This window comes from Nicotiana attenuata, unplaced genomic scaffold, assembly GCF_001879085.1.
Source record: "Nicotiana attenuata strain UT unplaced genomic scaffold, NIATTr2, whole genome shotgun sequence".
Taxonomy (NCBI): domain Eukaryota; kingdom Viridiplantae; phylum Streptophyta; class Magnoliopsida; order Solanales; family Solanaceae; genus Nicotiana; species Nicotiana attenuata.
In genome coordinates, this window is record NW_017670976.1 from 239,830 (window position 1) to 310,739 (window position 70,910).

The 70,910-nt window shown below is 36.4% G+C and overlaps 6 protein-coding genes across 6 annotated transcripts; 5 read left to right on the forward strand and 1 right to left on the reverse strand.

The window, feature by feature from the left end:
* Positions 1-1,681: 1,681 nt before the first annotated feature.
* On the forward strand, positions 1,682-4,031 carry LOC109244971 (chaperone protein dnaJ 8, chloroplastic-like). Its single transcript, XM_019412147.1, has 3 exons — positions 1,682-2,195; positions 2,420-2,488; positions 3,482-4,031. The coding sequence occupies exons 1-3, from the start codon at positions 1,965-1,967 to the stop codon at positions 3,662-3,664; spliced, it is 483 nt and encodes a 160-aa protein (XP_019267692.1). The 5' UTR covers positions 1,682-1,964; the 3' UTR covers positions 3,665-4,031.
* A 6,894-nt stretch (positions 4,032-10,925) lies between these two features.
* On the forward strand, positions 10,926-13,875 carry LOC109244965 (uncharacterized mitochondrial protein AtMg00810-like). The gene is made up of 5 exons (XM_019412138.1): positions 10,926-10,936; positions 11,956-12,150; positions 12,255-12,415; positions 12,533-13,188; positions 13,693-13,875. The coding sequence occupies exons 1-5, from the start codon at positions 10,926-10,928 to the stop codon at positions 13,873-13,875; spliced, it is 1,206 nt and encodes a 401-aa protein (XP_019267683.1).
* Positions 13,876-24,064: 10,189 nt separating this feature from the next.
* Positions 24,065-31,461, forward strand: LOC109244972 (magnesium transporter MRS2-1-like). Its single transcript, XM_019412148.1, has 6 exons — positions 24,065-24,452; positions 25,031-25,637; positions 29,792-29,920; positions 30,008-30,349; positions 30,438-30,485; positions 30,710-31,461. The coding sequence occupies exons 2-6, from the start codon at positions 25,050-25,052 to the stop codon at positions 30,938-30,940; spliced, it is 1,338 nt and encodes a 445-aa protein (XP_019267693.1). The 5' UTR covers positions 24,065-24,452; positions 25,031-25,049; the 3' UTR covers positions 30,941-31,461.
* A 685-nt stretch (positions 31,462-32,146) lies between these two features.
* On the forward strand, positions 32,147-38,543 carry LOC109244973 (protein LOW PSII ACCUMULATION 3, chloroplastic). Its single transcript, XM_019412150.1, has 13 exons — positions 32,147-32,516; positions 33,638-33,668; positions 33,833-33,925; positions 34,017-34,079; positions 34,381-34,492; positions 35,854-35,939; positions 36,504-36,562; positions 36,685-36,787; positions 36,888-36,948; positions 37,522-37,560; positions 37,757-37,839; positions 37,916-37,996; positions 38,157-38,543. The coding sequence occupies exons 1-13, from the start codon at positions 32,206-32,208 to the stop codon at positions 38,214-38,216; spliced, it is 1,182 nt and encodes a 393-aa protein (XP_019267695.1). The 5' UTR covers positions 32,147-32,205; the 3' UTR covers positions 38,217-38,543.
* A 3,864-nt stretch (positions 38,544-42,407) lies between these two features.
* LOC109244975 (phosphatidyl-N-methylethanolamine N-methyltransferase) lies at positions 42,408-45,842 on the forward strand. The gene is made up of 2 exons (XM_019412152.1): positions 42,408-42,781; positions 45,310-45,842. Exons 1-2 carry the CDS (start codon positions 42,537-42,539, stop codon positions 45,557-45,559), a joined length of 495 nt encoding a protein of 164 aa, XP_019267697.1. The 5' UTR covers positions 42,408-42,536; the 3' UTR covers positions 45,560-45,842.
* Positions 45,843-46,236: 394 nt separating this feature from the next.
* On the reverse strand, positions 46,237-49,227 carry LOC109244974 (probable WRKY transcription factor 40). Its single transcript, XM_019412151.1, has 5 exons — positions 48,970-49,227; positions 48,809-48,871; positions 47,977-48,333; positions 47,674-47,790; positions 46,237-47,155 (listed from the first exon to the last, which is right to left on the reverse strand). The coding sequence occupies exons 1-5, from the start codon at positions 49,042-49,044 to the stop codon at positions 46,691-46,693; spliced, it is 1,077 nt and encodes a 358-aa protein (XP_019267696.1). The 5' UTR covers positions 49,045-49,227; the 3' UTR covers positions 46,237-46,690.
* Positions 49,228-70,910: the final 21,683 nt, after the last annotated feature.

Consider the following 70,910-nt stretch of genomic DNA (forward strand, 5'->3'; position numbering starts at 1 on the left):
CTTAACAGTATATGAATTTGTTAATAAATAGCATACTAATGCATATATATATATATATATATATATATATAAACCAAATGAATATATAATGATATACCTGAAGGAGAATCGAACAAAACTAGGATATGATTGTGAAAATGAAGGTGGCAACCGTGCTGATAACGTATTATGAAATAAAAGCAATTTAGTAAATAATAGAGATAGAAAAAAGGAGGAGTTTGTCCTCTTTAATTATTGTGTATTTATCTATCTATTACAAAACATTTATATAGACATAAAAAGTGAAAAATCACTCTTGCAAAAATAGTGGGAGGAATGACCACTAAAATAGTTGGAGGAATGGCCATTAAAATAGTGGAAGGCATAATCACAACATATTAAATGATGGAGCTCAACATGGACATCCAAAAGTATTATTTTCTAACACGGAAGTAAATAGTTAGTTTTAGAGGCTGGATAAGCGAGGAAGGACAGATGAGAAAATCCAATTTAGCAAAACACATACACACATATATAGAACACAATAACTTTTGTTTTAGAATTACTTTCTCTGTTCACTTTCCTTTCATTTCTAGTCTCTATATACTTTAGCCTTAAGAGAATATTTTAAATTTACATGTCCGAGTTCGACCTCCCTATTTTTAGGAAGTCTCAAATCGAAGTTTCCTTATCCCTAAGTCATATCTCGAGAAACATCGGGAAAGATCAAGCGCTGATTAGAGCTTCACAAATGTAACCAGTCAGAGAATCTCATATATTAAGTCTATCTACAACAACAACAACATACTTTAGTATATTTTTATAGGTAAAATTTGGGAAGAGGAATGTGTACGTAGACTTTACCCATATTTGTACCAATCGAGAAGTTATTTCCTAGACCATCTGCCCAGGCTTAAAGCCCATTTAATCAACACTTTTGAATTGACCAAATCAACATTTAGCTTTTTGTTAGGGTACTCCTGGAGTAAGGAAAGGCTCAATCAACTATGCTATTAGTAGTCAAAAGAGGAGAATAAGTGAATAACTGATAGATAAACTTTTATCCTGAGCTAGAAAATTGAGGGGAGAAAGTAGATATTTTCCCATAATATCTAAAGGAAAATAGAAGCAAAATCTTCTTAACCATTAAATAAAAAGAAAATAAACAGAAAAGGGAAATCAAATAGAGGTCAAAAACGGAATATAATAAAACAGAGGCCGCATATAAAAGGATTCCTACATGAGACCAAACCAGAGGCCAAAAGTCGGATAAGATCGTGAATGAAGAGCCGGTCTCGGTTTTACTCTTTTTCCTGTCCACATCACTCATTAAATCCTAAAAAACACATTATACAACGTTAAAAATTAAATTGAAAGTTTTAATAAAAATATAAAACTATTTAGGATTTGATATTTATTAGTTTATTTAATTTAAATTTAATAATTTATTGTCAAATTAATATAGAATTTTTTTTATTTTTATTTAAAAAAATTGGTGTCGTACTACTCCTATTATAAATAGAAATATTGCGAAAAATAGAGAATTATGGAGATCGAAATTTAAACAACATTATTTTACCTTCACACAAAGACTGACACGTCATCTCCCCATCAACCACTACCACCGCACCAGGTACCCCCACTCCCACCCCCTAAAGACACCGTACCATTCTTTCTCTTATCCCATTTTCTTCTCCTTTACATGTATATATAAAACAGACTCTCCTTAACAACTCAAACATCTTTATATCCACATTGTTATTCAATTTTCCTTTTCCTTTTTTCCATCTTGTTGACCTTTACATGAACAATTATTCGGATTAATATATTAGGAAAATCCCATTCACATTCGGTTTGTTTGCCGTGTTATTTGATCCGTTTTCATTGAATATTCAACTTAATTCATAATCTATTTAAAGATCGGCTTGGCTAATTTTCTTAGATTGAAAACACATACCTTCCTTATTTGAAAAGTTAATTCATTAATGGCGACTGCTATTGGAATGCTGGGAAACGTTGGGGTTTGCGGCTCTGCATCTGCGTCTTGGATTCGTTTGAAAAACTGCTCAAAGAAGAAAACGAACGGTGAGAATGTTAGATTTAGGGTATCTTGTGTTTATTCCCCTTCTGTGAGTGATCCTTACAAGACGTTGAGGATTCAGCCTGGTGCTTCTGAATCTGAAGTCAGGAAAGCTTTTAGACAGCTTGCTCTTCAGGTATATCTTCTTTCTCCTTCAATATTTTATTTGCCGAACCTGTGCTTATTGGAACTCGAAATTAATTCGATGAAATGGTCGAGGTAGATACAAGCTGATTCGAAAAAATATTATTTTAACGGAAAAAAGGTGTCTCTGTATTTTAAATATTTTGGTGAATTAGTAATTGCCATGGATTATTTGTTTTCTGGAAATTATTGCTTATGTGTTTGATTGAATTTCAGTATCACCCGGATGTGTGCAGAGGAAATAATTGCGGCATCCAGTTCCACCAAATCAATGAAGCATACGATGTAAGTTTTCATCCACCTCTCCAACTATTTCTGTTTGTCTTTTTCTTTTCTGTTTTATTTTTTAATGCATTTTTTCTTGTGTTTATATTTAATCAAAGTGGTTTTTTCCTTGTTTTTTTTTCCTATTCCACTTTTCTCAAAATAATGTGGTTAATATGTTGTTTTTAGACTCTAAAGCAAATATAACTAAGGTTCTTTTAGTGAATGGGTCTGTGCATGACCTATATGTTACGGGTTCGAACTATGGAAGCGGATATTATTGCTTATATTAGGATAGGCTGTCTACGTCATAATCCTTGGGGTGCGGCTCTTTACCAGACACTGCGTGAATACGGAATGCTTTGTGTGTCGGACTATCCTTTTAGTAAAGCAAAGAAATTAGGAACCAGATGAAAGAAGGCCTGGATTCTTGATAGTGTGGTTGTAAATTTTTATAGTCCTTCTAATCTATCCCTAATACTAATAATAAGAAAAAAGGGCTATTCGGTGCACTAAGCTCCTGCTATGCGCGGGATCCGGGAAAGGATCGGACCACAAGGGTCTATTGTTGTATGAACCCTTACCCTGTATTTCTGCAAGAGGCTGTTTTTATGGCTCGAACCCGTAACTTCCTGGTCACATGGCAAAGGTTGACCATTATTAAAAGCAGATATTCAATGGATATAAAATTTTTATTCCGTAAACAAATCTTTAAGTAGGTATCAGTCACTTCATCCTTGGATAATCTGATCTTGGAGGGAACCAGTGAGCATTGTTTAGGCAAAAATTAAAGTCCGATCCTTGTCACCTTTTGTCGAAAGTTGAGAAATGCCAATTACAGAGTAATATAATAATGTCACTATCCGTTTCAATTATTTATCATAGGTACTAGAACTTGTCTGTGTAGGTCCCTTTTTAAATAATTTACGAATTATTTTAACTTCTCCATTATTCAGAGTCTCTTTAATATAGTAGTATTCTGTTTTCTAATATTGGGTAGGGTTTTTGGTGCAGGTTGTGATGAGTAACTTGAGAGGTGAAACGAAGAGGGCAGAAATGGAGATATACGAGGAATATGATGATGATGATTCCATGAGAGGAGTAAACGATCCAGATTGGGACATGTGGGAAGAGTGGATGGGATGGGAAGGAGCTGGCATTCGCGACTATTCTTCTCACATCAACCCTTATATTTAATCTTCAATCTCGACTATACTTAACCTGGACGGGGTCAATGGGTGATCAAAAAGCTCCATGGCCTAGGCTGGAACCTAAGATCAGCCTAAGTGGTCGAGCCTACCTATAATTTATGGTTTTAAAAAAAATTTGGACTATAGTATTTCTGATAAAAAAGCCCATCCATCTGTATCAACTGAAGATGGTTCGTGGTTTTCTGTACATTTTCAATGTAAAAGGTGTAATTATTTTGTACATAAATGGGAGTTTCTCCTCTGTGATTATTAATTATTTAGATGTGATGGACCGATGGTGATATCAATGAGAACTTATATTACTGGCTAATTTTGTACCAATCGGGAAATAATTATGAAGATTATGGCTTTGAGATTTTTCTTTTATTGGCAAAATAGGTTTCAATTGAAGATAATCTACACTTAATATCACTCACTCACGTAATTAAGATACTCATTTGTGTGTTAAACTTTTATGTGGTTATGACCATTCAATCGAACCAGGAATAACAAATTAGCCGAACCGAAACACCACAAAAAGTCTTTTTCGGCTTCGAAACGACAATAATAGTAGTAGTTCATCAGACTTTATAACATAGATGTCGTTTTCGACCAATAAACAAAATGCATTGCAACGACCAATTATTGATTCACTTTGTAACACATTGACGACAGCATTTATGACTTTTGGGGTTTATGATGTATAGTCTGTTTGGTCAAAAAATGGTGTTTTTTTTTCAAAAGTATTTTTGGTGAAAAAAAGTTTGTGGTTGGCTAATTAATTTGAAAAACACTTCTAAGCAGCAATTTGTGTTTGGCCAAGCTTTTAAAAAGTGCTTCAAAGTATATTTTATATTTTCTCAAAAGTGCTTCTCAAAAAATTATTTTTTGGAAGAATCTACTTTTTTCTACTTCTCCAAAACTGCTTCTACTCAAAAACACTTTTTTTTTTCTTCTAAAAACTTGGCCAAACACTTTAACTTTGAAAAAAAGCACTCTTTTAAGAAAAGAAAAAGTTCTTCTCAACTAGGAGAAGCTTGGCCAAACAGGCTAGTTAGGGGCTAGAGGTGGCAAAATGGAAATTTGTAAGTGCACGTTCATCCCTTCATATTATTTGCTAAAAAATAGATTGGATATTCAATCCACTAAAAGCGAGTTAAATATGGGTCAAGTCATATTATCCGATTAAAAAATAGATAAACTAGGGTCGAAACCAATGGGGCATTTGCATCTATACCCGTTTTTTGTGCCACATTTTAACTTGTGCCCGCTTTGCAAAAAAAATTGCAAGCGTACCCGCTTTTTCACATAACTTCAGCCCACGGGGCTGAAGTTTTTCTTTTGTACTGGAAAACTTCAGCTGAAGTTTTTGTCTTTGTAACCGAAAAACTTAAGCAGTTTTCCAGCTTAAGTTTTCCAGTTATAAAATAAAAACTTAAGCAGTTTCCAGCTTAAGTTTTCTAGTTATACAATAAAAACTTAAGCTCTAGAGCTTAAGTTTTCTAGTTATAAAATAGAAACTTAAGCAGTTTCCAGCTTAAGTTTCCAGTTATAAAATAAAAACTTAAGCAGTTTCCAGCTTAAGTTTTCCAATTATAAATAAAAACTTAAGCAGTTTCCAGCTTAAGTTTTCCAGTTATAAAATAAAAACTTAAGCAGTTTCCAACTTAAGTTTTCCAGTTATAAAATAAAAACTTAAGCAGTTTCCAGCTGAAGTTCTTATTTTATAACTGGAAAACTTAAGCTCTAGANATCTACAACAACAACAACATACTTTAGTATATTTTTATAGGTAAAATTTGGGAAGAGGAATGTGTACGTAGACTTTACCCATATTTGTACCAATCGAGAAGTTATTTCCTAGACCATCTGCCCAGGCTTAAAGCCCATTTAATCAACACTTTTGAATTGACCAAATCAACATTTAGCTTTTTGTTAGGGTACTCCTGGAGTAAGGAAAGGCTCAATCAACTATGCTATTAGTAGTCAAAAGAGGAGAATAAAGTGAATAACTGATAGATAAACTTTTATCCTGAGCTAGAAAATTGAGGGGAGAAAGTAGATATTTTCCCATAATATCTAAAGGAAAATAGAAGCAAAATCTTCTTAACCATTAAATAAAAAGAAAATAAACAGAAAAGGGAAATCAAATAGAGGTCAAAAACGGAATATAATAAAACAGAGGCCGCATATAAAAGGATTCCTACATGAGACCAAACCAGAGGCCAAAAGTCGGATAAGATCGTGAATGAAGAGCCGGTCTCGGTTTTACTCTTTTTCCTGTCCACATCACTCATTAAATCCTAAAAAACACATTATACAACGTTAAAAATTAAATTGAAAGTTTTAATAAAAATATAAAACTATTTAGGATTTGATATTTATTAGTTTATTTATTTAAATTTAATAATTTATTGTCAATTAATATAGAATTTTTTTAAAAAATTTAAAAAATTGTATCGTACTACTCTATATAATAGAATAATTGCGTAAAAATAGAGTAATTATGGAGATCGTAATTTAAACACATTATTTTAACCTTCTACACAAACGTACTAGACACGTCATCTCCCCATCCAACACCTACACCGCACCGACGGTCCCCAACCCTCCACCCCCCTAAGACCACCGTACCCATCTTTCTCTTACTCCCTCTTTTCTTCTCCTTTTCCTAAATCTATATAACTTAAAAACAAAGTAACTCTACCTTTAACCAAAACTTCAAAAAACCCTATAACCTTTTTTATAAAACTTTCCAAACTCTTTAAAAGTTTCTTTTTACCAAAATTTTTTTTCCAAAAACCCCTTTTTTTTTTTTCCCCAAAAAATCCCTTTTTTTTGCGGTTTTAAAACCTTTCCCTTAAATCGTTAAAAATAAACTTAAACTTTTAGGGTCTTAAAATTTAAAATCTTTTAAAAAGGTAAACTTAAAACCCGNNTTAACGGTTTTCGTTTTGTCCGGTTCTTGTTTAAGTTNNTTCCAGCTTAAGTTTTCCAGTTATAAAATAAAAACTTAAGCAGTTTCCAGCTTAAGTTTTCTAGTTATACAATAAAAACTTAAGCTCTAGAGCTGAAGTTTTCCAGTTATAAAACAAAAACTTCAGCTCTTTCCAGTTATAAAATAAAAACTTCAGCTCTAGTTTTCCAGTTATAAAATAAAAACTTCAAGTTTTTGTGTTGTAACTGAAAAAATTCAGCTCTAGAGCTGAAGTTTTTGTGTTGTAACTGGAAAACTTCAGCTCTAAAGCTGAAGTTTGCCAGTTATAAAATAAAAACTTCAGCTAGATTCCTAGTAATAAAATAAAAACTTCAGCTCTAGAGCTGAAGTTTTTGTTTAGTAACCCGGAAACTTCAGCTATCTCAGTTATAAAGGGAAGCTGAAGTTTTTTAAAAAGTGGGTACAGATGCAGACAAAAAGATAAAGCGGCTACAGGTTAAAGAGGGGCGCCCAAATAGGGCGCCCCGTGCAATTTTTACGAAACCAATTGGTACAGATTTGGTGGACTTTCTGGAATTGTTTCTTTGCAGATTTTCCATCTTCGGCACCTCTGCTATTGAGATTGCAATTATCTCTTTCTTGTTTCCTTTCTCTTGTATTATTTCTTTTCATTTTTTCGTTTTTGTCATAAGCTAAAGTCTAGTTTTTAGATGGGAATAGTTTTTTATGATGGATCCTTTTTTCTATTTTTTCCCTTAAGCTAGTCTTTTTTTATGTTTTTCATAATTGTTTAATTTATTTAAATAAAAAAATTAAAATAAGAAAATGTTCCGTGCATTTCATCTGAATTTCAAAGGGAGCAATGTTGATTTGGCTGGTTGTTTATCAAGGGAAAAGAGGATACAAGAAAAAGAATGTGATAGAAGCACTGTGGGTGATCAAACCAGAAGCATTGATTGAAGATAATCTACACTTAGTGGCGTTTGGACATAAGAATCGTAAAATTCCGAAAAAAAGTGATTTTTTTTTCAAGTGAAAATGGTATTTGAAAATTAGAGTAGTGTTTGTGCATGAATATAATTTTGGGTTGTTTTTGAACTTTTGTGAGTGATCTAAGTGAAAATTTTGAAAAATAACTTTTTGGAGTTTTTCAAATTTTCGAAAAATTCCAATATTCATCTTCAAGTGAAAACTGAAAATTTTATGGCCAAACACTGATTTCGAAAAAAGCAAAAAAAATCAAAATAAAATAAAATAAAAATTCATGGCCAAACGAGCTCACTGTTGAAGATAATCTACACTTATATCACTCACCCTGCTATTAGAGAGACTCACTTTTGTGTTAACTTTTATGTGGTTATGGCTATTCAGTCGAATTGCCTCTCTGCCTTTAAAGAGTAGGGGTAAGGTTGCGTACACGCTACCCTCCCCATATCGCACATATGGGATTAAGCTGGGTTTGTTGTTGTTGTTAGCCATTCAGTCGAACGATCATGGAACATGGAATTACAAATTAGTTGAACTGAAACACCACAGAAAGTCTATTTCGGACTTAAAACGACAATAATAGAAGTGTCTCTTTCTGGGTGTAACAGAGCCGGTGGGGAGGGAATATGTTAAGATTAATTATATCTATTTTTTCATTAGCCTATGTCATTAGCTAGTTAGTTAGCTTAGTGGTTAGTTAGGAATAGTTACAGTCGTCAGTTAGTTAGTTGCTAGTTGCTTTGTTATTACATCCGTGTATATAGTGGGAGCTCCACTCAATTTCTCAGTTGAATGAATTGAACAAATCATTTTTCTAGAATGTTCATATCTCTCTCTCTCTCTCTCTCTCTCTATCTATCTATCTATCTATCTATCTATCTATCTTCTTCTTCTTCTTCGAGCTTCTCTATGTTTCATGGCGTGAGAGCTAAGCTCTTCCACCATTGAAGTTCGATCTGTCCATAGCTCAGTTGAGGTCCAAATCACTGTTCCATTGCTGGATTTTGATATGGTATCAGAGCGAGGCCACAGGTTCTGATTCATTCCTCTAAATTTGTTAGATCTAAATCCATTAGTCTCGATTTCAATTTGATCGCATGAAAAAAAAATTTGATCGCACACATGCAAACTCTCTTCTCATCGATTTCTAAGTCATAGCCTTTGGAATTCTCTGTCAGAGTCATAAATCTGTAGTTACAACCCTCTATTGTTTAATTATCTGAAATTTGCACGTTATAATGGTTACCGTCAGAGACGATGAGCAGTCTATACCGACAATGACTGAATCTCCTAATCAGCCAACTATTGACACTAGTAGTCCTTTTTACATGCATCTGTCTGCTAATCCGGGAGCAGCATTAGTTCCTGTTCCATTTGATGGTTTTGGTTATGGTTCATGGAGAAGAGGTGTGATGAGAGCCCTATCAGTGAAGAATAAACTAGGCTTCATCAATGGGGATTGCAAAAGATCAGAACCAGACTCCTCAAACTATCGGGTTGTGGAAAGAGCTTGAAGATCGATATGATCAAACTAATGGAACAAAATTGTACCTGATCCAAAAGGAGATCAATGATTTGTCCCAAGGAGCCCTTGATATTACTAGTTATTACACTAAAATGAAGAAGTTGTGGGAGGAACTCACCACTTTGATCGCTAGATCTCAATGTACCTGCAATTGCACATGTGGAGTTAAGGAAAGTATGCACAAAGCAGAACATGACAGGAGGTTAATACAATTCCTTATGGGACTGAATGAAACGTGTACTGCGGTTCGAGGTAGTATCCTCATGATGAATCCTCTTCGTACAATTGCACAAGCTTTTTCATTACTGATTCAAGAGGAAAGACAGAGAGAAATCAAACCTCATAACCACTTGGTTGTTGAGTCATCAGCCCTAAATGTTAACACAAGCAAGACAGGATTGTTCAAAACAAATTATTCTCCCAACAACACTCACAACAACAGGAACAGACCTTTCTGTGACTATTGCAAAAGACCAGAGCACACAAAAGAAAAGTGTTACAAACTCCATGACTATCCTCAAGGTTTCAATCAAAATTAGAATCCAAATACAAGTCACAATCAAGCTTCCAATTTCAGTCAGAGTCCAAGACAAAACTTTAACTATGGGAATAATCCCAATGTGAACCAGAATACCAGGTTCAATAGAGGAAATAGAGGAATCGCTAATGCATATGTAGCAGCCACAGATGCTCAACATGCTGATAATGAGAACTGCACTGCTCAAAATGTAAGCCTCACCAAGGAAGAATATAGTCGGCTAGTGAACCTGCTGCAATTTCAATCAGGAGGAGGAAGAGACTGCACAAACAATGCCAACATTCCATCTGGAGCAGCAAACTTTGCAGGTATCATAGCTTGCACTTCCTCTATTGACTTTGGTAAACTCTCATGTGAATGTTTCAAAAACAAAACTGACTCATGGATTGTAGATTCAGGGGCATCAAACAACATGACCTTTAACAGATCCTTGTTAACCAACATAGTAACTTTACATTATCCTTTACTTGTCATACTTCCAAATGGTTATAAAGTGAAGGTGACCGAGATTGGTAATGTTGTACTTACTCCCAAGATCACTTTAAATAGGGTGATGCTTGTTCCTTCCTTTATATACAATTTGATCTCCGTTCACTCCTTGACCTCTCATCTCAGTTGTCTTGTTGCCTTCATTAAGCACTGTTGCATACTGCAGACCCCTTCAATGAAGAGGCCTCTGGTGATTGGTAGAGTCAAGGATGGGCTGTACATCTTGTGCCCAAACTGCTTGAAGAACAACAGTGCAAACCTTGGATTAAAGACCACTGATTACTTGTCCACCCTCATCACTTGCTGCACTTGTAACACACAATGTCCGTCTCATTCTGTTGTAGATATGACATTACATGTCAATAAGTGTGTTCCTTCTTATCCAATTGTAAATAGTTCAAGTGCAAGTACTGAAGAACAATTTTCTCTTGTGAATTCATCCTCTAAAACTTCTAGTACATTTTCTCATTTGTGTGTTGGAGACAGTGTAGATGTTCTATGGCATAATAGACTTGGACATGTTCTCTTTGTAAAGATGAAAAACATTTCCTCCATTCCTGTGACCTTTTCTTCCAAACAACCCTTCAATTGCACCATTTGTCCAATGGCCAGATAGGAAAGGCTCCCATTCCCCCAGAAAACCAACGCAACCAGTAAAACTTTTGAACTCTTACATGTTGATTTGTGGGGACCATACCATGTGCCCACACATGACAAATACACGTACTTCATGACTATTGTGGATGATTTCAGTAGGTCCACTAGGACTCACCTTCTATCTAGTAAAAGCAATGTCCTCCAGGTACTTAAGGGATTCATTAGTTTGGTGGAAAATCAGTTTGGAGTAACAGTAAAAGCTATGAGAACAGATAATGGACTAGAGTTCACCAATACAGAAGCAAACATGCCAATCCAATCTAAGGGTATCATCCACCAAAGAACTTGTCCTTACACCCCACATAGAATGGTGTGGTGGAAAGAAAACACAAGTCTCTCCTTGAAACTGCCAGAGCACTCCTTTTTCAATCCAAACTGCCCCTAAGCTACTGGGGTGAATGTGTACTTTGTGACACCTATATCATAAACAGACTCCCTTCCACCTCTATTAATAACCAGACTCCATATGAACTGTTCCATAAAAGGAAGCCAAAGTATTCTCACCTAAAGAGATTTGGTTGCCTGTGCTACCCTACTGTACCCAAACCACATAGGGACAAGTTTGAGCCCAGAATAACACCACACGTATTTGTTGGCTACCCTTTCAGCACAAAGGGATATAAGGTTTTTAAGTCTAGCCACTAGAAAAATCACTGTCTCCATAGATGTAGTCTTTAATGAGTCCATTTTTTCATTTGCAGCCAATATGAATGCATCTTCCTAACCATGTGTTCCTCATTCAATTCCTTTTATTGAGCCTCTACGTGAGCAATCTTCTGACAACACAAATATCACACAACAAACATCTGAAGCTCTGAGTGATCAAAAGAGTAATGCTGACAGCACAACCAATCTTATATCACCCGCACATGATAACTCCTCATCATGTTCTATGATGCCTAATTCTCCAATACCCTTTCACCATAGGATCACATTGAACAACCCATTGTAGAACCCATACAGCTGAGATAGTCCTTAAGGACACATAAAGCACCTAGTTATTTACAAGACTATGTGCATTCTCTACCTAAGGACACATAAAGCACCTAAACTTAAACCAAATCCTAATTCTCTTAATGCCTTGTTTTCTATGAACCACCATGTTGCCTCTGATCTATTAACTCCTGATAGTCAGGTTCTTGTGAGAAATATTTGTCATGACAGGGAACCATCATCATATGAGGAGGCAGCTATTGATCCTGCATGGCAAGCTGCAATGACACAAGAATTTGAAGATCTATACTCTAATCACACTTGGGACTTAGTACCTCTACCACCTAGGAAGCAAGCAATAAGGTGCAAATGGGTTTACAAGGTAAAGCATAAAGCTGATGGTAGTATAGAAAGATTCAAAGCTAGGTTGGTTGTCAAAGGCTACACTTAGCAGGCAGGAATTGACTACACAGAAACATTCTCACCAGTAGTGAAAATGACAACAGTAAGAGCACTGGTAACTACTGCAGTGAAGAAACGGTGGTGTTATCTCAGCTAGATGTGAACAATGCCTTCCTTCATGGGGATCTTAATGAGGAAGTGTATATGCAAGTTCCACCTGGACTTGTTGTGGATAAGCCAGGACTGGTTTTCAAGCTAAACAAGTCCCTCTATGGCCTAAAACAGGCCAGTCTACAGTGGTATGCAAAATTGGCTGAGGCTTTATATTCAAAAGGATATACACATTCCATGAATGACAACTCACTTTTCTATAAGAGAAATGGAAAATTCTGAGTATATGTTGCAGTATATGTAGATGATGTGTTGCTTACTGGGACTAATCAGGAAGAGATCATACAATTGAAGGCCTTCCTGCATGAGCAGTTTAGGATCAAAGATCTGGGCCAACTGCATTACTTCCTAGGCCTGGAGGTGATGTACAAAGATGATGGTGTCATAATCTCTCAAAGGAAATTTGTATTGGACATGCTGAAAGAGTACAATTGCCTAGATTACAAGCCTTGTTCCTCACCCTTAGAACCTACCATAAAGCTAAAGGCCAAAGAAGGTACCATCCTACAAGATCCTACTTACTATAGAAAGTTGGTGGGGAAACTAAATTTTCTAACCAATACTAGGCTGGACATTGCATATAGTGTCCAACATTTAAGTCAGTTCATGCAAGAGCCCAGAGAACCTCATTTGAAGGCAACATTCCATCTACTCAGGTACTTGAGAAATGATCCTACTTTGGGAATCTTCATGTCTAAAGATGCAGACTGCACAGTCAAAGCCTACTGTGACTCTGACTGGGCCTGCCCAGGCTCCAGGAGATCTATTACGGGTTATTTGGTACTTCTGGGCAACAGCCCTATCAGCTGGAAGTCTAAGAAACTTGAAACTATATCACTGTCTTCTGCAGAAGTAGAGTATAGGGCCTTAAGGAAAGTAGTGAGGGAATTGGTATGGTTGAGCAGACTATTTGAAGAACTAATTGTCCCCTTTTCAATACCTATTTCAGTATTCTGTCACAGCCAATATGCACTTCACATTGCCAAAAACCCAGTCTTACATGAAAGAACCAAACACATAGAAGTGGACTGTCACTTTGTGCATAATCAATTACAAGCAAGACTAGTTTCACTTCACCATATTAGGACAAACAGTCGGCTGGCCGACACTCTGACTAAAGCTTTAACTGGAATCAAATATAGTGCCACAGTGGGCAAGTTGGATGTGTTTACCACACCTCCAACTTGGAGGGGGGGGGGGGGGGTTTTAAGATTAATTATATATATTCTTTCATTAGCCTATGTCATTAGCTAGTTAGTTAGCTTAGTGGTTAGTTAGGAATAGTGACAATTGTCGGCTAGTTAGTTGCTAGTTGCTTTGTTATTACATCTGTGTATATAGTGGGAGCTCCACTCAATTTCTCAGTTGAATGAATTGAACAAATCATTTTTCTAGAATGTTCATCTCTCTCTCTCTATCTTCTTCTTCGAGCTTCTCTGTGTTTCATGGCGTGAGAGCTTAGCTCTTCCACCAATTGAAGTTCGATCTGTCTATAGCTCAGCTGAGGTCCAAATCATTGTTCCATTGCCGGATTTTGATGGGTTCTTTTATACTAGTTTACCAGACTTTATAGCATAGATGTCAATTTCGATCAATAAACAAAATGCATTGCAACGAGCAATTATTGATTTACTTAGTAACACGTTGATAACATCATTTATGAATTTCGGGGGTTGTGATGTAGAGATGGTGAAATGAATAAAATATGTAAGTATCCGTTCATATTAGAAAAATGATATTGTACAGTCGCTCTCAAATTAATAATCGAATATATATATATATATATATATATATACATATTCTGTATGTTATATACAAAAATCATATAAATTTTAAATACTTTTTTGGCTACCAAATGTAAATAGTTTCTAGCGCGGGCTAAAAGTAATAATACCCCAATCCCCATATTAGAAAAAATAAGTTGAATACCCGATCTACTAAAAACGGGTCAAGTATGAATCAACCCATATTATAGCTAAAAAAATGTATAACCCCCGGGTCGAAAACAAATTTCACTAATTGATGACCCAATTGGTACAGACTTGGTGGATTTTCTGGAATTGTTTCTTTGAAGATTCTTCTGTTAACATTGTAATTGAACAAAATTGACGAGATTAAGCTAGGGTTGCACTTTGAAGAGAGAAGACAGAGAAAGAGAGAAGATTAGACTTCCATTCATCTGATTAAGAAAATTCTAGAGTATATATACACACACACACACACATACATATATATATATATATATATATATATGTATATATAAGGGGCAAAATAGTCTAATTCTATCAACTAACCGGGCTAATATAAATACAATTATTGGGCTGACTTCGGCCCAAATCTGTTCTATAGGTCTATGGCCCAATGTTGTATTAATGCTGTATTTTTATGTAACTCCAACACCTCCCTCCCCCCCCCCCCCCCCCAAGTTGGAGGGTGAGGTCACACCCAACTTGCCAAGCAACAAATGATGTTGTCCACCTGTCAAACACTTGGTAAAAGTGTCAGCCAATTGAGAAGTAGTGCAGATATGATGTAAAGAAATTAGGCCGTCAGCTAACTTTGTCCTTATGAAATGGCAGTCCACTTCGATGTGTTTAGTACGTTCGTGAATCACGGGATTTTTCGCAATATGCAAGGCAGCCAGATTATCACAATATACAGGAACAGGAGACATAGAAGGAATTCCCAAATCAGTGAGCAACAGACCAACCAAACCAATTCAGCCACAACCTTACTCATGGCCCGATACTCAGCCTCAGCAGAGGATAATGAAACAACAGTCTGTTTCTTAGATTTTCAACTTATTAAACTTCCACCCAGAGTTATGCAAAAACCAGAAACAGACCTATGAGACTCAGAACACGCAGCCCAATCAAGCAAAGAAAAATCAGAAGAGGTATTAAGAGAAACCCCAAAATCAGGAGTGCCTTTCAAATATCTCAAAATGTGAAGAGCAACATTCATACGAGGCACCGTAGGACACTTGAGAAACTGGCTTAAGTGTTGTACAGCAAAACACAAATCAGGTCTAGTATGGGTGAGAAAGTTAATTTTACCAACTAAACTCCTATAAGTGTCAGGCCTAGGCAATAACTCCCCAGCATCAGATTTCAGCTTGACACCCAATTCTAGAGGAGAAACCATAGCAGAAGCAGAATCACAACCAAATTCACGAAGCAAATCAGCAATAAACTTCCGTTGATGAAGAATAACCCCAGAATTATCATAGAAAACTTCAATCCTAAGAAAATAATTGAGTAGACCCAAATCTTTGATTTTAAATTGGTCGTTAATGAACTCCTTAAGGGCGGAAATTTCAGTAAGATCATCACCCGTAAGAATAATATCATCCACATAAACAGCAAGGAAAACAGTGGAATTGACAGATTTCTTGATGAAGAGAGAGTAATCATTTAGAGAAGAAACATAACCTCTAGAGCAAAGTGCAGCGGATAACTTGGCATACCACTAATGAGATGCTTGTCTTAAACCATAAAGGGATTTTTGAAGCTTGCAAACCAAAATAGAAGAGGGCTGAACAGTGGAAGTAACAGTAAGACCTGGAGGTAGTTTCATGTACACCTCCTCATCTAGATCACCATAAAGAAATGCATTGTTAACATCTAATTGAAAGAGAGACCACCCTTTCTTGACAGCAAAAGCCACAAGACACCGGATGGTGCACATCTTGACAACCGGGGAAAATGTTTCATGAAAATCAATCCCTTCAATTTGTGTATCACCCCGTACCACCAATCTAGCCTTATACCTCTCCACACTACCATCAGCTTTATGTTTAATTTTATACACCCATTTACAACCTATTGGCTTCTTGCCTTTAGGTAGCTCAACTATTGTCCAAGTCTTATTAGCTTCTAAAACATCAAACTCTTGCCTCATTGCCTCCTGCCAAGTAGGGCTGGCAGATGCCTGAGTATAACAATGAGGCTCAGTTGCTGTTGATTGGGCAGCAGAAAATGATGTAGAAGTAGAGCCCGAAAGGGAAGGAGGAAGTTGTGTTACAAAATCATTAAGATGAGAAGGTAGAGTGTGAGTCCTGCTGCTCCTTCTAACTTCAGGAGGAGGGACAGAACATAAGTTAGAAGGTGCAGGAATAGTACAAGAAATAGGAGGATCTGGAGATGCAATGGGTGAAGGAGGAACAGAACAAGGAAATGAAGAAGTTGAAGTTTCAGATTGGAAAAGATAATAATCATCATTAGGAACAGGAGGTATTGGAACAGAAAGTGTAGGGGAAGGAGAAGATAAGAGGAATGGAAAAATTGACTCATGCAAGACCACAACTCTGGATACAAACACATTTCTAGTGGAGAGATTGTACAATTTATACCCTTTCTTACCAAATGGATAACCAACAAGCACACAAGGGGCTGCTCTAGGATCTAGTTTGTCTCTGTTGCACTTGGGGATAATAGCATAACATAGACAACCAAATGGCTTCAAATGTGTATAGGAAGGTGATTTGCCATATAAAACTTCAAAAGGAGTTTTATTGTGTAAAACAGTTGAAGGAAATCTATTTATTAGGTATGTAGCAGTCAAAATACAATCTCCCCAGAATTTTGTTGGGAGTTTTGATTGAAATAATAATGCTCTTGCTGTTTCTAGCAGGTGTTTGTGTTTTCTCTCAACTACACCATTCTGCTGGGGTGTATGTAGACAAGATGTTTGGTGGATAATACCATTTTCATAGAAGTATTGTAAAGCAGAATTGGAGAGGCCTATTTCTAAGGCATTGTCACTCCTTACAGTCTTAACATGAAGATTGAATTGGGTTTTGATCATAGCTATGAAGGCTTTAAACAAAGAAAAAGCATTACTTTTAGAATGCATCAAATGCTACTATGATCATCCACAATGGTAAGGAAATATCTATCTCCAGAATATGTTTGTGTGTGATATGGTCCCCATGTGTCAACATGAATCAAATCAAACAAGGAATTAGAAATAGAAGTGCTATGAGAAAAAGGCAATCTGTTTTGCCTTGCTAATGGGCAAACAGGACATGTAAAGGATTGTTTAGAAGATAAATCAACAGATATAGAAGGAATGAGCTTCATTTTAGCAAAAGGAATATGTCCCAACCTATGGTGCCACAGTACATCATGTTTATTTATACTATGCACATCATCAGGAGGAACTAAAGGAATAGAATTCAAAGCACTTTTATTTTGTACAACTTTGTTAATGGAAACATCAGAAACATTCTTAGAGTGTTCATTCTTACTAAAAACAGAAACAGGGAATCCAAAACCAGGAGTAGTGTGATCCTCATGAAGAAGCTTGTAAAGTCCTTGGTCCAATTTACCAAGTTCCAGAAGCTTCCTCATGGAAAGGTCCTGTATGAGAATGCATGAACAAGAAGTAAACAGGATTAGGCACTTGAGTTGTTGAATCAATTTGTGGACAAAAATCAGATTGTAGTGAAAGGATGGAATGTATAGTACTTGATGAAGAGTCAAAGAAGGGGACAAAGTAACAGATCCTATACAAGTAACTTTTGCCTTGTATCCATTAGGTAAAGTCATTAAGTAAGGAGTAGTTAGTGGTATGATGTTAAAGAGTATATCTTTATTAGAGGTCATGTGATCAGTGGCCCCACTATCTATGATCCATACACTTCTACTAGCCCCAGACAACAAACAAGCATGAGACTCATTGTCAAAATAAACAGGCAGAGACAAAATACTACCTGCAAAATTTGTAGAACCCATCAGGTTGGACTGAGAATCAGACTCAGAACCAATTTGAGTCTGTTGCAGCAATGTCATGAGCTGTGACTATTGTTGTTTGGTTAAACCAGGAATGAGGCTTGATCATCACAGACTTGACCAGGAGTTCCATTACCAGGAGTACCATCACAAAACTGAGAAGAACCATGCTTCTGACCAGGATATGGATACCCAAACTCAGTGGACACATTTGTTGCTACCCTCTTTTCCTTATTAAATTTGAAATTCTGGGGAAACCCACGGAGTTTATAACATGTTTCAATTGTGTGACCTGATTTCTTGCAATACTTGCAGAACACATTGATTATGTACTGTCCAAAATCTATCTTTTGATTCTACTGTTTTGGAGGGAATGTCTTATTGTTCATTTTGGCAGAGAAAGAAGCAGACTCTGGAGTTAGTTGAGGACTGAAATGAACTTGTCTTTGATTCTCATCTTGAAGGAGTATGTTATATGCACTATCAAGTGAAGGAGGAGGCTGCATCATCAATAAATTACTCCTAACCCCCACATAAACCTCATTCAAACCCATAAGAAACTGATGTAGTTTATCCTCCTCCTCGTCTTTTTGAATACCTGGCTTAGCAGCACAAGTACATGAATTACCATGATTTTTACGCATGGTGCCCAACTCATCCCGAAGTTTCTTCAATTTATTAAAGTATGAAGCAATGTCAAGAGACCTTCCTGAGTTGGTGCTAATTCCTTTTTAATTTCAAAAACCTTAGTCCCATTCACAGCCCCATATCTACGCTTCAGTTGTTTTCAGATACTCTCAGCAGTTTCTGAGTCTGGACACTCTCAGCAATAACTGGTGAGAGTGAACCGGTTAGCCACGAAATTACCATATTATTGCATCTATCCCATTCTCGTAATTTTGCAGGATCATCATTACTAGAAGGTCTAGGACAAGAGCCATCAACAAAAGCAATTTTGTTTTTAGCAGAGAGAGACACTATCATGCTTCTCTTCCATCCCCCATAACCAGACCCAGAGAAAGGAGTACTAACTAGACATGTTCCAGGAATATCAGAAGAATGTATAAAAAGAGGATTTGAAGGATCAGGATTATACGAAGTTTCAGTAGAAGTTCCAGGATTCACCATAGCTCAACAATTTGGGACAAAATCGTGCAACAAAACAGAAATTCAGAATCAAAGTCGTATAATGACACTAAACATACATCAATGAAGCAAAATACCACCAACTATGATGCAAAGGACAGAAAATTTAAGGTTACCGATAGAAGTTCCAGGATTCACCATAGCTCAACAATTTGGGACAAAATCGTGCAACAAAACAGAAATTCAGAATCAAAGTCGAATAATGACACTAAACATACATCAATGAAGCAATAAACCACCAACTATGATGCAAAAGACAGAAAATTTAGGGTTACCGATCTTCTTTCTTTATACTCGAAGAAGTAAGCCTTGAAACACTCCAAACTGATAAACTTGCCGGAATAGGAGATAACCGTCAGAAACCAAAAAAATCGTCTCCGGAATTTTAGAAATCTCCGTTCACCGAACCAAAACCAGCAAAAATCTTCGTCTCTTTCGATTCAAACAACAGGGCCAACACCGCTCGACTTATCACCCTTGGATCTACCCAAAACCATGGCTCTGATACCATAACATTGTAATTGAACAAAATTGACGAGATGAAGCTAGGGTTGCACTTTGAAGAGAGAAGCGGAGAAGAGAGAAGATTAGACTTCCATTCATCTGATTAAGAAAGTTCTAGAGTATATACACACACACACACACACACACACACACACACACACACATATATATATATATATATATATATATATATATATATATATATATATACAAGGGGCAAAATAGTCTAATTCTATCAACCTAATCGGGCTAATATAAATACAATTATTGGGCTGACTTTGGCCCAAATCTGTTCTATAGGTCTATGGCCCAATGCTGTATTAATGCTGTATTTTTATGTAACTCCAACATCTTCGGCACCTCTTCTATTGAGATTGTAGATTAAAAGGCAATTTCTCTTTCTTGTTTCCTTTCTCTTCTATTATTTCCTTTTTATTTTCTCGTTTTCAGTCATAAACTAAAGTCTAGCTTTTAGCTGGGTATAATTTTTTATGACAGATTTTTTCTTCGATTTTTTCCTTAAGCTAGTTTTTTTTCTTCTTTTCCCCCCCATAATTGTTTGATTTATTTAGATAATAAAATTAAAATAAGAAAACGTCCCATACATTTCATCTGAATTTCAAAGGGAGCAATGTTGATTTGGCTGGCTGTTTATCAACGGGGAAAAAGATACAAGAAAAAGAACGTGATAGAGGCACCGTAGGTGCACAAACCAAAAAGCATGTGATGAATAGCTAGGCTACGTTGGGACATTTTTCCTCTGCATTTTTTTCGAACTAGTCTTAGGGTACACGCGTTGCGCGTGTACCTAATCTCAAATATATTATTAAAACTTATGCTTAAGTTATACAATATAAGTGGAGTGTAAATATTGAAAAATAATTATTAATCCTATTTATCTAACTCTAATGAAGGGACTATATATGCCCCATATATATTCAATTTAATTACATTATAATTTCACAAGTTATCATGCTTCGTTTTTAATTTTAGTAAGAATACTTAATCCTTGAAGATTTAAGAGTTCTCCCGTGATTTTGATTTGAGAAGCTATATATTCTGAAGTCCGTTCTAGAAGATACATACAAGATCAACTAAGACGTCTTCCTTTTTCTCAGTGATAAAATGCAAATTGTTCTATTACTTTAATCAATAAGAAATAATATAGAAATTATTTCTAATAACATAGAAAGAACTACCGCAAAATCAAGCGCGGTAGTTTGATTTATCTACTCTTTTTGTATTTTGGAGAGAACATTCTTTCTCCGCCAAGCATATAACCATGCATACATGTTGGACTTTAAGCCATTGGGCTTTAAAGTAGAAGAAGTGTGAATTGGAAATGGAGGGAAATAAAATGGAGGGAAATTGAAAATTTGAAGAAGCAAACTTTTGTCTTGCACTTTGTCCCTCATTGGCGAGGGACAACCACATTTGTGTGCTTATATATAAAATCACTTCTTAAAGCTCTTAAAAGGAGTTGAAGAGAATGAACCCTCGCGCCGTCGTCGTCGCTCGCTCGGCTCCGGCTTCGGCTTCGGCTTCGGCTTTGTCAAATGATCGATAAGATTATTTTTTGGACAAAATTTATTTAATTATTTAATAATTAATTAAATGCCAAATCACTGCTGAAAATACGTCAGAACCCTGCTGAGGTTCAAAGGGCCTCTCTGACCGCGGTTCTGCCGCGACCGCGGTAGAACCGCGGCAGGCAGCGTATTCTTCTGAAAAGGCACCTTTTCAGACACCTCTTCTGATAATTACCTATAAATTCTGAGGCAAGGCTATACTTTCTACACACGAAAAACACTCCAGAACTTCTTTCTTTTTGAATATACTGCATCCTAATTCGCAGTCTCTCTCACTCAAATTCGTAAATGTGATTTTGCTCCGTTCTTTAAGTTCGTTGGTATCCTACAGTTTGTATTGCCACTGTTGCAGGAAGGTTTATTCCGTTTTATCCTGGGAGGATTTAATCCATTACCTTGGCAACGTGTGAGGGGGTTAAAATTCCTTAAGGACACACAAGAAAATTGTGGACTCGGAATACTTCTTAAACTCTTCTGTTTTTCCAGTTTCTTTTATTTTTCTAACAGTTTTTTCTGATTTTTGGTTTAACACAGTAACGCTCACAATACACTCGGATGCATGATCATATATTGTCTTTCTCCAGAAGTAATAGTCTATAATTATAATGAAGTTACGTACAGTTGACGGGTTCTGAAAGGATTATGTTAATACTATCCTAGAAATAACGAAAACATGAAATTCATTTTCAAATTAGAATAAGATTTAGTTAGTTCTAAATGTTAGACAAAATCTTATATATAACACTACAATTTTTTTGACGTTTTATTTTTAGAAGAAATAATTTAGTTTTTCAAAAGGTATAAAAGTTGGTATGTCAATGATCAATTTTGACTATGGCAATTAACTGTACAGATTTTTAATTTGTTAGGTACCTTAAATATTTATGTTTTTTTCGTTAGGTTTCTTTTCTAGGACGTCAATAAATATTTTTATTCTTTGAGAATATTTGTTTTTCATGCTCCCTATAAACAAAAATAACCAAGAAGGTATTGTTCAAATAATTTTCCCTCGTTAGGATTACTTTGCCTAATGTTTTTTGAAGTATAATAGTAAATTTGTGATATGATTTGCGTGGAATAAGGCTGGGTGAAGACGGGTGTATTTTGTGGGGCAACTAATTTACTCACATTGGCTAATAAGAAAGAATAACTTTTGCATAATTTGTTTGATTTTTTTCTCCGACATCAGCAAGTTTGGCAAACATATCAGCCCAAGCTTGCATCTCCATGAATACTTCTGCATATCTAGTGTATCAAACTTTGAATTCCTCTGGACATCATTTATGCATTATAAGAGTTTCTTTGGGATATGTGTACTTTATATTTACTTTGCATAATTCAAATAAGGAGAAAATTTATATTTAGGATTTTTTAGATGGTTCAAATAAGGAAGAATTTAATAGACAAAATTTAGCTGGTTTTGAACTCCTATATAGTAGGTAAATAATTGAATTAATATCCCTAAAGATAAGGAAAATAGTTAAATGACTATTTTGTCTAGTGTGAACTCTATTTTTAAAGGGCAAAGAAGGCGAACGATATTTCGCTAAGGGCCTTCGTACTTTTAATATAGTATAGATTATTCTCCCGTTAAAAAAAAATATAGAAGAACTTCAAAGAGGTGGTAAAAATTAAAAAAAAAAAAAGAAAAAATGATACTCAATTGGTTGTTGATAAATCAACGGATGAAAATTATGCAGAATGCAAACAAATTTAATTGCATATCCGTTTTATGACATTTCTCCATTTTACATTTTGCAAAATGCATCCCACTAAAAAAAAGTACTAAAAATTATGACCTACCGATAAGTAAAAGATGGAAATAAAGGTATAAGATTAGATAATTTCGGGTGAAATTCAAAAATAGTCAGATTTACAAGTGGTAATTGAAAAATAGCCACAGTTAAAGTAATCGAAATTTAGCCACTTTTCATGTAAAGATAAATCTGAACGAAAATATTGTTCAAATTCGGAAAATATTCCAACATAATATACTAGAGTTCGAATTTTTTATGTGAACTTCGAGCATAATATACTGCAGTTAAAACATAATATGCTGGACGTTCATACACACGTGCTCCAATCTCCAGTATATTATACTGGAACTTTCCGTGTGCTGGAGTTCTAGCATAATATGCTGGAAGTTCATACACAGGTGCTCCAATCTCCAGTATATTATGCTGGAACTTTCCGTGTGCTGGAGTTCCAGCATAATATGCTGGAAGTTCATACACATGTGCTCCAATCTCCAGTATATTATATTGGAACTTTCCGTGTGCTGGAGTTCCAGCATAATATGCTGGAAGTTCATACACAGGTGCACCAACCTCCAATATATTATGCTGGAACTTTTCATGTTGCAGCAAAATAATGGCTAATTTTCAATAACTTTACGATCGCTGGCTGTTTTTCAATTATCAATCCGAAAACTAGTTAGCCCGTGCTATTTTTATAGTAATTTCTCAAACTTGTTTAAACTTTGGTGACAAGTTACTTGATACTTATACTATCAGGTAAAATAATTGAGATACACAAAACGTAATTTCAATATCATCATTGTTTAAGAAAAGGAAAAATAGCTTTTATATCATATGGTATAAGGAAATATATGGACACTACAGTGGTTATCTGTCACAATTGAAATTGTAATTGTAGTGTCATAATTTCAATTCTAGACTATCAAATTGACATTCTCGGATTTACTGTTAATTATGTAAAAAGGAATAAGAAAGAACAGTAGAAAATGAATCCATACTAAACAATTAAATACAACTCTGTGACAGTTAGATGTAAGAAATATTCTTCAGCCACAAATAAATAAAGGAGAAGATATATATATAGGAGTAAGAAATAAAATTTTGTCGATTAAGAGCAAAATCTATATTCTTTTTTTCTACAAATAAATTTCGTAATACAGTTTCTGTACTCCCTTAGGGCTGAGAAGAAATACTTACACTCTCATTTGCTCTCAGCTAAGGTCAGGTGATTTCTGCGTCGTTTTCGGTCGGTGATTTTCCCGGTGTCCACGTGGCGGTGGAGCTTCAGCGGCAGTTCCAACGGAAACCCTAACCAAACTCATCTCGGGCCGAACCTTGGACCGTTTTAGGCCGCCAATTTCAAATGACGGCCGGGTAAATTGAATGATCACCGCTCTCTCTGGGTTGCCACCGATCTACAGTTGAAGGTTCCCTCTTTCTACTTTCCTTTTCTCCGATGATAAAATATTTTCAATTTCTCAAGTTTCAATTTTAGTTCAGATGTTATCTTTAGGAATAATTTAGGGTATTTAAGTAGCTGACATGCAGGAATTGTACCGGTATAGGACATGGTATGAGAATAGTGTTTTATTGATATATTGGATACTAAATGGTGATAACAATTATTGAGGTTTGATTGAAACTAGTGAAGATTGTTGCTTATTAGAGACTGGGCTAGAATAACAGGCTGAAGCAAAATGATACTCTTTGGGAAGCTGCTGATGCTGAATGTAGATTTAACTGTCCTTTTAAATCATTTGATGATGTGTATATAGTTAGTATTTAGGTCTGGTAGGCAACTTCAGCCATTGAAGCTTCAAGTAAGTTGTGGCTGGTATAATGGACCAACTTATCTGAATTCCTTCATGGTCCAACAGACCTAGTTAAAGTTAATGAGGGGGGTTTATAGAGCATCATGGCTGGGAATGGAGGTTTCTTCAGTTATTTGTTTGGTTTTTCCGATTTTTTCTTCTTGGAGCGCATTAATTTTTTTCATTTGTTTCAGCATCTAAAAGTCTTCATTGATGGCTGATCTCAAAGAACGACTGCTTCCACCAAAACCTGCATCAGCAGCCAATCTTAGAGAAGTAGCTTTTAGGCCCCCTGCCTCTGGTCGTCAACCTTTTCAAGGTATAGATGTTTTGGGCCTTAAGAAGCGAGGCCAAGGACTTCGATCATGGATTCGGGTTGATACATCTGGCAACTCCCAGGTCATTGAGGTTGACAAGTTCACTATGATGCGTCGTTGTGACCTTCCAGCTCGTGATCTACGTTTATTAGATCCATTGTTTGTTTATCCATCAACAATCCTTGGCAGGGAGAAGGCAATTGTTGTAAATCTTGAGCAGATTCGATGCATCATTACAGCTGATGAGGTTCTCCTATTAAATTCTCTTGACAGCTATGTCCTGCAGTATGTAGTGGAGTTGCAGCGGCGATTGCAAGCTGCAGGAGCTGGTGATGTTTGGCAGCCAGAAGGTGACTTGAGCAGAAGAAGAGGAAGCAGGAATCTTGAGAATATGTTTGGTACTCCATCGCCAGATTATTTGCCCTTTGAATTCCGTGCTCTTGAAGTTGCACTGGAGGCAGCTTGTACTTTTCTTGATTCTCAGGTATGTAGCAGAAAACACCATCTTTGCAGACTTTGTTTTCATCTACATATTGTATGAGTATATGGTACAAGTTTTGCAATAAAAATCTTGTAAGAACTTATGTCTGTGTAGCCTCAAGTAAGTAGACGAGGTGAAATAAAATGGAACACTAGAAGCCGAGAGGTAATCTGGTGAATTAACATGTTACATGTCTGAAAAGACAGTGGGCGATCTTGAAGCTTGTGCTATTGAATATGGTCCACTTTTCGTTGTTTCGTATAAGATAGCAGCATTGGATACTAACATCCCTTTCTAAGAGACCAAAGTTACGTGGGTTACATAAAATAGGATGGTAGGAATAATATGGTAAAGAGTGGTATTGACAGCTCAGGATCCAGTCAAAGATGGATTGCCTTTGCTGGCAAGCTGTGAACTTAGTTATCCAGAACATTTAAAAAATATACTATCCTTATAGGAAAGCAGCATCATAAACTTCTATCTTTCTTGATTTTGCACTCATGGAAAAGGTTCTATTTCATGCTATTGATGTGGGTATTATGATGTCTCTTTTTTGCAGTTTTTATCTTGATTTGCAATTTGTGTTAGTTCTATTAAGATACTCTTTTGTGGTTTGAGTTTTTCCAATATTTTCCCTCGATTATCAAGTAGCACTGTAATTTCAGAAAGCCATTTATTTGGTGAAATTTAGCAGAAAGCTTCACAGGAAAAATGGACCAAAACATTGTCAGTCTAAAGAAGGGTGGTGAGAACAATTCTCAATTATGGCTCATTAATCTCTTTGGTCATATTCTTATGTGGAGCTTCTCTGTAGTACTGGCTGCACCTACATATCCTGACTTGATAAGAGAATTTTTGTTGGTTGACGTTATCCTTGAACCCTACACCATCGATGTGATGAGTTATGCATGATCCAAGGATCCTTAGTTGACAAAGTAAACTTCTTGTCACGACCCTAGTTCACCAACCGTGAACATGTCATGACGGCACCTGGTCCCCATGACCAGGTAAGCCTAACATTTGCGGAAATATAATAATTGCGGAAAAATAGAGAAAATCAAATCAAATATCTAAAGGAAACTGTACTGAATGCCGCTTGGCAAGTACAACTCAATATCACAAGTCTAAAACAGTTCCCAAAACCCGGAAACTCACGGGCAACACAGGCTACAGAAGTGTATAGTAAAGGTTCCAAACTCCAGAATTTCTAACAACCGAAGAAGGAAAACTAAGTACTAAAGATAGAGTAAGAAGGAGACTCGTCGGTCTGCGGACGCAACAGATCTACCTCGGAGTCTCCGTAGTCCTCCTGCCTCACTGATAGTGCGCCTGAGCGGAGGTACCTGGATGATCTGCACATGAAAAAAACATGCGCAGGAAGGGCATGAGTACACCACAACGGTACTCAGTAAGTGCCAAGCCTAACCTCGGTTGGGTAGTGATGAGGAAGGTTAGGGCCCTATTGAGACAAAATATAATAATAATAATAATTTAACAATATAAAAATCTGACAGATATAATAAGTACAACAGTGAGATAAGACAAGTCAACGAGGTAATAACAACTACAAAAGACAGAGTAAATACAGCTCAATGTCAATGATACCAATGAGGGTCTCCCAGGATACCGTCCTGTAGCCCTTTTCTCAACTGTCCAGTGGATCTCCCGGGATACCGACCCGTAGTCCAACCATCAATGTGTAGGGGGATCTATCGGGAATATAACCCGCAGTCCCAAAGTAAAAGTGCAGGGGATCTATCGGGAATCTAACCCGCAGTCCCAAAGTAAAAGTGCAGGGGGATCTATCGGGAATCGAACCCGCATCCCAAAGTAAACAAACAAGGGAGGGAGCTACCGGAATCCCACATCCGTAGTCCCAATGTAAATGCGCAATCACAACCAGAAGGTACACGGAAACGAAGTACAAAAGACAAGCAACAGGTAGTACTGGCCTAGCATGCTTCACGTAGAACAGTTAAGGCAACTTAAGCAATTAGGCAAGTTAAATCAACTAAACATGCTTTCCTAATCTAGCACAGGTTATAATTGCAAGTAGAATAAAGCAAATATGAAAGGAACTCAATCTCAATATCTTAAGAAAATCGGATTTTCAACAATTGGCTCAAGTACGCGCCCGTCACCTCGCGTACAAGGCACTGAAATCAACAAATAACAATCCTAAAGGGAAAGGTCCCCCACACAAGGTTAGACAAGCCACTTACCTCGAATCGGCTCAATATCAACTAGAAACCACGCTCTTGCCACGAGTATCCGACTCCAAATGGCCCAAATCTATTCAATTCAATTACACATCGTAAATAATATTGCAACCAACTGATTCCACTATTAAATTTAAAGCTAGGGCGCGAAAATAGGTAAAATGACCAAAATGCCCCTCCAGCCAACGTCTCGGAATCGAATGATTTTCACGTTTTCAGAACCCTCGTACTCTCAAGAGTCCAACCATATAAAAATCTCCCAAATCGGAGGTCAAATGCCCCCTCAAAACCCAATAGTTTGGTCTATGAACTTTCACCCAATTTTCATTCAAAATCCGAAATTTAAAGATGAAATCGTGATTAGATTAGTGGGTATTAAGCATAAAAGAGTAGAGAATCGTTACCCAATCGTTGCCCTTGAAAAACCTTCGAAATTTCTCCCAAATCCGAGCTCTCTAGCTTGAGTTTTGTTTAAAATGGCTAAACCCTCGTTTTGAAATGTTTATATCTGCCCAGGGATTTTGTTTTACGCGATCGCAGGAGTAGGCATGCGATCGCATAAAGAAAAAAAATGGGAAGCCCAGAAATTGTTCAATGCGAATGCAGCCAAGGTATCGCGATCGCCGAAGAGGTGAAAGCTGAACTGTGCGATCGCGGACAGCTTATGCGATCGCATAGAAGGGTTTGGTCCCCCTCCAGAATTGCACTACGCGATCGCATGGTTATTGATGCGATCGCAATGAAGAAAGGTTCTGCAACAGCTGAAGGGATTTTCTGCAACATTTTCCAACTCCAAAGTGCTCCGTTGAGCACCCGAAACACACCCGAGGCCCCCGGGACCTCAACCAAACCTACGGACATATCCCATAACATCATTCAAACTTGTACCAATCCTTAAACCACCTAAAACAACGCCGGAAACACGAATTAATCAAGGATTCAAGCCTAAGAACTTCAAATTCCAACAAAACAAGCTTTCGATCAAAAACCTAACCAAACCTCGCCCGAATGACCTGAAATTTTGCACACACATCCCAACTAACATGACGGAGCTACTGCAACTTCCGGAATTCCAATCCGACCCTCGGATCAAAAACTCACTATCGGACTGGAAACTTCAAAAATTCAAACTTCGGCATTTCAAGCCTAAATGAGCTACGAGCCTCCAAAATACATTCCGAACACGCTCCCAACCCCGAAATCACCTAACGGAGCTAACGGAACCATCGGATTTCCATTCCGAGGCCGTCTTCACACTGTCCCGATTACGGACCATTTTTCAACTCTTAAGCTCTCATTTAGGGACTAAGTATCCCAAAACACTCCGAATTCCAACACCGAACACCCCGGCAAACCAAAATAGCAGAAATGAACTTAGGGGAAGCAGTTAATGGGGGACGCTTCCAAAAACGACCGGCCGGGTCGTTACACTTCTCGATAGCCCTTATGAAAGATCTTGCCTTGATGGCCAAAAAACACTGGTTGACTGAGTTCCAAGAGGAAACAGCGGCAAGCTTTGTGGAAGTTACCTAGTTTCATGTAAATCTTGCAAGAAAGAGCTTGGTCTTAGCTTGAAGAGAGAGAAGGAACTTACAAGCAAAATGGAAATAGCGCTGATTTCAGAATAATGTCTCAGTTTCTTGAATATTCTTAACAAAATGCAAATATAGGTACCAACTTGAGCACCAACAGAACCACTAAAATGACCAACTGTGAACTAAGTGTGTCTTTAACATGAATATATATGGCCGTGATCTAGAACAAGTTAAAACAAACAATTGCTTATATTGTCCAACAGGATATTCACAAGGTAGACACATTTTAAGGCTCACTTTTGGATCCTTCTTCTTTAGGGACAAATAGTTTTCTAGGTAGTTCTGTATTATATGTTAGTGTCCACCCAGTTATTTTGATTTTGTTTTCTTTCCAATTGATCAGGCAGCAGAACTAGAGATTGAAGCATATCCATTGTTGGATGAACTTACATCTAAAATCAGTACCTTGAATTTGGAACGAGTTCGTAGATTGAAAAGCAGGCTTGTCGCGTTGACTCGTAGAGTTCAGAAGGTATCTTAGCAATTTAATGTTTTTAGTATTTTCAGGCACAAGTTACTGCTTATATATCATCTTAACTTCTCACCATCTATTATCTAGGTTAGAGATGAGATAGAGCAACTTATGGATGATGATGGGGACATGGCTGAGATGTATCTTACTGAGAAGAAAAGGCGGATGGAATTGTCTTGCTATGGAGATCAATCTTTGCTTGGTTACAGGTCAACAGATGGTGCGTTATCTGTGTCTGCTCCAGTTTCTCCTGTTTCTTCACCTCCTGAGAGCAGGAGGCTTGAAAAAAGCTTGAGCATAGCAAGAAGCAGGCATGAGAGTATGAGAAGTTCGGAAAGTGGCGCTGAAACTCAGAGTATAGAAGAGCTGGAGATGCTCTTGGAGGCTTACTTTGTCGTCATTGACAGCACTCTCAACAAGTTGACATCGGTATCGTACTATCTTCTAGAGTCTCAATTTTTGTCCTTGCATCTTGTATACCTTTTCTTAATCAAGCTTTTGTTTTTTTTTGTTACAGTTGAAGGAGTATATTGATGATACAGAAGATTTCATTAACATTCAGCTGGTATGCATTATATATCCAAGTTGGTTTTAAATGGATTTTACTTATCATTACGCCCATCATGATTTGTTAAAACATGAAAGTTGTAAGACTGGATTAGTTATAACACACAGTATGGTATAAGTTGAGTGATTGGTTTTCTCGTATCATAGGCAAATCTTGTTAGTGTTGTTACAGTAACTGTGTGCATATCAGATGAACTTGATTTGAAGATATTTTATTTGCAGGATAACGTCCGGAATCAGCTTATACAATTTGAGTTGCTACTTACAACTGCAACTTTTGTGGTTGCCATCTTCGGGGTCGTGGCAGGAATTTTTGGGATGAATTTTGAAATACCAATGTTTAATCAACCGGATGCATTTAAATGGGTCCTAATTATTACAGGTGTGACTGGAGCTGTTATATTCTTTGCATTTTTATGGTTCTTCAAATATCGAAGATTGATGCCACTATAGATGCTCGAGAGCACAGTCAATTGAGACTACTACAGTGCAAGTAAAAAGGACAGCATGCTGGTAATATTGGATTGCATTTGAGAGTGGATCCTAGTTGTGGAATAAATACACGAGCCTATGAGGGAATAAGCGCTTCAGTAAAGGCCAGTATCTGTCGATGCTATCTACCAGGACTGATAGATCTACTGAATCATGTGATTTTCTTACTACTAGCTCTTGTAGCCTAATGGTGGCTTCCCAGGTTTAAGTAGTACATTACTCGTTATAATAGCATTGTATTCTTGGAGTTCAACAGAATGAAGAATGGCTCATTCTTGTCAAAAACTCAAGGTCAGCACAATGGAGAGTGACTTTGATCTTGCAATCTTGACTGTTTCAATATCTACAAATTGCAAGTTAAATACGAAGAGGAAAAAAAATACACAAATGAAGGTTGGTTTCTCAAGTAAAATGAATGATGCGCATGGATTTGCACGCTTTCTCTATTACCTTTTCTCAGAATAAAATATACCTTTCTCGTACTAGTTGTGTATGCATTTCCTCTGGTAGTGCGCCATATTCCATATCTGAAATGCAACTTCTATCTCAGAATTGTGCTATCTGATTTCGCTGTAACTTTATCCAACAACCCAGTTTTATCTGCTTATTCATACATGATTTGCAAATCGCATGTCATGATCCAATGAGGCTAATCTTTCGCTAAAACTAGACTCCAGAACAAGCAAAAGATCTGGAAAAGATTGAGCAATTCCAGCAAAAAATTTCCTAAACAAGTTCCGGAACCATTTGAATAACCTTATGTGATGTTATTGACCCTTGTGTAGTTGAAGATGAAGTACAAAACCTGGTGTTTTCTACTAGAGACTCAGTCTTATTAAATGAGAATCGCTCTCTACTATAAAAAGAGGTAGCCCGATACACAATGCATCCCACGTTCACGCAGGGTCCGGGCAGAGTTCGAAGAAGGGCCGCATCCAAAGGGGTGTGAATTAGACAGCCTAACCTAATGCAAGCATTAATGTTTGCTTCCACGGTTCGAACCCGTGACCTATAAGTCACTCCAAGGCTCTCTACTATGATTTATTTAAATAACTTCTCTTTTTCTTTTTTGGAATTTATTAAATAGCACTCCATTTCTAGAGTTTAATTTTTGAGTTGAATAAAGTTTTTTCCAAATAAAAACACCTTATCACCAAATCCAATGGTTCGTTATATTTCCCTCCACTATCTGTCCAACAACACCAGCCAATCAACCAACCATAGTCATGGCCGTAACCACGGCTTTACAGACCCTCCCTTCTTCCTCTACGCTTCCTCGTGCTCGCTCATCTCATCCCTTAATCTCTTTTTCTTTTTCCTTTTCCCATTTCCCTATTCGCCCACTCCTCCACTCTTCTGCAAGATCAGTACTCCCCAGCTTCAAGGAGGGAATTCAATGCGTCAAGAAAGAAGCTGACCCAAAGCTCGGCGTCAGTGTTTACAAGCCTAAATCATACCAAGTCCTTGTTTCTGATGCCGCCAATTCTCTCGCTTTTGCACTTAATGATGGAAAGACCCGACTCGAAATTGACTTCCCGTAATTCTCCTAACTCTTCCCTCTAATTAATTGTCTCTTTACTTTGTGCTATAGCTGTTTGATAATTTTCTTCTAGTTACTTTCTAGAACCTTCCATAATTTGTAATAAAAGACAAATTATTGAATATTAGAACGGAATGGAATGGATATTGGGGGTTCATATCAGCTCTAACTAGTTTGGGATTGAAGCGAATTAATAGCATGTAATGAGCTGCATAATTCAAATTATTCCGAGTCTAAATCACCCGAATGGAACAAAGTTGAAATCTTTTGAATCGAAATCACTGTCAGAGCAGTAGAAAATCAGCTTATTTTACCTTTATATACCAATATAATTGCTTGCTTTTATGTGGAACAAAAGACCCAAAATCACACCTTTCCTCAACGAGGTAGGTGTCCCAACATAAGGACATTCGTCTAGAAATCTCTATTTCTGGATTAGGTATTTAACACATTCTTGTGCATATGATTAGGTGATCTAAATTCTGTTGCAATTCCTGGTTGTTGTTTACTTAATAACTCTTTTCCAACTGATGAGTATGCTTGCTGTCATAAAAACTGACAAAAGGTAAAAGGAAGTGAAGTGTTTATACATGGACAGATTTTTTTTTCATGGACTAATTGTTTCAAAGCTGATTTTAACGCTAAAAATTCAGGCGTTGTAAGCTAAATTGATGGATATTTATGTTAGTCTAATATGTCTCGATTTTAAAATTAGTTCCAGCCTATCAGATATTAGAATGATGACTTAGGGTGTTAAAGTTAAATATATTTTTCTCAACAATTTTCAGCTGTATTCATTGTATTGGAAATTTTGTTATGTCCTGCATCTGGACAAATCCGCATTGTATTACTGAATATCTTCATCATATAAAATGAACACTTTTTTACCAAACTTCAATTCAGGTCATTTTCCAAATCAGGACACTTCAAGGACTTTTTAAGCTGGTGTCAGCAGTACATTATATTTTGCCTTTGAATTGTAAATATGTTCATGAAGTTCGATAGGAATAATACCCTTTTTGAGTACATGCTTAATCTTTCAATAATAAACTTGTCATTTCTTCTGTCCTGACAACTTTTCCTGTTTGTTTCAACTCTCAATTGGTTCACATTTTCAGGCCCTTGCCCACCAGCATTTCTTCTTATAAGGTATCAAGTTAACTGTCTTAGATTTAAATTAGTTCTGTGCTAATGACATATTGTTGTCAGAAGTCATTCTGTTTTTCTGGATGATTGTGATCTTTCATATTTTGCATATGACTTGCTATGCAACCATGCAATGACTCGACTTTCAAATTCCTGAAAATGTGAAGGGATCTTCGGATGAGTTCAGTGATGCCAATATCCAACTTGTACTAGCTGTTGTTCAGAAGCTTCAGGAAAAGATGGAAACTAGAGCTTGTGTGGTGAGAAGAAACTTCGTCATTCTTTTTGTGCAGAAGTTATAATTCACTCGAATGCACAGAAGCAGATCTGACAAGATCCCTCAATTTGTAGGTGTTTCCTGACAAACCTGAAAAGCGTAGGGCCTCCGAGCTTTTCAAAGCAGCTCTTGACTCGGTACTGAATAACTCGTTGCCGATTTCAATTTTCATTTCTGATACTGTGAAATATAGCATTTAGTTCTAGTAGGGAACACCTTCGTGTGTAAGTCAGCTGCTTTCATCAGTGTAGTAGGTTTTGCGTCATCTAAACCCTTCCTGAACTAGAGGTGAATGATTAAATATTGAAAAACCTTTTTAGCTGTTTATGACATGGAGTCAATTCATCTTCTTCTTTTTGCACTTTGGAGTTGCAGTTCATACTGTAGTGTCTCAAAAATATCATTGAAATCTGATCATGCCTTCTTTAACTCTTTCAGATAGATGGTATTACCATTGGGTCCTTGGATGATATTCCTGGTGGCGCTGTGACCTCATTCTTCAGATCTGTAAGGAATACACTGGACTTCGATTTTGACGATGATAATGAAGGTTAATTGCACATATTTAACTGTTCTTATGATTCCAACTCGATCATCAACTTAGCCACTGTTGTTCAATAGCCAGTTCTCACTAAATCCATTACGGTATCCACATAAGCTTTCTTTCTTGTTCTTTTCTGGGAGGGGAGAGGGGAGAAGGGAGAGGGAAAGGGTGATGAAATCCTGTTTTGTCCTTCAAAGAAAAGCTGATAGGAAACAGTCTTTTGAATCTTGTTTGGTGCTTAAGGCTTTTAAGTCTTTATGATATAAATTAGAAATCCTGCAAATGTTAGGTTTCCGTGGTGCATTTAACACGAAAAGAGCTCAAGAACATCAACAACATGAGTACATACATGCATCTTGTGTTGATGCTATTCTATCCTGCCTCAAAATCAGCTGGAGTTTTTTCTCCTTCGGCGATATTTCATCATACAGTTTGTTTTTGTCATTGAAAGCATTTAAACCCTTAGGTTTAATGCAAGGCCGGCTCTACTGCTATGAGTGGTAAGGCTTATGCCTTAGGCCCCCAAATTTGGGGGGCCCCATTTTTTAAAAATAATAAGTTTATAGGTATTTTAAAAAAATATTTAGTACTTTTAATATAAAAGTAGAGTTTTTAATATAAAAGAAAAGAAAGCTCTTTAGATATATAAAAAAGTAATAATTTGGCTTACTTAAAAATGGGTAAATGAATAGTTTTCACAATATTTTAATTTTTCACTTCTTTCTCCTTCATTAGATAACGTGTAAAAAATTTACTCTTCCTTTCTTAATTTGTCCAAGTCAATCTTTCTCCCCAATCTCTTCATATTTCAGAAACCCCTATGCATTTTCTGTCTTTTTTTTGTGTTCAACAATACTTTTAAGTTTCCAATAGTTCTATAATTCTATTGCTCTATAAATTTTTATCTAAGATCAACAATATCTCAAAAGAGATTAAATGAGCTGGCTATATTATCAATTGAAAAGGAATTATTAGAGAAAATCGATTATGAGAAAGATTATTAATAACTTTGTATCTCAAAAAGCTTGAAGAATAAACTTCAAATAAAAACATATCTTATAACTTTCTTTTAAAAATTTAGGCCTCATATTAAACTTTGGCTTTAGGCCCCACATATACTTGAGCCGCCCCTGGTTTAATGGGTCTAGCTATCTTTTTATTACATTCATTCTGATTTTCTTGAAGCTTTTAAAGGAAATTGATGGTTTCTTTAACTCTTCTTTTACTAACACCTAAACCTCCAGGATTTACAAGGGCCTAGTTACTCAAAGGAACAGCTTGGTTCCGGGTTCTTGCAATGATCATCAAATTTTTGCTTATGCTATGTCTACTGTACCTTAAAGCTTCATGCATCTTTATTGGCTCAGGTCGTTGGAAGTCTGACAAGCCCCCTACACTTTATATATTTATCAACTGCAGCACTCGTGACCTTGCGTACATTGAGAAGTATGTGGTAAGATCTGTTGGTATTAGAAATTCAAAATCAGCTTATTTTTCACTTCCATATTTGCAAGAAATCTCCAGTAAAAATCAAGCTCACTAGTGTATCAATGTGTCGTCATCCTTACTTACAAGTGTCACTTGTTCTTTGGGTGAAATTCTATCAAACTTTTGTGTCATCAGCCAAGTTTGCTGGTGATTCTCCTGGATAGTGTTCTGACTACATTATTCTCACCACTTCCCCTGGATAGGAAAAGATAAAGAAAAGAAAGTAAATGAAGAAGCAACTTCGAGATGGTGAAAAAGACACAACTGTCATTTAGAAGTGCCTTGCATGAAGCTTTTTCTGGGAGTCCTATCCCTTTGATTTTCATAAGTTTAATTTTTTTCTAGAAGTAACGTGAACTGTCTGGTACATGGTTTGCTCTTCCACGTACTATAGCTTATTATTATCGTGACCTTAGTATTTACTTTTTACTTTATTTATCTATTTTATTGTATATTTAAATAAATATTTCTTTTATCCATTTATTCAAGGGTTGATGATATTGACATCTATTGCATTGGCACTGTGCAGGAAAAAATTGCTATGTCAACCCCTAGCCTCCTTTTCAATCTAGAGCTTGACACCTTGCGGTATTAAACAGTGATCCCTGCCTTTGATGGATATCTTTCTGATTAATATTTTTTTAGTTCTACCCCCCCCCCCCCCCCCCCCCAATTGTATGATTAACCAATAAGTTTATTCAAAATTGCAGCGCTGACCTGGGTATTTTTGGCTTTCCACCCAAGGAATTGCATTACCAATTTCTTTCTCAATTCACCCCAGTTTTCTATATTCGAACAAGAGAGTACTCAAAGGTGACAAGTTTGTAATCTTGGTTTTATCTTCGTCTGTCTTTTGTCCACGTTGTAATTCCGTATGAATAATTTCTTTTTCTTTTTTTTTTTCTAATGGAAGACAGTTGCAGTGGCACCTTATATTGTGAACTACAGTGGAGCTCTCTTCCGTCAATATCCTGGTAAGATTTCGTTCATCTGGTTATACGCTTATTTAGGGATTCTGTTACTTCTATTTCATCATTTCCCTATTTTTTATCAACTTCTCTTCTTGTTTCTCAATTATATATCCTTCTTTCTGATATCAAAACATGAGTGCAGATTATTTTCTGGTGTTTACTCCAGTAGAACAATAAGATATAAGACGATACTTGTAAATATTTACGACCCTTGCAAGGTTGCTGTTGTCCAGGACATATTATGAGTGTAAAATCAAATCTGATCCTAGGAGCTGTTTTCTCACTTGAAAGTGATATGAGAGAAGAAAATGAAACCCCTTATTCAAATTCTTGTCTTTGTTTGTGAACATTAGGACGACATACTGTCAAATGTAAACTCTTTGCCTGTTATAGTTATTTGTGAAACTCTACAAAATCAAGAATAGTTTCCTTTTATAGAAAATTCAATTGCTGTATATGAAATTAAGATATTTGAAATGAGATAATTAGCATCGGGTCAGAGTAAAAGATTTCCAGCATTTTTGTTTCATATTATAATCATCAATGTTGTTGTCTAATATTCAGGCTGACGTACAGGTAATATATCTGCTAATCACTCATCATTCAGATTTCAGGGTATTGACTTGCTCCATCTTTTAGTTGGTAAACAGAGAATATGTTAAATAGCAATACTAACATCACCTTGCAAAACAAACAAATAAACAAAAGATAAAAGAACAGCACCTGCAGCTCACTTTAAGGTTGTGCATGTGGTGTCTCTGCACCAACACGGAAATACCAACAACCTTTAGCTTTGTTTTAAATTTTGCAGGGCCTTGGCAGGTGATGCTGAAACAGACAGATGGTTCTTTTGTCTGTGTGGCAGAGAGTGCAACTCGCTTCACTCTTGGCGAAGTAACTATACATCTGTTCCTAGTGCTTCTTAATTAACTTTTATGGTAAATAAGTTGCTCATTACGTGTTATGGCAGACCAAGGAAGAACTATTGAGAGTCCTCGGACTGCAAGAGGAGAAAGGAAGCTCACTTGAATTTCTCAGAAGAGGCTACAAGGTCTCTTTATAGTAACTTCACCTTTCATAGTTTTTGTGTTTATTTGTGTTTTCTCCCATTACTCAAATAAACTTCTCGTTGCTTATCCGAAGATTATTAGTAAAATTACACAATAGATTTGAGAATCTGTTTGAATGCCTGGTTGAATGTCTTGCTGCAGACTGCAACTTGGTGGGAAGAAGATGTTGATTTAGAAGCGTCCTCTGCATGGCGTAGCTGAACAGAAGATTACCAGAGAAGATGGCGGGTGGAGAGTTAAAACATAAAATTCGGGTGGTGGACGAACAAGCTACTAATATTCCAGATTTGTTGATCCAGCATTTCCTTCAGAGAGATGTTCTTTGTATTTACTTGTATATTTCCACTAAAAAGAAGGCTGTCTTTTAAAGAAGTGACAAGTCCTTGAATTCTCCTTGCTCTAAAGCATATCTCTATAAGATTAAACTTTGTCATGTATTACTGTAATCCGAATTAGTGATTTATTGAGAGTGACGAGCGAGAGATGTAAAAATCTAGCATTAATTCAGTGTTTGGTTATTTGTGTTGATGCTTGCATAAAATTCAGCATTATAATATATTGTTTGGTTGTCATCCTTGTTGCCGATAAGAAATCTATGTATTATTTTATACGGGAGAATAAGAACATCGAGATTAGTATTACATGGATTGAAACAACTAAAATGTCCCCCCAAAAAACCTCATGTATTAAACAACTAATTTAATAATAAGTAAATAAAAATATATTTTAATCCCGACATTCAAATTTATGTATTACTATTCGATGTATTACAATCCTTGCATTGCTAATTATTACATTACAATCCTTATATTATAATTTTTGCATTACTAATTTCTACAAAACTTATATCTAAACCAAACAACCCCTTATTTTAAGACGACATTAACTATCCCTTATTTTAGGGGGCAAGTGCTCAAATTAGCCATTCTCACGAAAGCTATTTAGATATTAACCGGCATTTATTTTGTCCTGAAATTTTAAACTAAAAAATTTAACTTCAGGACTAGTCAGAACATTTTTTTCATGAAAAATTAAACTGAAAAGCTAAAATTCTGGACACACTGGCTAATTCCTAAATAGCAGCCCTTTAGGGTGGCTACTTGATGTCATTTCTACCCTATTTTAAGGGGAACTTTCATAAATACAAGACCTATAAGAGTTAATCATATAAGCTACAACTAATTTAGATATTACAAATTGTGCAACTAACTTTTTTGCATGTTATTCCATTTATACCACAATCAAGATTATCCCTATAATAAAAAGCTAAAACTAAGGAGATTTCCTATATTAGTGGTAACAAAATTTCTAACCTAAAAACCTCCAACACGATTGGCTAACATTCTAATCCATTTTCACTGTTATTCCATCAGAAACCAATTTTACATTGTACTCTATTATATAGTATGGTATACCTAATATATATAAAATTAATTTTCCTTTTTAGCTGATATTTGCAATCTCCTCATTCCATTAGGTGTTCATCGAGTAATTATAGCATTTTTGCATAGAGGAAAAAATACATATTAGATCTAGATGGCCATCAAACCTTTTTTATACAATACATTTCATATCAATTAACATAATAGACTCCTAATATAACTCAACAAACTCAATTATAACACACAAAATTTGTATTTCCACTTATAAAAAAGATTCTCAACGGAAAAATACAACAAAAACAGAACAATTTAAATATATATATACATCTGAATACATAAATTATATTAATTAAAAAAATATATGAATACATTCATGGAATACAACGAGACAGTGAATACAATAAAATACATGGAATACAGCGAGATACATTGAAATACAATGAAAAAGAAGACAATGAATACAATGAAATAGATGAAAATACATCGACATACATTGAAATACATTAAAATATATTAACAGAAAATTCAAGTTGCTCAGCCCCAAACTCCTCGTCTTCGTTCAAGAACAACCCTAATGTCGTCTCGTCGAGAGGGCCGCGATTCTAACTTGAAACGCCACTGTTCCTGTTACCATAATACCCTCACGTGCGCTTCAAAAAACCTATTCTTTACAATTGAAGCCACCGGAGCCACCGTCAGCAGTCCACGGTCTCGACGGCGGCGGTGAGGTTGAAGCATCATCAGTATCAACGGCGACTTCGACTATGTTTCTTCATCTTTGTATTTTCACTTGTGTTGATGCTCTGTTTTCTTTCGTTCCTCTTTTTTTGCAGCTGCTGTTCGTTCCCTTTTCTTGGGGTGGCGAATGGAGGTTGTTAATGGAGTGGGCTGCTATCAGCATTCTTTTTGGAATTCAAGGATGATGATCCTCTCTTAGGAAGGTGGGCGGATGATCAGGTTTGTGAGGGGTGGAGTGTTGGGCGTTCTTGGAGAAGGGGAATGGGAAGGACGGCTGCTGCTCTCTCAAGGAGGAGATCTATCCTCCATTGAAGAGAATGAGAACGAGATGGGGCTGCTGGTGGGTGAGAGATTGGGGGTGGGCAGCTTTTTTAGGGGTCCTCGGCTGAAGCTTTTGGTTAGGGATAAGAGAAATTTGAGTGGAGAGAGAAAAATAATACAAAGCTTATTTTATGGCTTAAGGGTAGGAGGTAACCATAAATAGATATTTGGCTATAAAAAATCAAAAGGTAGCTATGGAATATAATTTTTTAAAAGGGTATTTATTTAAAGGGATTTTTTCCTTCCTATACCATATATGAAACCTTATTACCAAAAATGTGCATATTTTGTAAATTACCCGGCCTGTGCACTGTTTTTCTATAATTTTTATACCATTCATTAATTAGTAATTAATAGTAGCTGAATCTTTCTAATATGGCGCGCTAAAAATCAGGAAAAGAATATCCTAATTGATTTAGCGACCTTCAGTTCAAATTTGAACGCAAATCCTTTATCTGATCTCTCCCGAATTTTTTCGTAATTCAAAATAAAAAGACGAAAAGCTTCAACAAACTGAAATCAAATTGTAGAAATCAGTTCGTCGAGTTTCTTCCTCAATCCAGACATAAAAAAGGCGACCAGTTATTCAACAAAATCAAGTCAAATTGTAGAAACCAATACTGCCGATACTCTGTTCTTCATCTTCTTTTTTTTTCTCAATCCACAAATCAAAAAAATAATAAAATATAGAACAATACCTCAGCAACAACACTCAATCATGTCCAAAATCCCAATCATGCTACAAATTGAATGGGAAAAATCTGATTATAAAAAATGGGTCTCATCTCTGTATTTTTTGAGAAGAAGAAGGAATGGAGAAGAGGAAGAAATGGGAGGGGGAAAACGGCGCTGGTCTTAGGAATTAGGGGGAGCTGATTAAAATTGTTATGTTACAAATTCTATGAAAGTCTGATTTTATGTTAATATCTATAAAATTCCTACATTTATCTACAAATAAACTACAAATCAGTTTAAGTATGTATAAAGCAGTATTGTTTTTAAGAGTATCTACAAAATTACTATATTTATACTACAATTAAACTACAATTTATGTTGAAAAAAAATGTTGACTACAAAATTTTCTCTTCACCTACAAAATTTCTACAAAAAAAAAAAAAATACAAATCAATTTAAGGTTTCAGGCTGAAGCTTAGTCTTTAAAAGTTGAATCTTTGAATCAAAGTCAGAAGAAGGGGGAGGGGATTGATTGGTTAGCAGCAGTAATAGACACAAATCGAAAGTTCATATGCTCTCCTCTGGCGAAGATCGTTTAAAGGTTGAGGGCTTCATCAGTAGACGTGGATCTGAACTTGCCTTGAAGTACTTATGTGAAAAATTGGGTGGATCTTTGTTTGAAAAGCTTCCTAAGCTGTGGGACTGCTTAGTTGAAGTTCTTAATCCTTGTAGTCTTGAAGACATGGCTGAAGAAGATGAAAAAGTTATTACTTGAGCTATTGAGTTGGTTAAAGATTATCAGAACTTGATTAACATACGTAACAAAATTGCAATTTCCATCTCTATATTTTTTGAGAAGAAGAAGGAATGGAGAAGAGGAAGAAAGATGAGGGGAAAAAGGGCGCAGGTCTTAGGAATTAGGGGGATAGAGAAACGTGGGATATATATGGATACCTTTAATTAAGGAGTAAAAACTGCCAATTAATTAGACTTTTAATTAAGTATGGTATATGATTGGTAATTTGGTATACTAAGTGTAATTAAATCAAACCTTAAACATTGAGGGTAATAAGGTTTCATATGTGGCATAGGAATGTAAACATCCCTTATTTAAAATAAATAAGGTATCAACCTTTGCTATAGGAGAGGTAACTAATCCTTATCGACCATTTGGCCCAATAGTACCAGGCTATTTGCAAGCCCAATTTTTCCCCAACACAGGCTCACACAGAATCCACAAATCGGCCCAAAACCTATTCGAATATTCTGCAGACAACATAGACTGGAGGTCGGAAACTTTCTGTTTTGGGACTTCCGAGTATAGATTCCAAAAAGGGAACAAAGCAATATTAGTACAGTGACACTTTTCTACCACACAGAGAAGGAACAAAAACAGAAACAAGAAATGGGGTTATGGGCATGCATAGGAGTGATATCACCATTTCCATTCTACTACTTTCTCTGGACAAATCCTCAAACATGGGTCGATCTGTGCGGCAGAGGACGTGACCCTTGCAAAATAATGGCTATGCTCTCTCACTTTATAAAATTGTTACAGTTCATCTCCCTCTTCTCAGTTTCCACATTTTCATGCCCGCCTCCACTTTATTTTTGGCCCCTCTTCATTTTTGGCCAGTTCCTTAATTTCAGGTCGGTTTCCTCAAGCTTCAATACCCTTGACCCTTTTCTACATATACGTAATTGTTCTTCTTTCTTTCTATATTTGTTGTTCTTTCAACGAAGATTGTGTCAGTTTGTAAATTATATGCTTTGGTCTAGTGCTGTTTGCTAAAAATTAAATTCTTGAAACTAAATGAAAAATGACAAATCTAGGATTTGAATGTTATTGGCCTAAACAAGCTGAATAGAAACAAAGGATTGATTGTCTCCAGGGCTTTGATTCAATGACAAAAAAGTATAGTGTGGAATGTGTAGCAGATCACACGAGTTCGATTCGAATACAAGCTAGTGAACCAAGTGTGTAAGTGGAGAAATGGTAGAGGAGTGGGCCCATTATCCATAGATTTTAGGGCTAAATATCAAAGACTGATATGGCCGACACCAGTTAGCTTGAACTTGACATGTAGTTTTTTCGATGCTTTGATTGACAAATGAGATAGCTAGGATTTTGTCAATTGTTAGAAATTTTTATGCGTGGAGGAAAGGGATTGCCTCCCCTCCCCTTGTCTTCAATTCACTGGAGCCGGTTTAATCATTCTTCACTGAGGGGAAGCATTTATGACATGGTTCTCCTATTCAGTGGAATCATATAAACCTCCGAAAGACTTGTTTTATTGTCGTCGTGGATTTTCAATGTATGCAAAGCACAAAGCTGCCGTATTGGAAATTTGATAAAGAACTAGTACATAGTTGTACAAGGAGAACTACATGCTGTATTAATGCACATTGCCTCAGTGTCAGATGTGGTTTTTTTAGAGGTTTATGTGCATTTCTCTGTCAGTTTATAAGCAATCGTATTGTATAGGAGAAGAGGTTTGTTCAATCAATTCAGAAGATTGATGTGCCAGCGTCATCTCAGATTGCTTAAATTTTACAAATCTCATTAATCCCGCTCAGCCTGGTCAAATCAGCTGATTAAGTTTTAGAAGATACTATCGGGTAGTCCAAATTGGACATGCAATCACGATTGTCTACATGTTATACCTCTACATGTCAGATGCAAAAGTACTGATGGATAATTTATAGGTTCAAATGAAACCCTCCAACTGAAACCAAATAGCACACAGGGATTGTAATCAGCTCGGTGTGGAATATCTAAGAGCTGTAGATGCTCAGCCTGCAACGTCGGGCAAAGGCATTAGTGAATCTATGACACGATTGCTGTTTGACATGACGACCAGACTATATGTTAGCTAATGTCTCTGGAGATATTGGGGAGGTTTTAATGATTTGGGTCCATTATTGGGTTACTGATGCTCTTTACCTCCCATCTCAGTAGGTAGGTTGACTTTACTAGTCAATTTGATAAGTTTTAGAGTGATATTAGAAATTTAGAAAATATTAGTTGGCAGTTAATAAATATGAATGGAAGTTTTGTTCCGGAAGACTATATAAATCAAGGGTAATTTGATGAAGTCTACTTGGAATGGGATATAGATTAAGCTTTGGGTATGTAGCTCTGACTAGACTTCCGACCAATCTTATTTAATATGTAGATTATTTTGGCTCATAGAAGAGTAATGAGTATGATGTTCACTACCTAACTTAAAACGTAAGTGTTGAGTATAGGTTTATTTTGATCATACATTTAAAGTACCTTTAGACAAGCATTGATCGAAATATTGAAGTCCAAAGAAATGGAGTTTGAAAGGCTTAAAATAGTCTAATACCTAGGGAAAGATAATTGAAATCATTTATCAAAGAAGAAAGGGATTATAAGAATCAATTCTCCTTTAGTTGAGTTTAATTTAGAAACATATTACCGATAGAGATGACAACAACAACAACAACGACCCAGTGAAATCCCACTAGTGGGGTCTGGGGTGATTATTGATAGAGATGAACATGTTTAAACTACATTGATAACAATCATCGGAGAGTTTCCATTCCAATGGTAAGCTTCAGATAAAGATCTGACAGGGCACCAGATATCGCTTTAGATATTCTGCTGACAATTTATTACCTGGTTATTTTGGACATAACAATCCATATCTTTAATGAAGTCAGTGTTGTCAAAAGCGAAAAAGTCTAATAAGCGCTCCAAGTCGACCGGGGCTTTAAGCGCAAAGCGCAACAAAAGTGCGGGCTTTAGTAAAAAAAAAGGCGCAGTTGAGGAAACAAATAAAAATACATATGCAATTCAAGAAAAAGGAGACAAATTCTCTCCTAATGTTTGCCTCAGCAACTAGTACACTTATTTGCTGTAATATTTGTTGTTTAGTACCGCTCAGTTCAAGATAGAACTCATGGGCATTGAGGCCCACGCCTTAGTGCCTTGCCACACTGAAGCGCAGCTTAAGTGAGGCGAAGCGCCCTCCTTTAGCTTTTCTGAGCTTTAGGGCTTAAGCGCGCCTTAAGTGAGCCTTTGATATATTTTGGTTCCATCTTATCAGGAGTGACTGCTATGTTAGACGTGCACTCCAATTGGTTGTCCAGGTTTTGCATTTAGTTCTTTACACTTTCTGGTTTCATGGGTGTAATAATTTGTAAAACTGCAGGGTATACCAACTGTTGGGAGAATCAGGCACTTATTATGGTGTACGCTTTGGGAAGACTATCCCCTGGGTAACAGAGTTTCCTTTTGGAGTAATAAGAGATCCTCAGTACGTGGGCAGCATTTTGAGTCTGCTAGCTTGCCTCTCTTGGGTTCCTTTCTTGTATATTTTCTTATGGGTGCTGGGCTATGTGTTTATGATACAAGTAGAATCCAAGGAAGATCCAACTACTCGTGCAAAGCCACTCTCTTGAGTGTATAGACGATACAGCTGCCAACTTTAAGGACCTGGTGCACTTGCTTCTGCATTCCTGAGGAGTCTGTCTTTTTTTATAAAGTTCTTGTATTAGGGGTTTATTGAGTTCTTGATTCCTTTTTCTTAACCATATTAGCAGTATTTTGAATGATGCTTTATGTTTCTTTTTCTTTTTGTTTGAGATTTTGAATCAGCCAACATAATTTTGGCCATACGCCATGTCTTTTAGGATAATAAAACTTTCTAGGCAATAAAGATCAATTTCCCCTTCTTTTTTTTTTTTTGTGAAAATCTTGAGAACACTGTATGCCATCTCTTGACAGAGAAAATTGAATGATCTGTCAGCAGTTAGTGCAATTTTCAAAGTAAAAGCCTCCAGTGTGTGGAGGTGAGGAACTGCAGATTATTGTATGATTGTGATTGAAAAGGGAATATAGGGTATCAAAGATGGGTATTTTGAGTGGCCAATTGCTTGAGTTTTAAAAGTCTGCGTTTACTGGAAGAAGAGAGAAAAAACAAAAGAAAATAATTGAACTCTCAAGTAGCTTGTGGACTTGAAGATGACTTTGATTTCATTGCATTCTTCTCCTTTTTATGGTGCAGATAATCAATGAGGCTGGGTCCTTTGACATATACATACGGGGTTTTGTGAACAAGAAGCTTATAGTTAGTCAATTTGGATATAATCATGCTTGTTTATTAATGTAACTTGATGTTGTAACAGAATAATGCAATGTCAATGTACAGAAGTTGAACTCAGAGACAAATAGCTGAGCATCCAGAAGGAAATCAAATTGAATATTTCTTAATCGCATTTCAGTATTGTCCAATGTTAAGGACCATGCAGTCTCAATCTAGCAAAAATTCGGAGCAAGTTTGGTCCATAGGCAGGACCCAATATGGCAGCTGTTGAAAATTAGCCTATGGTAAGATCCCATTCTCACGTGCACTTTCAAGTCCAACTTTGCGTCTCGAAAGCTACAGTTTTTCTGTATCTACATTGAACAATGAACAACTTGTTTCTTTTCTTTTTCCTGAACTTTCCAAATGAGTCTTAAGTTGGAAAACATTGAACAATTGTCTAGCCTATCCATAAATAGCAATTTTGACTGGTGTGCAGGACTTTTGTTTACCATCTACTTGTCTGATTATTATGTTGGAGAATTTTTCCTGAAATGGCGGCAGCAAGTGCTGCTTTGAAACTTGGATCTTTAGTCAATGAAGAAGCCATTTGCTCTATCAAGAACTGTTGAAGCTCTGGCCTATCATGATATTGATCAGCTTCTGTTGTTCTATGGCTATTGCCACCAGTAGGACTAATACTGCTACTCATCTTCATGATATCGCCTTTTGCTACTGTTTTAGATTCAGTAAGATCGAGAGTAATGGTTGGTCCTGAGGGATTGAGAGTGGTAGAGCAAGGGACTGAAGCAGTGGTACCCCCAATAGTTCTCACATTTAAACGGCTGCCGGCGGAAGTAGTACTGGCAGCAGCAGCAGCAGCTGCCTCTGGTTTTGAAGGGTGTATTGGATGGTTATGTTCTCCTTCATATGTTGCCACCACAATTGACTGATCTTCTATGCTTCTTTGCACCTGTCAAATGCCGCACAGCTCGTTGTTAGAACAACTATAGAAGTGGTCACCATCTTTTGTACAATTCACTAACATATCTAGCCACAATAATAGTAGAATTGTGAAATAGTAGTAGGATTTAACTTATCTACACTAACGATGTAAAGAACTTCAACACTATTTGTGTTTCTAGTCTGTTGTAGCAAGAAACCTGTCTTATTATCAATGTAACTAATCTCATTTTTTCATGGACGATTATATGATGACCAAACAGTGTAAAGGGGCTTTATACTATCTTTAGCTGTGAAGAAGAATGAAATCAGGGTTGCATACTAAAACCATATAGTGAGCTCATTTTTGCTTCATTGTTTTACATGTTACATTACCCCTAATTGACTCTTTTCGGTTACTGGATACCGAGAACATATTAGGCGTCCTGATTAAGTACATTCATGTTCTCCTCATGCTTGAGCCGATGGTCTATCGGAAACAGCCTCTCTACCCTCCCCAGACCCCACTTGATCTTTGGAGTATATTACCTTTTTCTTGACGGGGCAGCCAGGAGCAAAAGAGCACCTGAAGTAAGCTCTTGGAGAAGGATTGTCTCTAGTTACTTTCTGACCATATTTCCTCCACTGATAACCATCCTTTACAATCTGCAAATATGTTAGCTTTACCTCATTAGAAGTTGAGTGCGGAAGACATAATTAGGTCAGTTTAAGCTTTTAGGTGAGATGATTACACATTTCAAGATGGCGAATTCAAGTATTTTCACTTCTCACATAGAATATTGTCTGAAGAGTACTCTTCTTTAACTAAGACAAGTGTATATATGGACTTACAAGAGAGGTATCAGATGCTTCTGTCTTCATAGAAACGACAGAAACCTTAGTTTTTATGTCTTCTTCTCTTGGTTTTTTGCAACAAGACTCTTCATCACTTGAGCTGCTTTCTGATGAACGTCCACAAACAATATCCAAGTTGTTGTTTTTGTTGTTGTTGTTGGGATTGGAGATATTTTCAGCTTTTCTTTTCCTTGATCCAGCACTATCATCTACTACACCATTATTCTGGTTGTTCATATACTCCATTAATTGGTTTCTTAATGCATTGTAATTTTCACACACAACTGTTAGCATCTCTGTTAGTTTCTTGTTTTCACTGCTCACTCTGTTTAGTTCCTCTAACAAATCACCTGCCTGAATGAACACAATACAAAATAAAACAAATTAAGAAACTCATAAAAAGCCAATCTTCATAGTTATATATAGTGATGGCAAAATGGTTAAAAGAAAACAGTTATTCACTCGTACTATTCATTAAAAAATATGTTGGATAATGAACTTTTTAAAAACGTGTCAAATATGGATAAGAACCATATTATCCACATAGAAAATGGACAACCAATGCGTTTAACTTTCAGGTGTTTCCTCAGTGTTTCCTCAAGTTTGGAAGACTCGGAATTCTCCCACAAGTGATCATATTCAAGAAATCATCTATATTATCTACAGGTTAACACGTTTTTTATCCATATTAAATATGGTTCGGATCGGATAATTTATCCGTTTTTATATTACCCGCTTTCGACCCGCCCATATCCGACCCGAACTACCCGTTTGCCACCCCCACTTATATATTCCAAACAACTGAAGAAGAACAAGAAGAAATACAAACCTCATCTTTCACCAGCATATTGTCTCTGCTCAATCCAGTGAAATTACTCTGAACTTCTTGTTTCTGAAAGCAAAAAAAGAACATCTATATTAAGCAAAATACAATCACAAAAGCATATATTCATTAGGGTTAAGGCATAGAGTCCAAAAATCTCCACATACCGCCATTTTATCAAGACCTGGAAGAGGTCTAAAACTCAAATCCAAGGAAGTATCAACCAAACTTGTGAATTCCATTGCTTTAATTTCTTCAGTTGTAAGTAACAATTCTTTTCAAATCTGATGATAGCACAATGAAAATAGAGGCTTAAATACAATACTAGGAATTGACCAAGTTGTAGGAAGGTGAGGAGAAAATCAAGAGAGAAATATAGGATCTTTTCATTCTTTCTTTTTCTAAACAGCTTACTTATAGTTGTAAAATTTGTATTAGTAACACAAGTGGTTGGTTCAGTAGGACATGTATATTCAATAAAGTAAGTTAAATTGCCTCATGTCGGCCCATAATATTTTGACTTTCTTTACACTAGTCAAGGTCAAGCCAACCCTAAGGAAACTAGAAAGAAACATGTATATATGGATAAAAGAAAAGAAAAATTAAAAGGGTGCTAGATTTTGGATATATACATATAATACAGGTTGAATATTGAGTCTTGTTTTGACCAATTTGCCAACCTACTTGCTCGTATTATATCATTTGGTACGTCAGCACCATAGGAAAGTGCATTATTTATATTTGATGCAAGTACGTGTTTACAAACATTTTCCATGTTATCTCTATCTTTTATTATTTCCCCTGTGCAGAATTCTGAAAGAGCAGAAATCTTGAATAGTGATGGTAAAATAGATTTTTTTAAAAAAAATAATTATTCATTCGTATTATTTACTAAAAAGGGGCTAAATAATGAATTTTTTTAAAAATAGATCAAATATAAATAAGACTCATATTTGGATAGCAAATGAAGAACCAATTGATTTAACTTTTTATATTTGTAAAAATTCAAATTACGGGTTTATCAAATTTGGAAGACTAGGAATACTCTCAAAAATAATCATACTCAAGAAGCCATATTATTCGTTGGTTAAACCATTTTTTGTCCGTATTAAATACGGGTTAAATCGAATAATTTATCTATTTTCAATCTGCCAATATACTATCCGATCCGACCCATCCGCTTGCCACCTCGATCCGGATATTGGATTAGAATTAGCTATTAAAGTGCATTAAAAAATACGCGCACACAGCTCACCAATTTAGGTGTCCAACACGCGGGTCTCTATGTGTATTCCACGTCAGTATTGGAGGAAAGGATATTATCTTAGTATTTTCTATTGGCAGAAACTGATAGAACTAGGTAAATATAAACAGATAGGTCCAATACTTAATTCTAACATATTTGAACAAAATAATTCATGTTTTTTTATTTGAAAATGGGAAGTCCGAAATCTTCTTACTTAGTCTGCAAGTAATAAGACAATCATCTGTTTCTTGCGAATTAATCAATTTCATCCTATTTCATATCTAAAATTATTATACTAAATCAAGAAAATAGATGCTTGTAACTAGAAGATGATTAGGAAAGCTATATTGTTTGAAAATTTCCAAAACAACAAAAGTTGAAATTGTATAACTTCATTTTCTAGATTCAGATTGCATCGAAATTATGCAGTTGACTCCGACAAAATGTTTGGAATTCAATTAATTAAGAACCTTGAGATTAGGACTCCAAAAAAATTTCAATGTATAGCACGTGACAAAGTCTTTTTTTATTTCACTAGTCAAGTATGGGAGATTAAGAGCATGTTTGGCCGAGCTTCTGGGAGGTCAAAATTACTTTTTCCTCCAAAAAAGTATTTTTAAAAGATTTAAATTGTTTGGCCAAGACGGAGAAATACTTTTTGCTAGCAGCAAAAACAGTTTTTCCTTATTAATTAGTTGCTATTATAGGAAACATTTCCTTGTCAATTCCTTATCTCGTATATGTTGTAGACGATCTGAATATGTTTTTAAAATATATATATATATATATATATATATATATATATATAGAGAGAGAGAGAGAGAGAGAGAGAGAGATAGAGTCAATTCCACCTTACCCCCTTAACCTTTTAGTGCTGGGAAATAATATCCCCCTCACCTCTTGAATGGGAAAGAGAGCCCCCTTTAACTAAAGAATTAACAAGCATAATGAGAAAACTATCACCGAAAAATTCAACCAGCTTTTAAGATAACTAAATCAACTTTAAGAAACTTAATTACTTAATTTGGTTGTTATTAAACTGATTCAAATACATATAGTATATTTCATTTTATTTTGTGGATCTTGTTATCCTCAATATGCGAGCATCTGGCTCCAATGACGTTCCAAATTCTTTTGTGCCAACTAATAAAAGTTGACGAAAATAGATTTAAGTCATGGTGCTGCNGTAGAATATACAACGGGATAGATATATACATAGAGTCAAAAGTAGCCAAAGTTAAAAGTTATATACAGGCCAACTATTTAAAAATCCAAGACAATCCAAAACATAGAAATAAATATATACAGTCATCCAGTTCTTCTCGTTAATTACTTTGCTACAGATAACTCTGCGCGCACCATAAAAAGGAGAATTCGACTTTGTTTTTTTCATATGCTTTGATATTGGCATCAAACAAGCTTAGCTCAAATTGTTATTAGCCATAATTGTTGAATAATGAAGAATAAAGGTTACTTGCGAGATACAACTTAATGTAAGTTACTTTTGATATTTGATCTTTTTCCTTTGTCCAATCTATTAACATCGGATTACATGCCTATTGTATTATTCATATTTGTAGGTTGATAGTTATTATCATGACATTAACTAAAAAAAGCAATTAAATTGGTTAAGACGTGATGACACTAGTTTTCTCTCCAAACAAGGATTGTTATATCATTTTGTAAATTCTGGTGACCATCTTTTCATTTCGTTGGTTGGCTTTTGGGTCAAAGGAGGTTCCCTTTCCCATTCAAAAGGTGAAGGGGGTATTGTTTCCTTATGCTAAAAGGTTAAGGAGGTAAAGTGGAATTTACTCATATATATATTCTCCTATATAAGAAGAGCCGTAGAAACAGGTGAAGCAGGTTCCTCTTCGTCGACATCCCTGCTTCACCGGTAACATATTTGCCATTGCTTTTGCATATTATTGCACTAAATGCCATCACATAGTTTTGGTAAATAAAGGGAACTTCTGAGCCATTTTAAAGGCCCAAACAGCTACACAAGTTCCGCGAGCACGTGTGGGTAGTTTGCTGAATCAGTGGCCCCACCTTATTTTACTGCATTTGCTGGCTGTCATACCAACAGGGCCTACTAAAATTTATCATTTCAAAAATCTAGCTCTTCTATTTGAATAGATTTACCAAAGAGTAAATTTCATCAAAATAAGTTTCCGTTAAAACAAGAAAAAGTAAATGAATTTGCATTTCACTGCGTGCGTTTCTCTAAGGTCATTGTTAATTATAGATATAGATTAGCTCTGTTACTAATTGGTTCATGGAGAAATAGGTTTAAGCAATATTTGCATATGCTGCTCCGGAAAAGGTTGTTAAATCAATTCACTAATATGGTGAATTTAGTTTGCAATTCTTGAAATTTGTTGAATAAATAATACACAAATCAATAAACCAGTTAAATAAGAAAGATAAGCGTTAGAAAATTTAAAGTTTAAATTTGATTTTCTTCAAGTTTTGAATAATTTTGTGTGATCGGTATTAAGAAATCTCTTTCTTCTCTATTAATAATGTACGTTATAGAAACTCCAGTTAAATAAGGGAGATAAATATTCTCTTCATACATTTGTTTGAATATAAATTGAAGTTCAAAATTCATTTTCTTCAAGTTTTGAATATTTTTGTAGGATTAACTACTAAGAAATATTTCGTATTACTCCTCGGTTTTATTTTATATAATGATATTTGAATGGATCGTGAAGCTTCAGCAAGAAAAGAGGACATTTTACACATACTAACGGTACTCTTAGAACTTGGGTCATATACATGCTATAATATTTTTATGGTTATAAGAGCATGTCATTAAAAGTAAACTAAAAAGTTTAAAATTAAAGAATTTTCAAATATAAAAGTTGCCGCTCTTGTTTCTAGAAGAGTAAAAATGAAAGAATGTCATATATAATGAAACAAAGGTAGCAGAAATATTTAACCATTTTTTCCTTTATAAACATGCTAAAAGAGCAATAAAAATGTGTTATCTTTTTGGGAAAGACTAAGAAAAAAAGTTTCACGTAAAATGAACAAATGAAATTAAAAAAATATTGAACTGTTTTTTCCCGGTACAGGAACAAGTTGCTATAATAATTTCTTTAAAAGACATTAATTCTACGTCGATCATTGAACACCAACCTTGGCGTGCTCCAATAGTTAAGTTTACTTGAATCACATTGCATTTGACATTTCATACAATTTCTACCCTAAAAAACTACAATTTAATCTAAATTGTTGGGTCCGTGCGCAAGCACGGGCAAACAACGCTAGTATATATATAGAAGTAGAGTAGTAATGTAGTATAGTTGTACTTGTAGATTTAATTAAGATATAAGTGCAATAGAAATAAACTAATTAAAGGAGTCGGAGCGCTCCAAATGTTTGTTCATTTCCCATTGTCTTAATTGTAAGGAAAAATATAATTAAATAAATAAAAAGGTTTGAGGAAGAAGAAGAAAGAAAGAATAAAAAATAGCGTAACGTTCAAGAGTCAACAAGGAAAAAATTGTTGAATCGTAAACTCAACCTTCAAACTTGTATTATTAAAATACTAGCAATCTATCTATCTCAAGCCTACTTTCGGTTGTCCCAAAATAAAATTTTAGAAAAATGTACTTCAGTCAATATATACTACCTAAGAGTTGACATTGAACTCGAATTTAAAACAAAAACTCAAATAAACTATATGTATAAAAAATAAAATATTATCAAATGTGAACTGAAAAATTAAAAGGAAAAACAGTTGAACGGTAGTAATTAATAATGCATCATAATCTGAAGTCAAGACGACCAATGACGGTGATCCAATTTCCTCAATTACCTTGACACTAATCCAAAAGCTTTTGATAATCGTTTCGATTTATTTAACTAATATTCTCTCCGTCTTATATTATATCTCGTGTTTCTCTTTTACACGTTTCTTAAGAAATATTAATTAAAAAATGAATTGGACTATTCTATCCTTATTTATATCTTAAAATATAATCTTTCTTTATTGAATATTTATTTTATTTATGTGTTATCTCCATCTTCAAGAACAATTATTACTAAGGGTAAAAAATAAGAAAGATTATCACTTTATCTTATTCTAAAATAACAAATAATTTGAGATAATTATTTTTAGTAACCGCGACAGTTAATATGAGACCAAGGGAGTAATTAATAAAGAGAAGAAAGGTACAATAAGAAAGTCAAAGTTAACCAACTCTAGACGAAGACTTTTAAGTACTTTAACCATGGACCGAGACCTCCCATGACCAATCAGGACCTTAAATTTTAGCCCACTAATATAAGTTGGTGTGGGTTCATTGAACCTCGACTATAATCAGGTCTTTTACGTACATTACATATGGAATTTTTATTTTCTACATGTGTTAATATTTTTCGAGATTCATGGATTGTTTCTATCCTAGATAATATAATATGTTCACATCAACTTTAATTACTTTTTGGACGGTAAAGTTTTGTAGTAGAAGTACTACGGAGGAGACTCGAAACAGTAGCAGCAATTGTAGTACAAGATGAAATAAAGTCTTAAAATAGTACTTTATTGCTTTAAAAACAATATTCTGCTTAATATTCATTTAATAAACTGCGTTTAATTGTGTTGAATTTCTCATCTAAAAACTACTGCTACACTTCTAGCTTGTTTGGATTATTACTATATGTTGTTTCATAATATATCGTATTGTATTGTACTGCATTTTATTGTATATTATATTGTTTGATGAATATAATATTTGGATAGACTACATCTTTCGTCGTCGTTTCATGATGTCACACACCAACAATATGAAGAATAAACTTGAAACATTACTAAGAAAAGATAGGATACGGAGTATAATTATTATATAAAAAATAAGGTAAAGGATCAAATATGTTATTTAATGAGTAATAAGAAAGGACAAGATGAGAGAAAAAAGGCAAGGAATGACGCCACCACACCAAATCCAAAAGGGCAAGATGAGAGAAAAAGGGCAAGGAAAACAACGCCACCACACCAATCCAAAAGGGCAAGATGAGAGAAAAAAGATAAGGAAACAACGCCACTACACTAAATCCGTCGTTTCATAAAGTGACACTTTTCATCGTTACGTGACAATGAATTTAACGATACGATACAATAAAATTTAAATAACAATCAAAACTAATAGTATTATATTTAAAATAACAAATACGATACAATACAATAAATAAACATCTAGCTGTTCATCGGCAACGGGCAAAGCACACAGAATAAATATAGTCAATGCAGCGGCCATAGTCCAAAGAGTTTGAAAACCCATGCACTGAAAACACAATTTTGACACGCTTCCTTTCTTTATACTCCCTTCGGTCCAAAATAAGTGATTTTTTGGTATTTTTCTTGTGGTCTAAAATAAGTAATTTTTTCAGATTTCAAGACTGAATTAATTATTTTTTTCCTACATTGTCCTTGGAGTAAATAGTGTTGGAATATGTGTTAGGAGTGTTTATGTGAGATAGTAAAGGTTAATATGGTCAATTCTATTGCTAATTAATGTTAAAAGGTGAATTTCTTAATCTGTGTGAAAACATCCAAAAAATTATTTATTTTGGACCGGAGGGAGTACTTCTGATTTATTTTAGGGCAAAATATAAAATTGATCGATCGGTTGAAATTAATTGCCTTCGCTAGCGAAAAATATATAAAATTGTTTTTATATAATACACACACACACAAATATATATATATATATATATATATATATATATATATATATATATATATATATATATATATATATATATATATATATATATATATCAGCATTATTATTTTTTGAAGCGGCTTAAAACATACATCTTTCAACTTAAAAATATATAGAGGGTGTTTGGCTTAAGCTTATAAGTTGGTCAAACTAGCTTATAAGTACTTTTTGGCTTATGATCTACGCGTTTGGTAAAGTTAAAAGTACTTATAAGCCAATTGCTTATAAGTCAAAAATAAACCAAAAGCCGTAAGGTGGTCATCCTCAGCTTATGAATTTTTAACTTATAAGCACTATAAGTTTGACTAAGATTTTTACTATTTTATCCTTAAAGTATTTTTTTTAGAACAAAACTCCTACATCGATACTCACTGCCTCAAGTATTCAACTAAACCCCCCCCCCCCCCCCTCCCTCCTTCCACCCCTCCACCCCCAACCTCTTCAAGTCTGCAATTCTCATTGACTATTTAAGATAAATTCTCTATTCCTTTGCATACTTATATCTATGTTATTGTGTATTAATCTTTGAACTGTATATAATAAATGACGACATATCAAATTTTTTGAGTATTGCTTTCTAAGTGTTGTGTGATGAAGACAATGCTTGTATCTCTTCAAATAATTTGTCCTATTTAGGTTTATTTTTACTGAGAAACTTTTGTCAATTTATCGTAATTATTATAACTTATGATTATATGCTTATCATAAAATAAATTATATTTATCATAAAAATTATCTTATCTAAGCACAGTTGTATTTAAAATAAAATGACAAATAGAATATTTTGTATTTGAATCGATCTGGAATCTAAAATTTTGAAGAAATTACGCCCTTATAAGTGCAAACAGTTCTAAGGTTATTTAAGTCATTTTAACAGAAAAAGAGCTTATTAGCATTTTTTTTATCAAATACTGCAGCAACTTATTGTCAATTTCAGCACTTGTACCCAAACATGTAACTGCTTATTTATTAAATCAGTTTCAGCACTTAAAAGTGTTTTTCAGCACCTAATGCTTATTAGCTACTTCAAATCAGCTAATCCAAACGGGCTCATAATCACAAAAAAAAAGAAACTATAAAAAAACTTTATATTAACTTCATACTCATCATTATCATTAAAAAATACACTTATGATATAACAGTTTATCGACTTATTTAATTCCGAGTTAATACATCTCTGTTGAGGAAAAGGAGTTGCAAATTGAAGTCTTTTGCATCTGCGCTCATATCCAAACATCTAACGTTCTTTCTTTTCTTGATTTCTTCTTTTGCCTGTTTTTCATTACTATTGTGTCCCCATATTGTACTTTGTACTAACGAATAACACGTCAATCAATGTATGTAGAATTAATCCTATTTAATTAGATTCTGCGACTTTTTCTACTTATTTATCGAGTCTATCCACTACACATCTCTAATCATCACTGGATTTTATCAAAGATAAAAAGCTTTTCATACTACATTCTCCCGATATTAAAAAACAAAATAGAATGACAAGGCAACATGTTGTTCACTACAAGAGATAATTTATCCGCGAATAAGCAAATATATACAATAGATATTGCTCTATTAGTTTACAAATCCGATTCTATTGAATCAATATTTCCATTTGAATTATATCATTTTCACACCCCTTTTTTACAACTTCACTAACCTCTTTAAAATAAATAAAGTGATTTGTAAAGCTCGAATGAGTTTTCAATTAGAAAGTGACAAAAACTGTGTTCAAAAGGATGTTTCAGAGTCTCCACCTGACCTTTGATTTTGGTGTGCCATGTCACCGTTTTTAAAAGGGAAAATTTCAGATAAGAACAACTGGGCTCCCTACTTTTCAATTTTATAGCCCATATTTCAATTTACAACCAACTAGCCCAAAAATAATACGCTAATACTCAACATTCAACTCCAATAGATTTTCGAAATTACTATTTAATTTTTAAAAAAGATTGCTCAAGCTTTTAAGTTAACTTTCGGATCAGTAACTGTGACTCAAATATTAGTTCAACAAACCAAATCCACTTGGATAGTGAAAATTAGATTTTTAACAAGCTTAAATATGTGGGTTTAAATTCCAAATTTGATTTCGTGAGAATTTTGGAGTGGGTATTATTTAAACTTGTTAGAAATAGCATAAGGAGGTTGTATATAAAATTTGAAGTCATTTTATGGAGATTTGGACTGGTTTTAAACAAGAATTGCAACTGAAATCGTGGAAGAAGTTCGTCTACATATGTTTGTATAAAGGTGTATAAAAGTGTATAAGATGTGTTTATACACTCATATACCCTATTATACAAGATTATACAAAATTATACAAAAAACTGATTTCGTCTTTTTCCTTGCGTCTTTTATGAAATTTAACTCAAATCTTTGCTCAAATATACTCCAAACCACTTCAAATTTAGATCTTGAACTCCTTTTGATATTTGCAATCAATTGGAACAACACCCAATCTAAACAACTAACAAACTCAAAAAATCATATTTTCGAAAGCAATGCTTTGAATGGCCTTCAATGGTGGACTTCTACTTTTCAATTTTCTTATATTGCTACCAGATGACACAGGGGTGAAGCAGAAAATACTGAGCCCCTTGAAGCACATGTAGAAGATGTGAGAAGAAGGGAGAGTGAAAGCAATGGTTGTGAGAATACATATTTAACTCCATAACTTTTAGAAGCGATGATTGTAAGAACGCAGATTTTAAATTTGTCAGTGCTTTCAAAATATGTACAACATGGGCTAGGTAGGGTAAAACTTAAAACCATGGGCCATTATTTGTTATGATGTGAAGTCATAATTTTCTTGTAATTCTTTCTTTTTAAAATAACAGTTTTCCTTCAAAACACATTTGACTCTTAAACCAGTTTGCACCAGAGATTCAAGGTAAGGGAATTCATTTGACTCGGGGAGAAGGTATTAGGCATTCCCCGAGTCCCGTAACTAGTACGGTTGTGCACATGATCAAGTTGGCTTTTAAAATATTCAATTGAGGTTAAAACACACACAAAAAAAGGAAAGCAAACACAAAGAGGCTCGAGGTCGTCCCCACCTAATAAAATAAAAATAAAAATACTACGAATTCTACTTTCGGCCTCCAAGTACAAGTACTATGGGGCATACCCCGGATAAAAATATATACAAAGTCTACGTGGCATTCCCCTGAATATGAACTACAGGGAACGACCTTTCGCCTCAAATAAAAGGAAGAAAACCTAAAGTTTGCCTACCCGAATGATGACGGCCTAAACATGCTCCTACTCGAAAAGAACTAAAACAAGAATAAAAGAACAATTTTACTATCTTGAACCTAAATTATCTTTTAATTTTTACCCAGCACAACAATTTCTATACTGTGATAAAATCGTGTTCAATTATAACCAATTCGAATAAACACGAGCAGATAACTAAGCGAGCAGATTCAGAACTATGGAGAACAATTACACAAACAACAGAATCATATCACCAAACAAACAATTAACATTAAGCTTGAATAAAACGAATAGAGGATGAAAGAATTAAACCTCGAAATAGCCGGAAAATCGATTGTTTCATTGTTTTGAACTCAAAAATGTGACGAACCGCGGACGGAACTCGAATTAGCACCGGAAAGCTCGGATAAGAACGGTGGACTATTTTTGTTCGAATTTCTCCACACTCCGTTTCTATTTCTGCCCATTTTTTTGTTTTTGTTCTTTTTTTTTCTTTTTTAGTTTCAGATATGTATTTGCTCCTCTTGTCACTGCTGCAGGTGTCTTCTAGGTTCAGGGGGTGCCGGCGACTGGTGGGTGTGAGCGGCGGCCGGATTTTTGAGAAGAGGGAGTTGGGTGGTTGGATTTCTGGCGGGTTTTAGGGGTTGGGGTGTGCCGCTGCTGTTGTTTTTCTTTTGAAGAAGGAGATCTAGAAGGGTGGGCGGCTATTAGGAGCAGCAGTGAGGTGAGGTGAGGGAGGAGAGGCTGGTTGTAGGCGGACCAGTGGTGGAGTATATGAGGGAGCTTGGCGGCCGGTTTTCGGCGATGGGAGGGGATCGCCGGTTCTATTCAGTCGAAGAGATAACGGGGTTTCACGGCTAAACCTTAGAGGAGATAGGGTGAGGTCTTAGGGTTGTCTGATGGCAAGAAGATGATGGGTGGCGGCTGGAAACCGGCGATGGGGCGGCGGCAGCTTGGTTGCTCTTGTTGATGGGGAATTAGGGTTAGTCAAGGTTTTTTGGGTTTGTAGGAGATGAAGATCAGGGGTGTTCTCTTCTTAGGGTTCTTCAGTGTTCTCTCAAGATGAAGAAGAAGAGGGGTTAGGGTCTTGTTTGGGTGAGGGGTGACGGCTCTAGGTGGTCTCTAGGGTTAGATCTTGTGTCTGAAGAAGAAAGGTTAAGGATTAGGTCATTTTTAGGGAAGTGCGGGGTATGGGCTAAGGGAAAATTCTGAAAATGGGCCTAAAATTGGATCTATCAAGACATAAAATTGGCCCAAAATTCATTCTTCTTTTCCAGGGTAAAATAAAAGTATCACAGATAGTAAAATACAATTATCAATTGACTTTAACTGAAATGGCATTAAAACGAAATTATTTTATATATTTTTTTCCAAAGATTATACTAAAAATAGGATAGGATTAGATTAAAACCATAGCAAAATTAAAATAATACTACTACCAAAATGCTAATATCCTTGAAAACAAAGTGGAACTATTTTTGTATTTTTGAATATTATGTAAGGTAGATAAACTAAAAGTAACTAGATAAAATATTAATTAGCTAAATAAAAGAAAAATATTTTTATAATTTTTATTTTTGTGATAAAATAAAGTAAAAGAGTCAAAACTAGTTAAAGCGATATTAGACCTAAACTAAATATTTAAACGCTAAAATGTATAAAATCTCGGGGAGGGTCAAAAATTACATGTCTTCAGCTGCCCCTTTTTGACTGAAAACACGAAGAGTTTTCAGACAAAGAACGACGAGACAGGTTTTTTGACCCGACCCTTATTTAGAGAGACCAACAACTAAAGAAAGGAGAATGTGACCGAGCCCTGGCATCTAAGCTGCCTACATATCCTTGGCTATAAAGGAATCAGGCTACATGTAGTTCAGAAATGAGGAGAGCGACGGAGTATACCGAGGTGGAGAGCCGATTGAGGTGCTGTCGAGGTTCCGGTGCGCGGTCTTGTTATTACATCAAATCAAAATCTAAAAGAACTAAGCAAGCCTATCAGGTATGAGTTACAAGATTCCTATATATAAGTCTACTGAAGCTTGATCTTGAGTCTTGAATGGTTCTCCATGCAGAATTTTTGATTTGAACCTTGATGCTTGCTAGCTGCAGGTGTTGATTCATTCTTCCATGACTTCTCTGGATCAAGAACGAACATACAGTGCTCATAACTTCAACCATGTCTTGAGCAGTTCACATCTTTCACCTGCTTCTGCATTTGGATTTACTTTTTTTTTCTGGATTGATACTTCTTCTTTTGGTCATGTCGGATTGTCAACTCGCATTCTTGAGGCGGGCTTTGGCTACTTCTAACTTGAATTGAATTCTGAAATGACTTCCCTCGTTCCCCAGGTGGGCACCTGCAATCAAAACAACAAAACGAACAAAATTTTCTGCCCCAGTTTGCACTAGGAAGATTTGTGAGTTGTTAGCAAAACTGTAAATCACCTATGCTATTGATGCAATGATGAGAGTAAAACTAAAGACTTGACTAGGATGTGTGTCTCCTAGGGATGAACTCAAACGACTCAAACTAGGAAGTGCATCTCCTAAGGATAAAAGTCGAATGACTCAAACTAGGAAGTGCGTCTCCTAGGGATGAAACTTGAATGAACCAAACTAGGAAGTGCGTCTCCTAGGGGTAAAATCTCAATTTAGGAAGTGCGTCTCCTAAAACAAAAATATAACCCGAAAGACGGAGACTAGAAAGTGCGTCTCCTAGGGGTAAAATCTCAATTTAGGAAGTGCGTCTCCTAAAAAAAAATATAACCTGAAGGACCCAGACTAGGAAGTGCGTCTCCTAGGGGTGAAACTTCAATGACTCAAACTAGGAAGTGCATATCCTAGGAATGAACTTAAATGACCCAAAACTAGGAAGTGCGTCTCCTAGGGGTAAAATCTCAATTTAGGAAGTGTGTCTACTAAAACAAAAACATAACCTGAAGGACCCAGACTAGGAAGTGCATCTCCTAGGGGTGAAACTTCAATGACTCAAACTAGGAAGTGCGTCTCCTAGGAATGAACTTAAATGACCCAAAACTAGGAAGTGCGTCTCCTAGGGGTAAAATCTCAATTTAGGAAGTGCGTCTCCTAAAACAAAAATATAACCTGAAGGACCCAGACTAGGAAGTGCGTCTCCTAGGGGTAAAATCTCAATTTAGGAAGTGCGTCTCCTAAAAGTATATCCTGAAAGACCCAGACTAGGAAGTGCGTCTCCTAGGGGCAAAATCTCCATTTAGGAAGTGCATCTCCCAAAACAAAATATAACCTGAAAGACCCAGACTAGGAAGTGCGTCTCCTAGGGGGGATGTGTGATCTTCTCAATAGACTTTGCGTATGCAGAATGGGGCATTACACCTGAAAAATTCAAGCTTCCAAGCTTTGATATGAACATAGCCTTCATCCCTGTTCCAGACAAAGAAAACTTGTGAGTTTAAAACATGGTGGTTATTTTGTGGCCTTGATTACGAGGGCGATTTCTCTTGCACTTGTCACGATCAACTTGGACTTCGACTTGGAAGGCAGTGCTTGTTATCCACCAACCATTTTTCCGGACAACCCTTATCACAAGAAATATTCCTGATTCGTTCATGTCCAATACCTTATACTCGATACATTGCACTCGTGTTCTAACATTCACCAAATCTTTGCATTTTACATCAATCCCAAAGAACATCTATTATCACCAACTCAGTGCACACACTATTCTCCTGTGTCTTATGCCATTTTGAGGTGCTTGCCAGACTCGACTTTGTGATTAAAAAGCTGGTAGCAATTTTGAAGTCATTTCTCACTTGTTTCGACAAAACATACTCAAAAGGGACTCAAACAAAACAAGAGGAACAAAATAAGGGGAAAACGAGAAGAGATGGTATATAATAAGAAAATATTTTTACCCAGGAAAAAGAACAAAGTAGAAACTAATCTGATTTGAAAGCCATCTTCACTGACCATGACATGCATTTTGGATTGAGCGGTCTGATCTGTCACGCGAGTCTAATCTTCAACTCTTGTTATGCCTCTAAGTTGTGAACTTGTAACGACCCGATCCGTCGTTACGGGAGTTACCGCCCCGTTTTCCCCGTTTTATGCTTCTATATGTTTCATTATATGTGTTTGGAGAATTTGAAGTAATTCGGTTAGAGTTCGGCTAGAAATGAGACAATAAGTCTCTTTATGAGAAGGTTAGTTTGGAAAAGTCAACCGAATGTTGACTTATGAGTTAGAAGGCTCGGAATGGATTTCCGATGATTCGATTAGTTTCAGGGGATGATTTGTGACTTAGGAGCGCAGTCGGAATTGAATTTGGAGGTCCGGTGTAGAATTAGGCTTGAATTGGCTAAGGTTGGATTTTGGTGAATTCCGGATGGTAGGTGAGATTTTGATCCGAGGGTCGGAATGGATTTCCGAGAGTTGCAGTAGCTCCGTTAGGTGATTTTGGATATGCGTGCAAAGTTTCAGATCATTCGGAGGTGTTTAGGATGGGTTTTAGATCAAATGCAAATTTCGGAAGTTTTAGTTTAACTTAGGCTTGAATCCGTGGTAATTCGATGATTTTGATGTTAACGATAGTGTTTTGATGATTGGAACAAGTTTGAATAAGGTCTTCGGGTGTGTTGGTGCTATTGGTTGAGGTCCCGGGGGCCTCGGAGTGATTTCGGGTGGTTAAACGGAGAATCTTGATGTTTGTTGCAGGTCTGGTGCACCTGGCTTCTGGTATTTCCGCATCTGCGGAAAAGGAGCTGCAGAAGCGGTTCCGCAGATGCGGCTAAGAGATCGCATAAGCGGTCCATGAGGGACCGGGGTAATTCCGCAAAAGCGGACGGGGTATCGCTTCAGCGGGTCCGCATAGGCGAAAATGAGGCCGCAGAAGCGGAATGGTGAGATCCGCAGAAGCGGATGGTTGGGCGCAAAAGAGGAAGGCCAAGGATTTAATGAAAAAACCGCATAAGCGGTCATATGGCCGCAGAAGCGGTCCCGCATAAGCGGTTACGGGACCGCAGAAGTGAAAATTGCTGAAGGGTTTTAATGAATCAGTGTTCGCTAATTTCAGAAGATAAGAAAAATATTTTTACTCCGCCAAGAGAGCTTTTTGAGCAATTTGAAGAGGGTTTTCAACGGGTATTGATTTGAGGTAAGTCTCTTGACTAGAAAACACCATTTTATGGAAGAATCAACACTCAAATTCATGAAAGTGGGTAGAAATTGTGAAGAACTAGAGCTTGGTTTTTGAAAACGAATTTTTAGGATTTGAAAAGCCATTTGAGCTCCGTTTTCGGTAAACTTTATATGTACGACTCGTGGCAAGACGAGGAATCCGTTGGTGTGATTTTCGGAATTTTTCGAGAAGTGGGCCCGGGGCTCGGGTTTTACCAACTTCGTGAATTTTAGTACTTTTCGAGTATTTTTGATTGGGTTATGTTTCTTTAACCCATATTTATGTATTCGTTGTGATTTTGACTAGATTCGACGCGCGAGGAGGTCGATACGAAAGGAAAAGGCATGGCCGGATAGAGGTGAGTAGTTGGTGTATATGATGGCCTGAGGGTTTGAAACCCCGGCTTATCACATTGTGACGCTATTGTAGGGCGTGACTCGCACCCCATGGCAGGTGCGGGATTGGTTATGACTGGGGATTGTGACTTGGTCCATCCCGAACAAGAATATTTCTATATTGGCAACTGATACGCACCATGTATTGAATATATCTGGGCTTATTGCCGTGTTTGGGGCCTTGTGCCGATCTGTAGCATCCTTAGAGGATGAATGTCATTGTGATAACATGCTTTGTATAATCATTGATCTCAGTCCTGTGTTTAATCACTGTTATGAAATGCTAAGTCACTTTTCCTGAAGTTAAATATCTAAAGTATATTCTTTAATAAATTAGAAATTGGGAAATTAATTGAATCTGTTACGTGACTCATATGCATATTGTGGACTGAGTATGGATCGGGCTGCACGCCGCAGCGAATGCTATGATTATATTGCGCTTGGGATGAAGGAGCCCCTCCGGAGTCTGTACACACCCCCAGTGAGCGCCGTCGACGTTAAATGGATCGGGCTACGCGCCGTAGCGGTCATGTGCATTGCATTGCATCCTTACATTATACTTGACTGATATATTTGAAGTTGTTTTGCTGTTGCTTCGTAGTTAGGTGTTGGACTGTTAGTTTTAGCTTTATTTTGTGGCATTTCGTGGATTTCTTATCTTCAGACATTTTATATGCTTATTACTCACTGAGTTGGTAGTACTCACCCCCTACTCCCTGCACCTTGTGTGCAGATCCAGGTACTTCGGGAGCTTAGTTGAGCTAGCCGCTGGTTTCCAGAGTTCCAGGAGTGGTCGAGGTAGCTGCTATGACGTCCGCAGGACCCGACTCCTCCCTTATCCCTTTATTATTTCCGTACTTTAGAACTTACTTATTTTGAGGATTCTTGACTCTGTATTAGTTAGAGGCTCTAGACTCATGACCCCAGGTCTTTGGGAGTTACAGTTTATGTCAGTATTTCGTATTGTTTTAATTGAGTATTTCAACTATGAGTATTAATATTTGATTTTAAGTATCTGATTAATTGGTTTTGAGCTTTGTGCTCGGGTTGAGAGAGTAAATGGTCGGGCTTGCCTAGCATTAGTGTTGGGCGCCATCACGACTGGGTTTGGGGTCGTGACAGAACTGGGCTTCAGCGCTCCAATTGTCCTATTTGATCCAGAATCCTCAGTTGAATTGTAGTGTCCTGAAGGGTTTTCACCATCAAGCCTTTCTCATTTTGCTCTTTTTCTCAACTCACCGTCGCCTTACGGTTCCCAGGAGGGTTTTCACCGATAAGACTCTCTCATTTTTTCATTTTCTCTCTTTGTGCTGAGAACAAAGGTATTACCCATGATACTAGAAGATCATACTTTTACCACACACTTGATTTGACATCCTCAAAGATTGGTCGGAAGGTCTTTCTTTGGACCGTAATATAGTCTTTTGGACAGGATTGGAAAGAAAGGGTGGTATGAAGGCTCAAAATAATATAAGATGAAAGGGTTCAAAATTACAACTTTTGGAATCAGATCTTTTGGTAAAATTAAAACTTCTGCCCCAGTTTCTTGGAGTCTGGAAACTTTTTTTTGTTTTTTTTGTTTTTTGTTTTGATGGGTTTCTAAGAAAATCTGCCCCACTCTTGACTTCGGGAGATTATGAAATATTTTATTTGGTGCGACCTAACCGTAAGGCTGCTTATGTATCTTGAGGTGACAAGAATCAGTTCGAACGTAGTTCAAACCTGAAAGTTGTTTTGTTTTTGTTGCTTTTTTTCCTATTCTTTTCTTCTCTTTCTTCTTCTTCTTCTTCTTCTTCTTCTTCTTCTTTTTTCTCTTTTTTTTCCTTCTTTTTTTTCTTTTCTATTTCTTTCCTTCTTCTTTTTTTTCTTTTTTCTTTTCTATTTACTGACTCTACTTCTGATTCCAAAGAGGGGTATGAAAGAAAGTAAATAAGGCTCAAAAGGGGTAACAAAGGATGAAAGTGTTTGGGTAGCAGAAAATGCCTTCGTCATACCAAACCTTAAAAATGCCAAGCACAAACATGCAATTGAAGATAAGCAAAGAGATCGTACATAGTAATTGATGGCATCAACACAAATAGAGCTGACGGGCAATACCTTTGTCCCCATGAATGACCCTTGCCAGTTCGAAGCAGACTTGACTTAACCTTATCTTGATGTGGAATAATGCATTTCAACACTGATTGATCTACCTCAAACTGTTTGAGAGACATTCCCTTGTTATATGCTCTCATCAACCTCTTGATTTCCCAGACTAACTGCCTCAGTTTCACTCAATTCAAGCTTCAGGTTATCTAGAATGCGTAAATCTTTACTTGTTTCCTCAAATGCATCTTTTTATCGTATTCAAAGTTGTGTCATTGATTCATGATTAGACTAACTTTCAAGATCAGGCTGAGAATTATGTGTATCATGTCACTAGAGTCAGCATGAAAGAACTATAAAAGGAAAAGTGACCTAAACAAAAGCTGACTAGAACTAACAGAAAACATGAGATTGCATTAGACAGATGGTGAAAAGGGTTTGAACAAAACAACCCAAATAGACATGGGTTACAACCATGGAACAATCCTAGATAACACTAGACGAGTTACTACAACTAAATGAACTAGGCAAAAAAAGAAGAAGAAGGGTTTGAGCCACAAGACAATATCCGGATTACAACCCTGAAATAACCCAGACAACAGAAATGACAACAAAATAAACCACCAAAACTCCTCCCAGGCTAGCCAAGATAGGAGTCTCTTTCCAATTATCAAGCTCGACATCTTAGCCACTGGGTTGCACATCAAAATTATTGGGACCTTCACCAATTTCAATATTATTAACTTCAGTCAGCAAGTTCCCAAGAGGATTCTCATACTCCCTGTCACCATGCATTATCCCCACAAAGTGTGCATCATCATGTGCGAGTAAAGGATTCTGCGCGATATTCTGGGTGTCACTGTCCTGGACTACAATTACCCCTTCTTGAATCATTCTTTCTATCTCCCTTTTCAAAGCACGACAATCTTCAATCCTATGCCCATGGACATTAGAGTGGTACATGCACCGTATGGTAGGGTCAAAACCTTTTGCATATGGGTCCAGAGTATACCCGAGGAGCGGCTCAATCAGGCCAGACTGTTTTAACTTTTCAAACAAGCTTGTGTAGGATTCTCCGATTGGCGTGAAACTATTTCTTTGCCTTTGTTCCCCTCTATGCCCTTGTTTCCTAGGGTTGTTGGGTGCTCGAAAATGTTGCGAAGGAGAAAGAGTATTATGCGGTGCTGGCGCTCGCCATAAGGAGTGACCCAGTGGCTGGACAGAAGATCTGACGTTGTTCGGAGGATAATACCGAGGTAGATTATATGGAGCTCGGGGATAGGTTTGGGATTGGGGTCGGGGTCGAGGCTGAGTATATTGGTTAGGCGGACCCGTTGGCCATGTCGTGATCCTGAGACAACCATGGCAACATCATCATGTTTTTTATGACCCGGCAAGCTTCCTGTGTCATTCTGAATTGCTTGTGTTGTGGCTTTAAGGCAGAATAGCTCATGATCTTGCTTGACTTCGGTCCCTCTTCCACCATTTCTCCCATCTTTACCACATCATTGAAAGTCTTGCCAATGATTGTGATCAAATGGCCGAAGTAAGTAGGCTCCAGGGCTTGAAGAAAGTATTCAACCATCACATCTTCTTCCATCGGAGGATTGACCTGTGCAGCTTGCTCTCTCCATAGGAACCCATATTCTCTAAATCTTTCACTGGGCTTCTTTTCTACCTTGGTCAGAGATAGGCGATTTGGGACAATGTCTATGTTGTACTGAAAGTGCCGGGCGAAGGCCTGAGCCATATCGTCCCATGTGTACCACCTGCTGGCGTCCTGGAGGGTGTACCATTCTAAAGTTGCCCCACTCAGACTCTGGCTGAAGTATGCCATCAGTAATTTGTCTTTTCCCCCGGCGCCTCTCATTTTACTGCAATAACCTCTCAGATGAGCTACAGGATCCCCCATGTCCATCATACAAGTCAAACTTAGGCATCTTGAACCGGACATGCAGTTTGACTTCAGGGAACAAACACAAATCCTTATAAACCACACTCACCTGGCTTCCTAACCCTTTCATATTTCTCAATGATTGCTCCAGTCTCTTTACTTTCCTAAATATCTCCTCTTGCTCCGCGTTCTTGGGTGGTTTCTCGGTTTCAACATGAGGCTCAAAGTGAGGAGTGTAGGAGCAAGGATCTGGGACTTTGAAGGTGGGTTCCGGGGCATAGTATTGGGTATCTGGAGCTTAGAATGCGGGCTCACTAGAGGATCGGTGGAGGGTAGCTTGTGAAGGGGGTACAAAAATAAGATCAGACGTCGGAGTGGGGTATGAGGTTGTTTTGGCTGGTGGAGCACGGAAAATTTGGAAGGAAGTGCCAGGGTAATTGTGGTAAGGGGTAAAGCCCGGTGCATGTTGAGGGGAAAGGTCAACGGTAGTGGGAACCTGGGCTAGTGATAGTGGTGGGATAGTTGCAGGGTTTGGTTTTCAGTATAGTTAGTTGGGAATGAAGGTGGAGGATGCCCCCTGATCCAAGACTGATACATTTCTGCCATCTGCTGTTTCAACCTTTGGACCTCCTCTTTCAGTTCAGACTCCGACTCCACAAACTCCCTTGACGGGTCAACAACTCCTGTGTCCAAGTCTTTGCTATCCATGTCTACCTTGCTCTTTGACCTTGTGTTGTACCGATGACTCGCCAAAGTGCCACAAACTAACAACCCTCTGTTATGATAACAATGAAAGTAACAAAGGGGAGCAAAACAAAGCCAACATGTTAGCGTTTGGGCATTTATCAGATAGAAATATCACATTGCGTGCAATGCCCCTAGTAACAATTAACGGTTCTAGAATGACTTCGAGGGTATGAAGGTCATATGGCATCATCCCAATTTCACTCTGCTTGCCCCGTTTCCTTCTTCATTTTTCTTTCTAACACCGCTTGGTTTTTCATTTCCTTCCCTCTCGTTTTCTTTTTGATTGTCACTCTTTTCTTTCCTCTCATTTCTTACATCCCACAATTTCAACCCTTTTTTTTCTAAAAAAAATAAAAAAAATTTAAAATGATTCGATCAAACCCTATGTAGGTTGCCTACGTATCTTGTCCCTCATGAATAAGATCAAGCATAGTTCTGAAAAAGTAAGGGAAAAAAATAAACCTAAAACAAAAATATTTTTGAATTTTTCATGTATAATTTTTTTTGGGTTTTCAAATACATCATAGGAAGTACGATAACAAAAGACTTCACAAAATCTTACAGCGCCTAAAAGACTCAAAACTACTAGACAAGACAAGAAAGTAAAAAAATATGAAACAGACTCAAAATATAAAAAGTCTCTTCAAACAAACTCCCAAATGCGATGGTCCTAGAGTATCTGTCATGTTTTGAGCTCTGGTACACTAATCTATACCTGAATGAGAAAAATAAGATTAAATAAGGTTAATAACTCAAGACACCATGCGACACCACATCACCTCCTATTGGACACATGCAAGACACGATTGGGCTATTTTTGAAAAATTAACCTATGTGGCCAAGGAAGACTATTAGCGCAAACTCAACTAGGTGACCCCAAAAGACATGAAAATACCTCACTAAGGCTTGTATGAATTCAAACACCCAATAATCATGAACAAAATTAATTTGCAGAAATGACCTATTTTGCAAAAACGACCGATATGGCCAAAAGTGGCTAAAGATGCAAACTCAATAAGGACATGGCTTAACATAATATTACACCTAATTGTGGACTCAAGATTCTAAGACACGGGTCATTGAACCACTTTTGCAAAAATGATCCCATTTTGCAAGAACAACCGATGTGGCCCAAAGTGGCTAGACATGCAAATTCGACAGGAATGGACCTTAAAACTGAGAGGACACCTTGATGTAGACTCAGGGCTCTCGGACATGAGATAACAAACTACTTTGAGAAAATAGCCCTATTTTGCAAAAACGGTCGATGCGGCCACATGTGGCTAAACATGCAAGATTTGGCTACGACCCCGTAAGCCAAGAACCTAAGACTTATTAGGAAGACCGGACCCTATGTGGGCTGCCTACGTATCCCGCCCCGAAAGACGAGAATCAGGTATGCGTAGTTCGGGAAGATTGGATACGGGAAAGAAATTTAAAAAAAAAAACATTGATTTGGAGGAAACATATTTTTTTTGTCTTTTAGAAAAATGATGGAAAATGTAAAATCTTTTTGGATTTTCTTTTTTTCTCTTTTTTGGATTTTTGAAAAATGATGGGAAAGTGCAAAATCTTTTTGAATTTTTCATTTTTTTTTTGTCTTTTTCTTGAAAAAGTTGTGAAAGAAAATCATAACTAGGC

What these genes read in the sequence shown, in the direction of transcription:
- LOC109244975 (XM_019412152.1), top strand. Translation starts at nt 42,537, where the DNA reads ATGGGGTTATGGGCATGCATAGGAGTGATATCACCATTTCCATTCTAC. An exon ending in GGCCAGTTCCTTAATTTCAG is followed by an intron (nt 42,782 to 45,309) that starts GTCGGTTTCCTC and finishes GTAAAACTGCAG; the next exon opens with GGTATACCAACTGTTGGGAG.
- LOC109244971 (XM_019412147.1), top strand. Translation starts at nt 1,965, where the DNA reads ATGGCGACTGCTATTGGAATGCTGGGAAACGTTGGGGTTTGCGGCTCT. An exon ending in TTAGACAGCTTGCTCTTCAG is followed by an intron (nt 2,196 to 2,419) that starts GTATATCTTCTT and finishes ATTGAATTTCAG; the next exon opens with TATCACCCGGATGTGTGCAG. An exon ending in AAATCAATGAAGCATACGAT is followed by an intron (nt 2,489 to 3,481) that starts GTAAGTTTTCAT and finishes TTTTTGGTGCAG; the next exon opens with GTTGTGATGAGTAACTTGAG.
- LOC109244974 (XM_019412151.1), bottom strand. Translation starts at nt 49,044, where the DNA reads ATGGAATTCACAAGTTTGGTTGATACTTCCTTGGATTTGAGTTTTAGA. An exon ending in CAGGTCTTGATAAAATGGCG is followed by an intron (nt 48,872 to 48,969) that starts GTATGTGGAGAT and finishes TTTTGCTTTCAG; the next exon opens with AAACAAGAAGTTCAGAGTAA. An exon ending in ATATGCTGGTGAAAGATGAG is followed by an intron (nt 48,334 to 48,808) that starts GTTTGTATTTCT and finishes GTGTTCATTCAG; the next exon opens with GCAGGTGATTTGTTAGAGGA.
- LOC109244972 (XM_019412148.1), top strand. Translation starts at nt 25,050, where the DNA reads ATGGCTGATCTCAAAGAACGACTGCTTCCACCAAAACCTGCATCAGCA. An exon ending in CTCTCAACAAGTTGACATCG is followed by an intron (nt 30,350 to 30,437) that starts GTATCGTACTAT and finishes TTTTTGTTACAG; the next exon opens with TTGAAGGAGTATATTGATGA. An exon ending in ATTTCATTAACATTCAGCTG is followed by an intron (nt 30,486 to 30,709) that starts GTATGCATTATA and finishes TTTTATTTGCAG; the next exon opens with GATAACGTCCGGAATCAGCT.
- LOC109244973 (XM_019412150.1), top strand. Translation starts at nt 32,206, where the DNA reads ATGGCCGTAACCACGGCTTTACAGACCCTCCCTTCTTCCTCTACGCTT. An exon ending in CCAGCATTTCTTCTTATAAG is followed by an intron (nt 33,669 to 33,832) that starts GTATCAAGTTAA and finishes GAAAATGTGAAG; the next exon opens with GGATCTTCGGATGAGTTCAG. An exon ending in CTCATCATTCAGATTTCAGG is followed by an intron (nt 37,561 to 37,756) that starts GTATTGACTTGC and finishes TAAATTTTGCAG; the next exon opens with GGCCTTGGCAGGTGATGCTG.
- LOC109244965 (XM_019412138.1), top strand. An exon ending in CTATGGCCTAAAACAGGCCA is followed by an intron (nt 12,416 to 12,532) that starts GTCTACAGTGGT and finishes TATATGTTGCAG; the next exon opens with TATATGTAGATGATGTGTTG. An exon ending in GGAAAGTAGTGAGGGAATTG is followed by an intron (nt 13,189 to 13,692) that starts GTATGGTTGAGC and finishes TCATTTTTCTAG; the next exon opens with AATGTTCATCTCTCTCTCTC.